Below are 70332 nucleotides of genomic sequence, written 5' to 3' on the forward strand. Positions count from 1 at the left end.
TTCTTTCTCTCTTCCATTACCGCTGTCCTTGGCTTTGTGCCCTCTTCATTTCTGGCAGTAGATCTGTGCCCTTGACTGCTAGCATTGACCTAGGGTTTTACAAGTCTGCCTACTCTCTTTTTGCTTGATGCCAGGGCTGGTGCCAGCCCAGCCCATTATTCTGGGTCCTCCCTTGCTTGGCGGGGCTGTTGATTCACTTCCCCGATCTTGCTTGCAGACCTGGACACTCCTAGCAGTAAGGGCTGACACATTCCCATTTTATATTCTGTTAAGTTTACTTTTCATGGGCACCTTCCCTTGCCATCCTCTGGAGTTCACAAGGCTCTCACAAAACTTTGTTTTCCTCAACCTGGGGCCTAATACATGAGGCAAATACTCTACCATTGAGCTACACCCCCACCCCCCGCCCCATAACTGCTTTTTATAGGTAGAAAATGCCTTGAAATGTTCACGCCAGAGCCAGTCACTTCCATGAGCACATTAGTCCCGGCCCCGTAGCAGCTCGGGGCTGCTTGGCTTTCTCCCTCCAGAAAGCCAGCGCAGGGGAGCCCGCGGCGGCGGGGGAGGTGGGTGGGTGGCGGGCTCCCTGCCGGCTCAGCAAGCCGTCCCGGAGACCTCGAGGGGGGCAGGCCCGAAGCCTGGAGAGAGGGGCTCCCCGAGGGCGCCCTCGCTGAGATCGTGAGACCGGGGCTCGCTGCGAGCCCGGGCGGCCCGGCCTGGCCGGCCAGGGGGCACCGCGGGCCAGCCGCGCAGGGACGGCAGCCCGGGGCTGCTGACAGCCGGAGGTGCTATTTTCGGTTCCCCCTCCCGCAAAATAAACCATGTGCCTGGCAGCCGGGGGCGCCCCAGAAGGGCCCGCCGGCGCTGGCCGCGCGGCCCGGGGCTGGCCCGCGGCTCCGGCCCGGCCCGGCCCACGGCGCGGCGGGGGCGGGGGGCGGGGGCTCGGGCCGCGGGCTGCCGGCCGGGGCGGGCCGGCCCGGCGGGGCATTTAAACCCGGCCGCCGCCCGCCCCGACACACAGGCCGGCGCCGGGGACGCCAGCCGCGGGCACCCGCCGGGCAAGATGCGCTCCTCCTTGGCTCCGGGCATCTGGTTCCTGCGCGCCTTCTCCAGGGACAGCTGGTGAGCAGAGCCGGGCGGGGCGCGCGGACGGACGGACGGACGGACGGACGGCGGGGCGGCCTGGGGGAGCGGACCGGGCCCGTGGGGCTCTGGCAGCACAGACCCCAATTCCACGTCCCCCCCGCCATCCCCCGGTGCTAGAGCCTCCACACCTCCGGCATCCTCACCCCCAGACACCCTGCGCACAACGGGGTCCCCCCTCGGCTTTCTGATCCCCCCCCCCCCCGCACCTGAGCCGTCTGGCTGGGAAAGCGAGCCCGGCCGCGGGCGCTGGAGGACTTGTGGCTTCTGGTTTGTTTGATCTGTTGGGGGGCTCGGAGCTCAGTGGGCCTGGGGGGTTCCAGTTCGTGGGCGATGGGGAGAGCAGAGCCTCAGCGGCTTCACAGACGGGGGGGGCACCCCCGAAACCGACGAGCCCGCCTTCACAGCAGCCGTCCTCCCGTGTGGGTTGGGGTGGGTGGAAAGGTTTCAGCCACTCTTTCTCAGGGCGGTGTGGAGCCGTTTACATGGGCTGCCTGTGGGCTTGCAATAAGTCGTTGCCATTATTTACAAGTAATTAAAAATAGCTCCATGCCTGGCTTCTCCTGGGGAGGGGCTGGACACACACACACACACACACACACACACACACACACACACACACGCGCGCGCACGCACACACACACACAGGATGTAACCCGTGGGAGTTGGGAGTCTTGTTTAGATGGGGCAGGTGCTATTGCTGTGGTCCGTTTGTCTTGAAGTCTCCAGGCTGAAGACATGGCTCAAATAGAATAACACACGAGTGAGCCCAAGGCCCTGAGCTCAAATAGTGCTCCCCCCCCCCCTCAAAGGAAACAAAACAATTCTTTCTCAGCGCTCTTGGTTCCTGGACAAATCAGGGCACTTGGTGACTTTAGGCTAAGTGTATTAGTGACATTGTTCTTCATTTCCCACTTCACTCATTTAGTTACTAACTTGGTGCCAGAGTTTGGAATGGTTAAAAAGATTTTTATTTTTTCAGAGATAAAATCATGTCTCATCAGAATATGAAAATAAAAGTGTTGGAAGATTTGTATTTTAACAGTCAGGTGCCAATAGCTCGCACCTATAATCCCAGCAACTTGGGAGGCTGAGACTCAGAAGTCCATGGAGATTTGAAGCCAGCCCAGGTAGGAAAGTCTCCAAGATTCTATCTCCAATTAACCAACACAAAACCAGTCTGGAGGTATGGTGAGCCATGCTAGAGCATCAGCTGAATGTGTATGAGGCCCCTGAGTTCAAGCCCTGGTACCATGAAAAACTGTATTTCACTCATAGTGAAGGACTAGAAGGGGTTAGAGTCAGATCAAAAAAAGGATCCAAAAACCAGAAGAGTACAATGGAAGGGGAGACATTTTCCAAAAAGAAAGGTACTGTTCACCTAACTTACATAACTCTAACCCCTCAAACCATCACCTTTATAATAATAATACTTTATTTCTTTGTTGATCTTGGGGCTTAAACTCAGGGCCTAAGCGCTGTCCCTGAGCTTTTCTGCTCAAGGCTAGCACTCTACCACTTTGAGCCACAGCACCACTTCTGGTTTTCTGGTCATTAATTGGAGGTAAGAATCTCACAGACTTTCCTGCCCAGGCTGACTTTGAACCATGATCCTCAGATCTCAACTTCCTAAGTAGCTGGCATTACAGGTGTGGGTCACTGGCGCCTGGCTAATAACAAATTTTTCAAAAATCCAGGACATTTCAGCTTACAGTTGTGGAGCTAGATGGTGAGGACAAATGCACAACAATGCAAATGTGTTTAATGCCTCTGAGCACACTTAAAATAACATTGATAAATTGATAATAATAAATTTATAAATAAATTTCTTTATTTATTTATAGGACTCAGGGTTTTAGTGCTTGCCAGGCAGGCACTCAACCACTTGATCTACATCCTCAACCCTTTTTGTTTTAGTTATTTTTGAGATCTCTCATCTATGCCTTAGCCGGCCTGGACCTCCATCTTCATAGTTTACAGTTTCTTTTCTTTTCTTTCTTTTCTTTTGTCTGTCATGAGGCTTGAACTCAGGGCCTGAGTGCCGTCCCTGAGCACTTTGTGCTCAAGACTAGTGATATATTTTGTCATGTATCTTTTATCACAATTAAAAAACATAATCCAAAAGAAATACACATTTAAAGTTCAGGAATTGTAAAGCCACACTGTTTTTTCCCACAAGTTAGGCTGGAAAACGATTGCAAATAGCACTTATAGACATATTTTACATGACTTATCACTTAGCTACCACTTCAAAGAATTGTGAAATAGCTCAAGGTCATGAAAAGCTAGAATCAGGATAAGTGAAATGCTAGATTCAAAAAACTTGGAGGGGTGTCCTCTAGATAATACACAGTCTTTTCTTTTTCTCTAAAGACTCCCTTGAAGATCAAAAGCAATCTATTTTAGAGATTATTATTTTTTATTTTTTTATTGTGAAAATACTGTACAGAGGGGTTACAATTACATGGGCAAGATAATGAGTACATTTCTTATCAAGCATTGTAGCCTCCTCCTTTGTTTCCCCTTCCCATCCCTTCCCATCCTCGGCGCCCCCCCCCCATCCTCCTCCTCCCCCCCACCAAAGTTGTAAAGTTCTTTTTCGACATAACGACTTGTACATCTCATTATTACAATGGGTCCACATGAATCCCTATTTAAATGATTTGTTTTTTCCTGTCCCCTCCACAAATTATGCCGACATCAAATACAGTGAAAGCAGGGGTTATACCATGGGGGAGGGAAATTATTATTTTTTAAGCATAAAATAAAGCTAATCTCATTAGATTTGATCTTATGATTTACGTAAGCACAGTGAGAGTGGTAATTAACAGACTGGCCATGCTAACTTTGCCTGAAGTTTTCATATGGAATCTTAGGCTTTAAAAACAACATTTCATTTTATTGTTTATTGTTGTGAGATCAGGAAGCCATACCAAGAAGCCATACCAAGAAGCCATCTTCGCTGGGTTTGACCTGCTATACCTATAAATTTAGACAAATTCCTTTTTCTGCAGAGTCTCCCAAAGCTAAGGCTCCTGGGCCAGCCAAAAATGAGTGACCTTCCTGTGCCTGTAAGGCTGAGGAGCCAGTAAGCCACTTTTCTTGGGAGTGTCTTATTAGTATTGGCTCTGTACAGTGAAGCCTAGTTCCTTAAAGGAGCTGGTTACATCTGGATAAATGGGCATCCTTGTCTAACACAATACTTCATGTAAGTTCTTGGTTATATAACTTTTCCAAATATGTCCTGGTTTACCAAAAAAAGTGGAGGGATGGAACCTTTGCAAATAGCATACTAGCATGAAAATCAAGAAGACCCAATGAAAGTTTTTCACTTCTGCTGGGCACTGGTGTTTCATGACTGTAATCTGAGATCATAGGATCAGGGTTCAAATAAAGCCCAGGCAGAAAACTCCATGAGACTCTAAAAATCAAGTAACCAGCAAAAAGCTAGAAATGGAGGTGAGGCTCAAGTATTAGAACATCAGCCTTGAGAAGAAAAGCTGAGGGAGAGCTCAAGGTCTTGAGTCAAGGCCCTGTACCATCACAAAAGTGCAATTTACTAAATTGCTGTGTGGATCACCTCAGAGGAAAGAGAAAAGTCTTCTTTGTGTTGATACCCTGAAAGTGGAACACTAGAACTATTTCAAACAAAAAGGACAGTCATCTACTACCAGTTCATTTAATCAGTGGTGCTGATCGGCTGAATCTAGGGTTAGCAGTCTCTGAAATCCATCTCCTCTTGACTAGAGTGCTAGAAACTCCTAACTCAATCCCTGTGTTCTTAAAGTTGATCAGGTGATACCATTAGAACCCTGTGCCCAAGAGTAAATGCTTGGTGCAATGCTTTGCTGAGATGATTAACAGTAAAACATGTTGGCCTATGGCTGACACAATCTGTGGGGGGAACATATAAAAGTTTCTGGTTAACTTACTACTTATTAATTTAAAAATGAATGCTGTCTCTAGGGGCCAGTGGGAGGCTCATGCCTATAATCCTAGTTACGCGGGAGGCTGAGATATGGGGATTATGGTTTAGAAAATCTATGAGACTCTTATTCTAATCACCAAAAAGCTGGAATTTGAGCTGTGGCTCGAATAGTAGAATGCTAGCCTTGAGCATAAAAGCCCAGGGACAGTGCCCAGGCTCTGAGCTCAAATTCAGGTACTGGCATTATAAAAGTTATGATGAGATTTGTTCACTCCTATACTATAACATGAAGTCAGTGACAACATTTAGACAGTATCTTAGAAGCATAGTATATGTCTAATTTCAAAGAAGACAATGAGTAGTACATCAAAAATGGATGAACATAATTTTTAGAGAAAAAAAGCTTAAGCTATAACCAAATTGAGACAAAATTTCCATAATATTCAAAAAGTCAACTAAAGAGATTTAGTAAGTTTTGAATAAACCTTAAACATCTGAGTTTAAATAAAACGCTAATATTTCACACTCACAGGTGAAAACAATGGTCTGGACTGGAAGATGTTGGATTTAAGTTAAAAAAGCTGTATACCATATTTTGTCAGTTTAGAGCTTGAAATCAGAGCTTGAGCACTGTCCCTGAGCTTTTATGCTAGCGAGCGCTCTACCACCTGAGCCACAGGGTCACGTCCAGTTTCCTGGTGGTTAATTGGAGATAGGAGTCTCATAGAATTTCCTGCCCAGGCTGGCTTTGAATGAAATCTCCAGATCTCAGCCTCCTAAAGTGCTAGGATTATAGATGTGATCCCTTGGCACTGGCTCAGGTAAACATTTTAGTTGTAACTGAAACCATGACTAATACCTCTCTATGTTGTCATCAAAGCCCTGTCAGAATGCAGATCAACAGACACACTGTGGACATACAGTCTCCTACTCAAGCAGTGAGCACCTGTGTAGCTATCATGAAACCTTGAGTTCAAAAACGAAGCAATGTGTGGGCTGAGAAGGTGGCTCAGTGGTAGAGCGCTTGCCTTGCATGCATGAGGCCCTGGGTTCAATTTCTCAGTACCACATAAGCAGAAAAAAAAAGCCGGAAGTGGCTCTGTGGCTCAAGTGGTAGAGCGCTAGCCTTGAGCTGACGGGACCCCTCACCCCCCGCACCAAAAAAAGAAAGCAATGTGGACAGAGAAGGCATTCAGAAATCTGAGCTTTTAATAAAGTAGCAATATTCTGAATTTCCTGAAATATTTATGTAAATAGTATGTATATAAACTTAAAGCTATCTCTTCCAATTTCACAATTCTATGCTTGTTCAATAATAACATCACCTATATTCATGTATGGAAATATCACAATGAGATACCCGTATACTACAAATGTATGGTAATTCAAAAATAAAATAATTGTCTAAGAAACGTACATATCATCCAGGTGCCTGTGGCTCATGTCTATAATCCTAGCTACTCAGGAGGCTGGGATCTGAGGATTGCAATTTGAAGCCAGCTCAGGCAGGAAAGTCCATGAGACTCTTATCTCCAATAAACTACTCAAAAAATGCTGGAAGTAGAGATGTGGCTCAAGTGGTAGAGTGCTAGCCTTGAGATAAAGAAGCTCAGGGCCAGAGCCAATGGCTCATGCCTGTAATCCTAGCTACTCGGGATGCTGAGATCTAAGGATCACAGTTAGAAGCCAGCCTATGCAGGACAATCCGTGAGACTATCTCCAATTAACCACCAGAAAACTGGAAGTGGAGCTGTGGCTGAAAGCGGTAGAGTGCTAGCCTTGAACAAAAGAGCTCAAGGACAGCATGAGTTCAAGTCCTACAACAGACAAAAAAAAAATCTCGGGGACAGGACTCAGGCCTTGAGTTCAAGCTCCAAGACCAGCAAAACATGCACTCTCTCTCTCTCTCTCTCTCTCTCTCTCTCTCTCTCTCTCTCTCTCTCTCTCTCTCTCACACACACACACACACACACACACGATAAACTTAAGGTGGGTTTAAACTCAGCACCTCATATTTACAAAGCTGGTACTCTACTACCTGAGCCACTCTCCCAATTCTTTTTGCTGTTTATTTTAGAGATGGAATCTCACAGACTTTTCTTTTCTGAACTGGCTTTAAACTTGATCCACCACCTGAGTAGCTAGGATTACAGGTGTAAGCTACCAGTGCCCAGCAGCACCTCTCCTTCTAAAGGGTAAAAGAACAAATCTTGATTTGCAGGGACCCTGTTTTTAAGAATATGAACACATTCATCAAAACCGAGCCAGCTTCAACACCATTTTAACACACTTCACAGTTTCATTTGAGATCCTTTATTTGTACGAACTATAATCCAGATCAAACGAACCCCTATTTTATAAACCTGCCACTCAGATCTTGTGTTTTGCTGCCCTCATCTTATTCTGGAATTCTTAGTCATTTAGAAAAAAAGCTTCTCTTTTCCCCTTTTAACAAAAACACACCTCATTACTATTTCATCGTAATTGTACCTCTCTGCCACTATTCATCCTAGTAGGGTCTCATTCATATATAGTATATTTTATTTATAGAGCTAAGGATTGAAATTCAGGCCTTGCACATGCTGGGCAAGTGCCTTACCACTGAGGTAACAGCTCCAACTCTGGTGTGTGTGTGTGTGTGTGTGTGTGTGTGTGTGTGTGTGTGTGTGTGTGTGTGTGTGTGTGTGTGTTTTCTAGTATTGGAGCTTGAACTCAGGGCCTTGTGCTCTTGCTAAGTTTTTTTACTCAAGACTGACACTCTACCACCTGAGACATACCTCCACTTGCACATTTTTGCTACTTGGTTGGTAATAAGAGTCTCAGCTTCATCTGCCCAGGTTGACTTTGAACTTTGATCCTCAAATCTCAGCCTCTGGAGTGGCTAGGATTATAGATGTGAATCGTCAGTGCCTGGCTCTTAATTTTAACTTAACCAAAGTTACTTACATTTCAGATCAAATGAGGCAGAGAGAAGGTGGATCGTTGTTGTAAACAATCTGTCACGCACAGCTTTCTATAGCTACAGACAACAATTTACACACTTCTTGCAAAGCATAAATTCCATTACTGTGCTCTCCATCCAGCTTCTCCAAAACTCAACACAGCACCGGACTGGAATCTTTCCACCAGTGTGTGCTGTCAGTAGTGAACACTGTGGAGACTCAAGTTTCCTTATCAGTCAGCAGGTGGATCCTGAGGATCCGTGTGCTGGTTCTGAACGTGGGCAGGGTTCCTCCATGGATCTTCTCATCCTTCCCTCCCAAGGAAGGGTTTGGATTGTGGCTCTTACTGGGCCGAATTTTGAGGCCTGTAGAGACAATGAAGACCTGATCTCACCTTCTCAAAACAAAGGGTGAAGCTGGAGAAGGCAGGCGTGTGTGTATATGTGTATGTGTATGTGTATATGTATGTGTATGTGTGTGTATCTGCGCGTGCATGTGTGTGCAAGCAGCACGCAGGGGGGCCCGGTCAGCAATTTGTATTTATTTAGCTATGGTGGGGATGGAACCAAACCCAGGGCCTCACACATACTGAGCAAGCCCTCTACCACGTAGCAACAATGCAGACCAAGTCAGCAATTTTAGGAGGCACAAGTATATGTATTAAAGGGTTTAAGGGTGACCTTTCTATGAGCTATGTCTCTTCAAGGTCGGGTGAATTGGTTTTGAAGAAAAGCTGCCTCGTGGAGCATGTCTGACACATGAAGTATTAGAGATTAAGTAGGTGTAAATTTCCTGGTATTCAGGAAGTACTAGATAAATGCTGGCTTTTACGAGCATTATTAGCGATAATCTCATTATCAGCTACGTTATTATATAATATTACAGATGGAGCTTAATCCTATTCGAATTTCCTAGGCTAAACAAAATGTCGATTAGGGTGGAGACAAATAGTATAAAAACTTACAGCCCGAATAAAATGAGAAATGAACTTACCTGCTTTTGCGTGTCCCCAAAGAGAGCATGCAAACAGCAGCGTGGGATCAGGGGGACAGGCTGGAAAGTCAACTGGCTTTGGGCTTTGGACCCTTGGTGTATAAAATGGGGATCAACAATAATGCCTACCTGGATAAAATGTAAATGAGGTTAATAGTTCGTGTAGATAGGAGCCCAGCTTATAGTGAGCACACAGAGTACTATTATTCAGTTTCCTACTATTGTGACTCAGGTATTGTTAATTTGTAATCTCTATAGAACTGCAGGTTAGCTTGCAGTAAAGGTAAAAATGGGACCCAGGGAAGCTGCGTGGCCTGTCCAGCATCAGGTAGCTGCTGGATGATGGAGGTAGCGTTTGGGTCGGAGCAGCGCAGCTCCTAAGCTCATGGTTGGCCATCACATCCCATTGTCCTCATGAGAGTGTGTGCTGGGGGAAACTGGCCTCATATTCATCACTCTGAGAGTCCATTTCTGGTTAGCTACATAAGGGAAATGATTACCTGTATCAGAGAATTTCAGTTAAATGAGAAACTACTTAGGGGCTAGTGGACTAGCTCATGTGGTAGAATACCCACTTAGCAAACAAAAGGCTTTGAGTTTAAATCCTAGTTTACAAAAAGGGGGTGGAAGGGAGGAAAGAAGGAAGAGAGGGAGGAAGGAAGGAACGAAGGAAATTAAAAGTACTGGGCTGGGAAGGTGGCTTAGTGGTAGAGTGCTTGTCTAGCATGCATGAAGCCCTGGGTTTGACTCTTCAGTACCATATAAACAGAAAAAGCTGGAAGTGGCACTGTGGTTCAAGTGGTAGAGTGCTAACCTTGAGCAAAAGAAGCTGAGGGACAGTGTCCAGGCCCTGAGTTCAAGCCCCAGGACTGGCAAAAAAAAAAAAAAAAAAAAAAGAAAAGAAAAGAAAAGAAAAAAAAAGGTACTTAGCCTAGCATTCAACATACTTGGTATTTACTAAGTGCTGATAAATTTCTGTGGTGGAAGGGATTCCATCCCCAGTGGAAATGGTTAATTTGTCATTTTTGTTATTGTTATTTGTGTTGTTTTTGTGAACTCAGGGCCTCGGTACTGTCCCTTAGTTTTTTTTCCCCACTCAAGGCTGGTGCTCTACCACTTGAGCCACAGCTCCCCTTAGGGCTTTTTGGTGGTTAATTGGAAATGAGAGTCTCACAGACTTTTCCTGCCCAGGCTGGTTTTGAACTTCGATCCTCAGATCTCAGTCTCCTTGGTAGTTAGGATAACAGGTGGGAGCCTCCTGCACTTAGCAATTTGTAGTTTTTATAGAACTGCAAGTTAGTTTTTCCCCATGGATCACAGAGATAAAATGAGGCACAGAGAAGCTTTGTAGCCTGTCCAGCATCTGCTAGACCATAGGGAGGAAATGGTGGGCCTGGAGTCTTTGTCTGTGGATACCCTCTGTCTAGCGGGCAGAGTCTGGGGACGCCGGCAGCAGGTGCAGAGACAGCGCCACCCAAGCTCTGTCCACAGCTCTGCCAGGTTTTTACCGGGCACAGGTTACTCCTCCTGTCAGGATGCGGGGCAGGCAGCTGCCATGGCATTTCAGAGGTACCAAGCACCTGAAAGGTCCCTGGCCCTTTCCAATTAAATCCTTCTGTGCCAAGATCCGAATGGGCCATGTCTGGTGGCAGCTGGTAACACAGGCAACTTTCCAGAAAGATGACTGCGGCTGCTGCTTATGGGACTGAGTGTATTTCCTGGGGCCTTGGGGTGTGGGGGCCGGACTCAGGAGGTAGAGAAGAGCAGCCCGTGGGAGGAGGGAGCAGGATGACGCAGCGGCTGGATAAGCAGGAATGGGTGTGGAGGGGGCGCAGATCGGACGGGGAGAAGGACTGGAGCCGAGAACTCCCACACTGCCTCAGCTTCCCCACACCCTGATCTTTCCACCGGGACTGAATAAGGCTGACAAATGGTTCTGTCCCCTGGAGTTGGCTGAAGCAGAAAGACACTGAAATACACACCAGGACGTCTGTTAATCCAATTACAATCTTGTACCATTGTTTATTCTGTCATTCAAAGAAGCCCAGGCTGAGTGCTGGTACCTCAGGCCTGTAATCTGAGCTACTCAGGAGGCTGAGATCTAAGGAAGGAGGTTCAGAGCTAACGGGGGGGGGGGGGGGGGGGGGGGGGGGGGGGGGGAGTCTTTGTGTGACACGCTTACATCTAACCAGCAAAAAAAAAAAAATGGAAGTGTGGCTCAAGTGGAGCAGGGCCAGCCTTGAGCAAAAAAGTCAAATGAGTTCAAGACCCAGTACCAGCAACACACACACACAAACACACACACACACACATACACATACCACCACTACCACCACCACTACCACCACTAAAAAACGAAACAGAAAACCCTGGAGCCTTAGGCTAAACAAGTTACCCGAGTAAGAAACAGAACCAAAAATGAAAACTCAGCCTCTTTCGGTTAAGTCTGATGTCTTTTTCCCTGTTCCATGCCGGCCCTGAGTGCGGCCTTACTAAGCTTTCTCTAATTCTCCCAATTCCTGCAGACATACTTGGTAAGGGCAGCAGAAAGCTGCTGAAGATGAGCAATGATGAACATTCTCCTGACAGAAGGAAAGCGGGGGCAGGGCAGGATTAAGCAGGGTAGAAAGACCTGGAAATTATCATTCAACAACTGTCAAAAAGTCAGAAGTCAAAATCAGGAAGCAAACTGACAGCGGATGAGCTCCCCTCCCACGGCACCTCCCGGTAAAAGTTAAACTTGTGAGGTTAGGAGATCTAGGAAGCTGTCTAAATGGCCTCCTCCTTTGAAATGGAAAATACTGGGAGCTTGTCTTGGCTGGGTAAAAACAAAGAAAGAAAGGCTTGTGTGGCAGAAGGAAGTCCTGAAGGTTACCTGTATTTTGGGTGGACCTCACCCATCTCATCCACCCAAAACTGAGGTCTCAGGATTAGGAGTTGCTAGATGACTTTGCCACCTGTGTTCACCCTGTTCAAAAAGTATAAAAGCAGCTGGTGGCTCATGCCTGTAATCCTAGCTACTCAGGCGGCTGCCATGGGAAGCTCATGGCTCAAGTCATGGGGGGCCTGTCGTGGGTGGGAAAGCCTAGTGAGAGCATGAGACCCTGAGTTCAAGTGTACACACACCACACACACACACACACACACACACACACAGAGTACAGCAGTTACAGATAGGAACTGCCATTCAGTCAACTCCTATTTTCTGCATGGGAAGCAGGGAATGTTTCTTTTTCTTTTTCTTTTTTTTATTTTTTATCAGGCATGGGGCTTGAACTCGGGGCCTGGGCGCTGTCCCTGAACTTCTTTGGCTCAAGTCTAGTACTCTACCATTTGAACCCCACCCAACTTGCCAGCTTTTTCTGAATAGTTTATTGGAGATAAAAGTCTCTGGGACTTTCCTGCCCAGATTTGGCTTCAGAAGCTTGATCCTCAGATCTCAGCCTTCTGAGATATTTCAGGTGTCTGGGAGGCGTTTTTCTCTCTTCACCATTTCTCCCTACTTTAACCCTCTTTACTAGAGTACATCCAGCTAACGCCAAAAGGGCCCAGAGCCGCCCCATTCTCTCACACCCTGCACTGCGCATGTGACCACGCAGGTCCCTGCCCCCACCCCCTCATGACTGTGGCTCCTGTACTTCCTCTCCGGGGCAGCTGCTTCCTCTTTCCCCTCATCTGTGTGGCTTGGGTGGAGCCGCCTGATTCAGGCTGCCTGGACCAGTCTAGGGGGGCAGCAAGGGGTTTACAATTGTCTGCATGGTTGCTTGAAGCCTTCTTTCTTCAGCCAAGCTGTACCCTCAGAATATCAAGACCCAAACCAGGCAATCCCCAAGGATGAACGGAACTGGAGATAAGACACCAAGGGGAGAGTTTGGAGGAATCACGGCTGGGGAGCCGTGGAGGCTGGAGCCGGGCTAGGCCTCCAGAAGGCCATCCGCCTAGCTCCCTGGACGGGATCACAGCTCTGCCATGCTCACTGCGCTCCCAGCATGCCTTCCTTCAGAGACAGCGGGGCGTACACCTGCTGAACAGCTTCTTCTGAAGCCTAAGAACTAAGTCTTCCATCGTCATCCTGGTTGCCTAAGAAAACCCTCATGATGTAATACAAGGCCATGTTGAGTCATCGGTCAGAGCACGCAGGGTTCCCTACACAGCTCTCTTCTCAGAGCAAAAGGATCTGTATTTTCCTCTATCAGAATAAAAAGACCATCCTCTTAGCTGTGACATTCATCTAGAAAGTTCTGGGTTCCTGTGGCTACCGTGGTCTGGTAGCTTCTCTAAGAAGTGGCTTGGGTCTAAGCTCTGAGTCAACTTGATTTCTCTCAGCCAGTTAGATGAAGAGGATCAACACACACAGGATTTCCTGTCCCAGGAGAAGTTTGTGCCTTCTGTCCTCAGAGGCCTTCCCACACCTGGCCTGCCTCTGTCCTGTCCTGTCCTCTGAAGACATGGCTCAGCACTCCTGCCTGAGGGAAACCCTTTCTCCACTGGGATATTTCCCCTATGGCCCACCTCCCTCCCCCCAAGCCAGGATGGCAGGGATGATGGTACTGGAGCCATTGGCCCTGCTTTGGTCCTTATTGTGCCCAAACCTCTTTCCCTTTTCAGATCTACTACCCCCCAAGAGCCACATGTGGTAGGTCACACTTGTAATCCTGGCACTTGGGAGGCTGAAGCAGAATTACAAGTACAAGGTCAGCCTGTATTATATGATGAGACCTTGTCTCAGAAAAAAACCAATTAAAAAAAAACCCCTGCTGACCCCAGCATAGGTCAGCAGGTTCATTTCCATAATGGAAGTGCCAAAGTCACCCGCAGCCGCAGTCAGCAGCTGGCCAAGCCAAGAAGAGGGATGATGCGGGGCATCAGGGAAAGCTCTGTGTCCACTTCTTACAAGGCCAGAGCCCCTCTGCTGTGTGGTTCTTGTTTTCTGGTGGTATTGACAGGCCTTGGGAGAGGGGGAGACGTTGTTGTTGTTGTTGTTGTTGTTGTTAATCTATTGCTAATTTAGCACACACTGTTCCCTGTCCCTACCTCAGCAGCATTCTTAGTGCAAAGTCTTAACAAGGTCAACGAGGCCACTACCGTGTTCCTTCCAAAGAGTAAGAACTGTCAGCTCCTAGCTAAGAGATAGCCAGTCCCCCTCGCTATCTCATCTGGTTATTCAGTAACCAGTATCTGGGCAGGGGGGGGTAGGACTCTTAAGAGGCGCCTCCTCTCACTAACAAAAGACTTGGAGGGTCATGGGGCATCTGGCCCCACCTGGAACCACAAGCACCATGCCCCCCGTGTCCCTTGGCCCCTGGCCTGCTTGCCAGGCCCAGCCCCGTGCATGCGCACGCTCAGGGGCTCTACACATTTTGTACCCTGCTCCCCACTGGGGCCTCTCAATTCACGAGGGACGGACTTGTGAGAGGAGAAGTGAAACCCATAGCTACCCAGCTCAGGGCGAATGTGAGCTCAGTCCTTAACCGGCCCCGCGTCCCCAGTGAACAATGGCACCTGGGCCTTCTCCGAACACCTGACCAAGTGCAACACTGGAGCAGGAAGAGATCCGGCCCCTAAGAGCCCCTTCCCAGCAGTGGTGTGACTTTGAACTCATCCTTCCATCCTCTGGAGTCCTGTACCACACCACAGAGCTCCAGGAATCATGTTCTCCTGCGAATCTTGGCAGAGTTAGCTGTTTTTTTGTTCTGTTTTTGTTTTAATGGGTCGTGGGGCTTGAACTCACAGCCTGGGCGCTGTCCCTGAGCACTAGCCTTGAGCGCTCTACCACTTTGAGCCACAGCCCCGCTTCCAATTTTCTCGTGGGCAAATGGAGATGAGAAGCTCACAGACTTCGCTGCTTGGGCTGGCTCTGAACTGTGATCCTCAGATCTCGGCCTCCTGGGTGGGATTGCAAGCGTGAGCCGCCGTTCCAGGTGGGAGTCAGGTTCTGTGGGAAGTTGAGATCTCGCGGTGGGGCAGGCCCTGAGAGGAGGGCAGGGTGCTGGTGTGGACCCGTCCTCATCCTCTCGTCTGCTCCGTGAGGGCGCCATGGGGTGGCCCCAGAGCCACTTCCCCTTATCATAGACCTCCACCTGCTTCAGGCCCGGCCAGCACGCTAGCAGTGTCCCTGCGGGCCCGGGTAATATACCGTGGGTTGGTGGAGAGTAGAGGGTATCCCCAAATCTCTACCTTTCAGGTGAGTTGAAGGGAACTCTGCTGGTCCAATCAAGGTTGGGTCCAGTCTTGGTTTTTAAAATAGAGCAGCAAAAGGCTGCCTTCACTCCAGCCAATCGGAAAGAATATCAGCGGCCATTTGTAAGTGTCCACCGGGTGACAGGAATGCTCCACGGGCCGTGACTTCATGCCCTCACGACCCCAGCGGCTGGTCCACTGGAAAGATGATGAGCTTTGCTTGCTAGGGCCCTGCTGTTCTCTCTTATACATAACAACTCCTGGCAATAAACCACGGGGGAGGGGGTTGGCAACTCTCCCACGTGATGCAACACCCTGGCGTAGGAAAGCCCAGGCCCTCTGAGGATTCCCATCATCCTCAAGAGATGCCAGCCTGCTACTGCTTGGTGGTACCCAGGGCCTGGCCTGCTCCAGCCATGTCTCCTCCTGTGCTTGGCAGCCCCAGATATCCTGACCCATACAATGTTCCCAAACAGGTAGTGTTATTTCACGCCTCTGTGCCTTTCCATATACTGCTTCCTGCTCAGCCCTGTCCAGCCTGGCCGCCTCCTGTTTATTTTTAAAGTCACACCTCTGGGAATCCTCTCCTGACTGAGTTCCAATCCCACCGGCCCCCCGTGTCCCTCGCTGCCTTCGCGTCACGCATGGCCTCTCACAGCACGGTCACACTCGTTCTGTATGTCTTTTTTCCCACTGATCTGTGCACGCCAGTTAGGCAGAGATCCTCTGTTTTTGTTTGTAACTAACTAGAGCTTGCGATCCTCCTGTCTCAGTGTCCTGAATGGATTACAGGCATACACTACCTGACTCCGAGATCCCTCGTACGATTTCCTTTGCTGTCTCTTGATCCCTAGCGTGTGCAGGGTACCCGGCAGGCAGAGGGAAGCGCAGCCTTGCTTTTGCCAAGTGAATGGGATGTGAGAGATGGGCATAAGGCGTTGTCTTGTGGCACATAATGCCTACGCAGGGTTGGGCAGGACAAAATTCCAGATGAAAGGGAGAAGGAAAAGTCTGGGAGACGGAGAAGCAAGGAAAGGCAGGGAGAGGGGAAGGGGTGAGCGAGGCCCCCCTTGCTGCTGCGTGGTAGTCGGGATGGGCGGTAAAGGGCTGCCAGCGGCCCAGTTGTCCGGCTGGGCACTCTGGCTCTGCCCCGCTTCTGAAAGCGCTCAGCATGTGTGCTCGGGTGCAGCTTGGCTTCCTAATCCAGCCCAGGCTCCAGAGCTGGCCAGGGCCTCACTGCCTGGCCTGTCAGGAGTCTTGGTTCAGAGACGATCTGGTTTGGCACTATGGTCAGTAGCCACACAGCCTGGCCAGGGCCTGGCACCGCCACGTGGTCAGCCAAGGTAGGCTTAGCCAAGGTCTGGGGGCTCTCACAGGTGGCACCACCCAGGACCTAGGGGCGGGGCTAGGAGTGACACTGTGCTATGACCTGTGCCATGGACAGGGGACTTCCAGCTAGTAAGGAAATCTGAGGCAGAAACAACTGAATGGTGTCCCTCACGGCTTTCTTGGCAGTGCTCTGGGCGATGTTCTCTGGGGGACTGCAGTGTTCTTGGATTTATTGCAAAAAGCCGACTGGGTGCCAGTGGCTCACGCCTGTAATCCTAGCTACCCAGGAGGCTGAGGTGTGAAGATGGCAGTTCAAAGCCAGCCTGGGCAGGAAAGTCTGTGAGACTATCATCTCCAGTTACCCACCAGAAACCTGCTAGTGGTAGAATGCTTGCCTTGAGCAAAAGAGCTCAGGGACAGTGCCCAGGCCCGGAGTTCAAGCCCTATGACTTACCAAAACCAAAATGAAACAAAAAAACCCAAACCCACAACAACAAAAAGCCCTATTGGGCATCATTTACAGTTCTCTGCGTCTCATATATCCCTGGACTCAAGAGTCCAGAGCAATTTGGCAACCATTTAGAAGCACGAAAACTTTCCTGTCATCAGGTTTGCTGGTACCAATCACTGTGAGGGCTCTTTGGGTAGCCCCAGTTTCCTGGTAGAACTCAAGTCCTTAGAGAACCTGTGATCCAGCCAAGAGCCTTTGGGAATTAGTAGCCAGTAGCTGGGTCTATGTGAGTGGAATCTTTCTCCCTTCCCCTCTCCTTCCCCTCCTGTTTCTCTCCCCTCCCCTCCCTTCTTTTCTCTCTCCTTCTCCCTCTCCTCTCTCTCCTGTAGACAGTCTTAATATGCAGCCTAGGCTGGTCTCAACTAGTGGTCCTCCTGCCTCAGCCTCCCAAGGGCTGGAATTACAGGCAGGCACTACCACACCTGACTTGGAACTTCATTCTTGCTGAAGTGAAAAACATAGGGGGGAAATGTAAGCAATGAAGAAAGGAGCACATTCAGCTTCCTTTGCTTAATAAGATTAACTGAGGGGAACAGTACAGAGGCTAAGGTGCATGTAGAAAGGTCATTTGAAGGGCTGAGGTGAGGGAGAGCCCAACCCAAATTCAAGCCTTTGCTGCAATACCATTTATTTCACAAGAGGTAGCCTGTCACATTACAGGAAAGTTACTTAGGGGTTCAGAGGCAGATTCCCACGAGTTACAGAATGAGCATGGAGTGTCACCCTCAGGTTCAGGGAGCTGAGGGAAGGAAAGGGCGCCAGGAAGCTCCTAGCTTTCTCCTCCACTTCCCCATGAGATCTCTGAAGAGCTCAGACACTGTGTTTCCTCTGAAGCCTGGCCCTGTCTCTCTGGCCTCTTTTTCTTTTTGGTGGTGCTGGAGATGGAAGACTGAACACTTGCTTGACCACTGAGCTGCACCCCAGCCCCCATTCTGAGGTCTATTTTCCTTGAACTTCCTTGGGGAAGCAGATGGTGACTCAAGCAGGCCATGGAGCGCCTTCCCCAGACCCTGGAAACTCTGAGGGCTGCCTGGCTGTTCTTTCCATCTGACAAGTGCATGGGGTCAGGACAGGATGTGTGAGCCACCAGAAAGAATGATCTTTCTGTCTGTGACCTATGGGGCAGTCATCTTGAGTTCCATCCCCAGCTGATCATCTCCAGATGTGGCTGAGCTCCGTCTGCTGTGTTCTAAGCCTAAGTGGCCTTTTAGCTTCACTTTGAAGACAGATTCTCCTCCCCCTTCAGCTTCTCTCTTACTTCCTTCTGTAAAACCAGTGATGGGGCTTGAACTCAGGGCCTGAATGCTATTATCCTTGTTGTTTTCTCATGGCTAGCACTCTACCACTTTAGCCACAGCTCCACTTCAAGCTTGTTGGTGGTTCATTGGAGATGAGTCCCATAGATTTTCCTGCCTGAGCTGACTTCCAGCCAAGATTCTCAGATCTCAGCCTCTACGTTGGTAGGATGATAGTCACCAATCATTTCTGATACTTAGAAAATGACCTCAACTCCCTGTGGCCACCTACCTCTACAACACACCTCCAGACAGACAGGCCCCTTGCCCTGTGGAGGACTCAGGAGGAAAGGGATGGGAGGTACCGGTTAGCAGGCAGGTCCTACCAGAGTGTCACACCCAGCCAGCAAGCAGTAGGCTGTTCAGGAACCTCAGAGGCCCTTGGTTCTGAGTCTCCCCCTGGCTTCTGCCTCCAAAAGCTTGAATAAAGAACCTGAAGGGAAAGAGCGGTGGGGCCAAGGCCCTGGGCTGCCCGAGATGGCACAGCTGAGACGCCTGGGCTGGATTTCTGCTGACCCGGATGCTGTTCTTCTCCTGCAGGTTCCGAGGCTTCACCCTGGTGCTCACCTTTCTCATATACACCTGCTACCACATGTCCAGGAAGCCCATCAGCATCGTCAAGGTGAGGCTATTGGACAGCACTACGTGCAGGGAACGGTCTGGATCTCAGGCTATCACCCTCCATCCAATCAGTGCACGGGACGAGGATGGCATCCTGCTACCCTGGGCACTGGGTTACCATGGTTACCTCCTGGCCACACCCACCGTCGGTAGCTCTTTTCCTCCCAGCAATGTTTCCTTGGGTGCCCCTTCCTTTTGAGTTTCCTCACCTAGCCCAGTCAGTAGCCTAGGCCCAGTAGGCCCAGTCAGTGGATGGGGTGAGAGTGCTGGAGGCCTGGGCTTTGTGTTCATGCGACCACCTTCCCCTGTGGCCAGAGCCGGCTGCACCAGAATTGCTCGGAGCTCATCAACCCAGTCAACGACACCCATAGTTTGAATGACACCACATGGTGCAGCTGGAGTCCATTTGGTAAGAATGAGTCTGCCCTTCTCCACCCCACGCGAGAGCCTGAAAGGGCTTCCACAGGCGCAGTCAAGAAACCAACTTTGTCTCTCCTGCCTGCTTTTAGACAAAGATGACTACAAGGAGCTGCTGGGGGCGGTGGACAACGCGTTCCTCGTGGCCTATGCCATTGGCATGTTTATCAGGTAAGGAGAATGCAGCGTGCCGGCCCCTCCACGAGGAGATGGCTCAGAGCCGCTGCTGCTCCTGACCGAGCTGTGGGAACAAGGCCAAGATTCCGCCCAGCCCATCAGCCCAGGGCCGGCGGCACCATGGGCGCCAAGGCCGCTCATTCACCCGGTGGCCATGCACTGATAGCAGCTCCCCTTCCAGAAGGGCGTATTCCGTGCTCCCCTGGAGTCTGTCCACTCAGAGTAGCACTAGTGGCCACGGAAATGCCCAGGAGGACCTTCCACGTGTAGACTAGCTCAGTGAGTTCATTGCCAGGAAGCACAGACAGAAAAGGCGAGGCGCGGGCTTCATAGGGCCCTCAGACTAGTGGGTGACCATTATAGAAGGGTGCGGGAGCTCTCAGGTGCTTGTTCAGTGCAGCTGCGGGGAGAGCAGAGGGCTGAGGACGGCTTCTTGGAGCGATGCCCTCCATGGCAGCGGAGAAGGGGATCTAGGTACTGATCAAGCCAAGCACGGCAAGTGAGGGACAGCATGGGCTGGGGGGTAGGATTTCCCATTGTTCACAGGGATGGAGCACAGGTCCTGTGCTTCATGCTGGGGGGGGGGGGGCTGGAGGATTTTACCCAGATTTACAGGTCAGAAACATCATCTGAGGCAGTACTGCACATGTGAAGGAGGGCCAGGCTGGGTCACGCCAAAGGACCTATCTGCCAGCAGCCTGAGCTGCTGAGCTGGAGGGAGGGAGGAGAGTGGAAGTTCCCATGCATGGGATTGGCACGCTGGACAAGGATGCAAGGGGCAGGCTGGGTGGGCCTTGGGAGCTGAATGGGGGGTGGGGAGAGGCAGGCCTGAGGATGCTCCTGAGCCTCGCTTCCGTGTTCAGGTGGAGGGAGGTTCTCTTCTCAGGTCAGCAGTGGAGGAGGGGCAGGATGGTAGGAAGAGGAATTAGAATTGTTTTATTCAATTTCAGATGCTTGATGGCCATCCAGATAAAGATGTCCTTGAGGTTGGGTGAATGGGGGGGGGCAGGTAGAGACTGTGTGGCATATACCTTTGGCAGTTAACATCATAAAAATGAAGCACAAGATGGCGGCTCTGGGCATGCTCAGCCAAAGGGGGGAAGATGGGCAAGAGAACCATCACGGGCTGTCCACAGAGCACTGCATGGGAAGGGGGGCCGAGGCGATCCCCACGGGAGCAGCAGCTGAGTGGGCGGAGCTGCAGGGCACGGAGACCAGCGGCCGAGTGCACATTACAGATTTAAGTGCAAACCCAACTCTTCTCCAGTGGGATTTTTGGGGAGCGGCTCCCCCTCCGTTACTACCTTTCAAGTGGAATGCTGCTGAGTGGCCTCTTCACCTCCCTCTTCGGCCTGGGATATTTCTGGAACATCCACATGCTCTGGTACTTTGTGCTCATCCAGGTATGAACTCCAATACTGAGGCCTTGGCCCCCACTGCAGAGAGCACCCTGAGGCCACGGGTCCTTCCTGGGCACCCGTAGGCTCCTAGTGCACTCCCAGGTCCAGAGCCACGTTGTCATTGGCTCATTCCTGCCTTGCGCATTTCAACAAGATTACTTCAGGGCTGGGAAGGTGGCTCAGTGGTAGAGCGCTTGCCTTGCATGCCTGAGGCCCTGGGTTCGATTCCTCTGCACCACATAAGCAAAAAGAAAAAAGCCGGAAGTGGCGCTGTGGCTCAAGTGGTAGAGCGCTAGCCTTGAGCTGAAGAGCTGAGGGACAGTGCCCAGGCCCAGAGTTCAGGCCCCATGACCAGAGCCCCCTTCCCCCCCCCAAAAAAATAGATTACTTCAGTTGTGTGAGAGGCTTGGTCTTGGCTCAAATGATCTTGAACTAGGGGAGAAGCCAGCTCGTGACACTGGCGTGTGCACGAAAGTGCATGAGAGGGACGGGCAAGGTTTGCAGTGTGGGGTGCAGAGGGCTCCTCAGCTTTGACACTGAACCCCCTCCTCCCGGGCTTGCCCCCCCCCCCGCTCTCCGCAGATCTGCAATGGACTTGTGCAGACCACGGGCTGGCCCTCCGTGGTGACCTGTGTTGGGAACTGGTTCGGGAAGGGGAAGTGAGTACTGAGGGAGGAGCCGGGAGGGTGAGGTGGGGAGGGAGGGCTGCCGGTCCCCCGCCACCCTCTGGTGCATGTTCAAGGGAAAGGATGAGAAAATTCCCTTACTGTTATTTGCACGTGCGGAGATGAAGATATTTCCGTGGTTAAGGGGCATGACTGGTTTTCTCCTGGAGATGCTTCGCATAATATAGATGAAGACAGAGAGGCCTCTGTAGCTCTTCTTGAACTGGTTTTGTGGGGGGAACAAAAGTTGCCTGCGAGGCAGATTTCTCATGCCTGGCATTGACCTCTGGGGTGCTATTAAATTCCTGTGTAGGGGGCGTATCACTCCCCATAGGGTATGTATATATCTGGCATCTTATCACTTGACACCAGTGACAAAACCTCCAGATGCTCCCAGATGTTGGTGGGGAGGGAGAGGGGCGGTGGGAGTGAATCATCCCCACAGTTGAGATCACATAGTAAAACAGGAGTGGGGCTCTGCACCCTCTGTGGGGATCGGTGGGGTACCCCGGGCCAGGCTGTCTCCTGCTTAACACCAGCCAAGGCACCACCTGGAGGCCGAGGGCACGGCTTTGGAGGTTGCAGTTGCCTTTGCTACCTGTTTCCCTCCCTCTCCTGCAGGCGCGGGTTCATCATGGGCATCTGGAACTCACACACGTCTGTGGGCAACATCCTGGGCTCGCTGATCGCTGGCGTCTGGGTGAACCACCAGTGGGGTCTGTCCTTCATCGTGCCGGGCATCATCACGGCCATCATGGGTGTCACCACCTTCCTCTTCCTCATCGAATGTGAGCACATCCCACGCTCCCCACGCCCACACCAGGGAGCCCCACTGGTCTGGTTTGAGGAGACAGCTGGACATTCATGGGGTTAAAAGGCCAGTTGTGCAACTCTGAGCCGCAACAGTAGTATTTACAACCCCAGGATTTCAGAAGGTTTAAGGGGAAAATGTAAAGTACTTGGTCCAAAGCAGGTGATCTGAGATCTGCAAGTGGGGCCGGCGGGGCTGGAGGGCTGTGCAGAGCACCGCTGTCTTTCCCATTCTCTGAGACCTGTCTGTTGGCAAAACCAGGTTCTACCCTAGCCTCACACCAGATGGATGCTAGGGGTCAGGCCTCGCTCCCTGGTGCTGGCAGGTGTCAGGCTGGCTTCCTGCACCAGCTTAGGCCCAGTATAAAGTAAAAGCCTGGCTCGATGAGGTTTTCAGATGGGTTTTGTCCCCCACAGACCCAGAAGATGTGGACTGCACCCCTCCACAGCACCATGTAAGTGTGAGTCCTCCTATCTGTCCCTGCCTGCCTACTCCATCATAGGGAATAGACTTGTGGGGAGAGGAGGGGAGGGGAGAGCTGTATTCCTTGGGTTGGCTCACCCATAACCCAATGGGCCCGGAAGGTCAGTTGAGTGCGAGAGGAAGATGTGCGTGTATGTCTCGCTTTTGCCGTCCATCCTCCGGCTGGGGGAGGTGGTGCATGGTTGTGCTCACAGCGAAGGCTCCTCTCCTCTGCTTAGAGCGAACAAGACAAGGACCAGGACAATGCTGAGGATGCTGGGAACAGTCCCTATGGTCACAGAGACAGCAGCACAGAGACATCAGCCAGCTATTCCAAGGAGCCAGGCCCTGAGCCTGCTGCCATCAGCTTCCTGGGAGCCCTTAAGATTCCGGTGAGAAGCCCACAGATTAGAGGGAAGGGCAGGGCCCTCTAGATTTTCCCACTGGGTATCAGGAGATGGGAGTACTGTGCGCGACATTCTGTTTGCACTCTTTCCATGGTCTGTCTGCCGCACTCCCCAGGGTGTGATCGAGTTCTCACTGTGTCTACTCTTTGCCAAGCTGGTCAGCTATACCTTCCTCTACTGGCTGCCCTTGTACATCTTCAATGTGGGTGAGTACACGGGAATAAGCAGTTCTGAGGAGGCCAAGGCCGCTGCTGGAGGGGGAGGACACCATGCTGGTGCTGACCGTGATTCCTGGACACCACAGGGGTTCTGTGGAGCTACTCAGTGGATTCGTTTAGTTACTTGTGTTAAGTGGGAAACTGAGTCCCATGCACTGCCCCTTACCTTCCTTGGGGCTGAGTTGGGCATTAGGAACCTAAAGCTCTGGTCGGCTGGCCTCCAGCTCTTTCTCTAGCCTGAGTGCATATTGTTTGGTTCAGAGGTAGGTAAAGGTGTTACAAAAGGATCTGCCTTGAGAACTCAGTTCCAGGCTGAGGAAGGGCCCGGAGCACCCCTGTGCTATGTAGTACTTGGCCTATGTGGAGCCTCGTGGTGACCACTGGTTGGGGGAGCTGGGACATACACAAGATCACTTTTTTTTTTTTGTCATGGTGCTTGAACTCTGGGCCTGAGTGCTGTCCCTTAGCTCTTCAGCTCAAGGTGAGTGCTCTACCACTTGAACCACAGCACCACTTCCAGTTTCTGGTGGTTATTTGTAGATAAGAATCTCACAGACTTTCCTGCCCAGGCTGGCTTTGAACCATGATCCTTAGATCTCAGCCTCTTGAGTAGCTAGGATTACAGGCATGAGCCACCAGCACCCAGCAACGAGATCATTTTTGTGGTTGATAAAGGCTGAAGTCCATTGGTCCTGGGTCTCTGCTTTTCCACAGGGAGGGTGAGTCTACTATGGAGCAGCCTGCTCCGCCTTCCCAACCCCAGTAGCCTCAGAGCCCCACCTCTCACCCACTCCCTCCTAGCCCTGCCTCACACGTGCTTGCTCTGGAAAGGAGTGGGGATTAGTCACAACCCGACCTGTAGCTGCAGCATGTCTGGGGCTGTATGTGACAGGCCCTGTGTGATTGAGTGCTGTAGACACTGTGACCCTTTGTCTTGTGGCTGAATTCAGAGTATGAGTCAACCTTGCAGATGAAGCTACACAGTTAGACTTATAGATGTTCCCTTTTCTAAACTCAGCACTAGAGTCTGACCCAGAGTTTCCAACTTCCTGCTGGTTTCCTCCTGGCTCTGCATCAGCAGAGACCAAAGGCAGCCAGGCGGGCTAGCAGGTCAGGAGTAGAGCAGGGAAAGTGGCTGGATGGGCGGAGGCTCAGTGGAAGTGACTGTGCTCCAGGGGCAAGATGGCCCCGGAGGGCAGGAAGGCTTTCTGAAGGTCAAGACCACTCTGCAGGGGCAGTGGGCAGTACATACAAACTGACGCAGACCCACCATGTGGCCTTGACCAATGCCTTCAAGTCGACCCTCTGAGGAGGCCGTGCTGGGACCGATGCCCTGAAGGGCTTCTTCTGGATGTTCACTGAGTGTCTGTGTTTTTCCACAGCTCACTTCAGTGCCAAAGAGGCTGGAGACCTTTCCACGCTGTTTGACGTTGGTGGCATCATAGGTAAGGCCTGGCGGGCTGCTTCTCTTCCTTCTGTAGAAAGAAATAAACTGTTCAGCAGGTTATAACCTCAGCAGTGGCCCCCTGAGAAAGAGCTCCTGGTGTACACTCACTTCTGCACCTGCTTGGTGCAGGCCTAAGAAAGATGGCCCTCTTGTTTGGTTCCCTGTAGTGAGGGTTGCAGGAGAGGCTAAAAAGGGGAAGGTCTTCCCAAGGCCAGGCCTATACTGGGCAGCAGGCGAGGGGATGGAGGGGCGATCCTGTCCGCGAAGTGTGTGATATGTACGTGTTCCAGGCGGCATCATGGCGGGGCTCATTTCTGACTACACCAACGGCAGGGCCACCACTTGCTGCATCATGCTGATCCTGGCCGCCCCCATGGTACGTATGAACTCAGTGCAAAGCGCGCGTGCTCTGAGAGCTGTGTACCCTTCTCTGTGTTGTGCATGCTGCTGTCTCTATACATGTGCACACACACCCTTGTGTGCACCTTGGTTGAGTAGTGAAAGTCAGCAGAAGGTTAGGCCTAAGAAATCTGGGAAAGGGATTAAGCTTATTTGGCCTTGGAGGAGAAGAGGAAGAGCACAAAAAGGGAAAGAAACTGAGGTTAGATAGGAGAGATTTCTTGGGGATAGGGAAATAACAGATGACCACAGTTTGGACTTCTACCTGCGGTACACTTAAATACCTGAAGGCTCGGTCTGTGAGGCTGGAGGAATAAAGTGACTTGTGAGCTTCCAGATCTGGCGGAGACAGTTTCAGACATGGGGGCTCCAGACCAGCCAGGTTTGGAAAGTGGGCCACGACTTCATCTCTCCTTCCTCCTCTCACAGATGTTCCTGTACAATTACATAGGCCAGAATGGGATTACTAGCTCCATAGGTGAGGATGGGTGCAGGTGCTGAGGCGGCTGTGGGAGATGAGGGGGCGTGGCCTGGGCTGGGAGGGGCCTTTCCTCTCTAATGGTGCTGTCTCTGCCTTTGCCCAGTGATGCTCATTATCTGTGGGATCCTGGTCAACGGTCCGTATGCACTCATCACTACAGCGGTTTCCGCCGACTTGGTAAGTTGGCCACCCCAGGGTGTCTGGGACACTCTGGGAGCATAGTCAGGACCTTTTGTCTCCAGCTTCACTTCACTGGATCCCTTTCTCCTCTCTTGTCCTCTAGGGATAAGACCCTCAAAACCCTTGAGCACCCTCTCCCTCTCCCCCGACCCCTCAGTGCCACTCTCCATGCACAAGTCTGCCCTCCCCCAGTCCTGGCGCTGCTCAGCTCAGGTGCGCGCTCTGCTCTCCCCCACAGGGTACTCACAAGAGCCTCAAGGGCAACGCCAAAGCCCTCTCCACCGTCACAGCCATCATCGACGGCACCGGCTCCATAGGTCTGTGGTTCTCATCTTGGCTGTTGCCAGCTGGAGTCGAGCCTGGTCTTGGGCAGGCCTCTGGGTGCCCAAGGTGAACAGGTCCCCCTCTGATGACGTTGCGTTTTCTACAGGCGCGGCGCTGGGGCCTCTGCTGGCTGGGCTCATTTCTCCCACGGGCTGGAACAACGTGTTCTATATGCTCATCTCTGCTGACATCCTGGCTTGCTTGGTAAGAGTTCTTGGGGTATCCATGTAGGTGCTGCGGGGGGGCTCTGTCTCTGCAAGCTGGAACCAAATGTTTCAAAGCATCAGGGTTTTTGGAACAGCTGCTCTTTGCTCGGAATGACTGCTTCCCAGGGTTGACCCTTTTCTCTGCATTGGGCTCCTGCAGCTCCTCTGCCGGCTGGTGTATAAAGAGATCGTGGCCTGGAAGGCAGCCCTGGGCAGAAGCAGAGGGTAAGTCCACCAGCTCTGCAGGTCCCACCTCTCCCCAACTCACTTCGTTTAGGAAGCCATCCAATGCTCCAGTCTAAGGCTGGTCCAGCCCTGACCCGCGGGGCTGTGGAAGCAACCCTCTCTCCTAATGTGAGCTGTGGACCTCCACCCTCCCCGCCCCAGCCCTGCTAACCTTCCTCTGTTGTCCTCATGTGTCTCCATAGCTCTAGTCTGGCCCTAACCCACCCGTGATAGTATTTTCCTCAAGTCCCATGACCTTTGTGAGTATTGTCGTGAAGTCTGTGGGCTGCATGCAAATCTTCTCCTCCATGGTGTGATTTTGTTTTCCAACTTTCTCTGTTTTCTTGGGAGCCAGGTCTTGGAGACTCGACTTGGGCAGAGCATAGTGCTTGGGCAGTGCTTCCCAAGGGGTTGGAGGTGGCAGCCTCTTTCCTGAGGGACAGCAGAATGGCTTTGGCCATGCCTGTAGGGCAGAGGAGGCAGACTAAGGGAACCATTTTCCCTCTGAACTCAGGCCGAGCTGCAAATGTCTCCTGAAGGTCAGAAACCAAGGCGTTCTGGCTCCTCTGCCCTTTCGTGTTGGGTGGCGGGCAGGGGGTGGGGATGGGAATCAGCCAGCAATTAGAGCTTCTGAAAAATCTGAATCAAGGTGGCTAGCCTGGTGTGCTGTCTGCCTGGTGTTTGGCGGTGGTGGCTATGGAGGTGGTAAGAGGTTTAGGAGCTGAGGCTGTCCGCTGGGGCCAGGGCTGGGCAACTCCCTGGACCCTTTCCCAGCTCTCCTCCTGAGCAGGAGCCTTACTGTTAATGAGGAGCTGGCTGGAGCCTGGACCTGAGCTGGATGGCAAAAGTGAGGAAGAACCTTCTGGGTTCACAGAAACACTTCCATTTTAGGAAAAGTGTCACAAAGAGGGGGAAAAAAAAGCATTTGCAGTATCTCACCTGCCTTACCCTACTATGGAGTTGGGGGTGAGGGGTTGATGGCAGGATTTAGCTACTTCTGTCTGGATTCTCCCAGCCAGGGTTGAGAGGAGACTGACAGAGGAAGAAAATACAGGGAAAAGAACAAGTACTTAGTGAGCGCACCTTTCTTTTGGTCACCCTGAGAGGCAGGCACTCATGTAGAGAGGCTGTGGGGCACCTGTGGGGCTGTTGCTTTTCCGGGCACTGCTGCCATCCCAAGCCAGTCCTGCGTGAAAAGCCTGTGGAAGGTGTGAACAGACTTAGTAGAGTAGAGCTGTCACCGGGCTGGGCATTGGGAATGGGATTCCTGGACAATCCTGGCCTCTCTGCTCACTCAGTTCTAAGACCTGGGCACACCCTAGAGTCTCGTGCTCACGCATAGACGGGCTGAGTCACAGCACCCTCTGAAGCTAAGGTGAGCTGGGACATGGATGCTGCTTTGTAAAGCTGTGAAACATGGCGGAAACACGGCGTTCTTCATGTTAATCTGCCTTGCTGGTCCCTGTCCAGGAGGTAAAGGAAGCCCTAATTACAGAGAGCTGAAAGACAGGAGCTTGTTGTCTAACATTTGCTCTCTCCTTTTCATGTAGGTATAAAGAAATATGAGGACTTGATTGGAAGAGAAGCATGGAGGGTCCCCCCTGGGTCCCCAAAGTGCTTTCTAAGGGCAAGGCAATGGAAACTTCCACTGACAGCTGAGGCAAAGCCTTCTGATCCAACACCAACCAGCCCAGCCCAGCCCAACTCACTGAGCTGTTCAGGGTACAGAAGATTCTCCATGGGAAAAGACCAGACATGAAAAACTGCAAGACTGAGGGCCTGCAGTCCGGGAGCTGCCAGCAGCAGGGATGGGGACGAGGGCAGAAACTCATACTCCTGCTTGTTCAGACTCTAAGGAGGATCGAGGCTTGGCAAGGTTACATCTTTCTTTCCCTTGTTGAGTTTTTCACTTCTGCAGTCAGTTATACTAGCAGGGGATATTTTACTTGTCTCTAAGGTACCTGGCCTCAGTTTTCTGTGTTTTTCCCAAGTTGGACACTCCTCTACCTTCCCATTTGCTCGTTACTAAAACTCCCTTAGCCACTTTGAAACAGGATTGCTGCTCTTTTAGGCCAAGACTAGGGTGGGGCAAAGGAACTGCATCAGGCACAGAATGTAAGGTGCACTCTCTTGGGCTCGTGTGAGTGCTCCCTGACTGGAATCCTCCTTGCCCCACCCTGGTCCTTAACCACCTGATGTTTCAGTGGCCATGATACCAAGTCAGTGCTGGACGGACTGGGCTGGGGGTGGGGGAGGGTGGCTGAAAACACCAGTGTATGTGTACCAACGATGACTGGGTTCCTACTGCATGCCAGCTCTACTGTAGGAATGGACAATGGACAGAATACAGAAGGACTTACACCCTGACCTGAGCACAGGTGCCAAGGTGATGAGACCAGCAGCAATCAGAGTGCTTCCTGGTTCTCTGGCGTAGCTGCTGAGATGCAGTTGCTCAGAGCCCTCTGCAGCCTGCCCCGCACGCAGGGTTCTGGTGGTGTGTACTCCTCTACCCCAAGTCCCGTTATGACACACCAGACTCCTGGCATTTCTGCCTGACCTCCAGAGCTGCCCATCAGCACCAATACAGATTTTACTTGCCAATTGTGCCTGTGCTCATCTTTGGTAGGGCCTGGTATGGGGTATGGAAGCCCAGGTCGCATGGTTGGTGTGCTGGGGCCCACGACAAGTGGCATCCCAAAGGCCATGATCATGGCATCGGTGACATGGGGAGTACAACCTACATCCAAAATGTCACCACTGCATTTACTGCAGTGGAACAGCTAAGGAAGATGCCCCACGGCTCGAAAGCGGCAGTCTGTCAGCGACCTCTGTGTCTTCAGAAGCCTTAGGAGCAGGAGCTATGTTACACAGTACGATGCTCAGCATTCACCAATCTCACTTAAGACCAGATAGATTTATGTGACATCATTACTTAAGGGGAAACAGCATTGCTTCTCTTAGCCACTAGGTGGCAACACAATCCCGTGGTACACCACCATGTGGGCCTGCAGTGTTGTCCTGCTTCTAGAAAGGGAGACAGGAATCTAAGTTCCCATACTCACTGTCTTCCCTGCTGCTGCTGCAAATGGATAGAGATCCTTGCCTTCATTCCCAGTTTCATTCTCGAGAACCTTACGCCAGTTTCTTCAAGTTGAACACGGCACATTTCCTGCCTCAGAATTGGAGAGGACAAAAATAAGTATTAAACATGCTCCCTGCCCTTGTCTCCTTGAGTGATATGATATAGGGAATATAAAAATACAAGAAAAACTATACAAGAAAAAAAATCCATGGAGATAAGAGACTTCTTTAGCCACAAAGGGAAAAGGAAGAAGCAATGTGAACCGATGATGAAGGAAGAATTCACAGAAGCGGGGTGAGGCAGAAAGTTAACACAACCAACTCAAGCCCTCCCAAGTCAGGAGCATTAGGGACTATCACGTGTTCTATTATCAGTAGGTAAGTGTGGCATTACATGCAAAAGATGTATGGGAGTTCAGAGCCTGGTTTGGGCTATCAGTGGGGGATTTGAGAAAACGCCGAAGGCTGAAGGGTGATCTGCCCCTCTGCAGCACCTTCCAGTGCCAGGTTCCAGACCCTGTACAGCTCTGGGCACTGACTGCTCACTGGAGACCTGGTACCTGCCTTCTCTCTGGGCCTCTGCACTCACACGGGGCTAATGCAGGAGCATTACGTTAATTAGTTATTCATTTAATTTAACTTCACATTTGGTCTCAATTAAGCTTAAAATGTTCTTCCTTATAGATGCTACAATAGCACTTGTAATTAAAAAGCAATAACTCTTTGCGTTTCTTCTTTAGAGATCCATTGGGAGGTTGGGCTAGTGTGGGAGGAGGAAGGGAAAAAAAAGGAAAGGGAAAGAAAGCTTAGCACTATGAGGAAGGAACTCAACTCATGGAGGTTCAGGGTAGGGATGGGGACAGTTGCTGCCTGGAGCGCTGAGAGGTGGACAAAGCAGCAGACCTTGTTCTTCACAAAGCTGTGGGAGCAAGGAGAGGGTGGATGAAGGGTAGAAGGAGGCAGTCCTCATAGCTGGAACGTGGGCTATACATTCTATAACAGGAACAATGCCTTCCCAAAGATCTCCACATCCTAATTCCCCAAACAGTAAAAGGTCACAGTACAATGAAATACAGCTTTGGAGATGTGATTAAAGAACCCAAGATGGAGAGGTGATCCTGGCTTGTCAGGTGGGCCTGATAGCTAACCACAGGCTCCTTAGAAATCACTGAGGGGCTTGCCAGCACTGGTGGCTCACACTTGTAATCCTAGCTACTCATGAGGCTGAGATCTGAAGATTACAGATTGAAGCCAGATTAGGCAGGAAAGTCTGTGAGACTCTTATCTCCAATGAACCACCAGAAAACCAGAAATGGTGCTATGGCTCAAAGTGGTAGACCTTCAGCAAAAAGAGCTCAGAGACGGTGCCCAGGCCCTGAGTTCAAGCCCTATTACTGACAAAAACAAAAACAAAAACAAAAACGAAATCAGTGAGGCAGGAGGGGGAGAGTTTGGAAGTTAGTGTTATCCCAATACCTTTGAAAATACAGAAAGAGTCAGAGTCCACCTACCAGAGAATATGGGTGACTTCTAGAAGCTGGAAAAGCAAGCGTTCTACCACTTGACCCATGACTGCAGCCCCCTCATACTCCTTCCCATTTTTTGACCTCCAGAACTGTAAGGTTTATATTGTTCTAAACGACTTTATATTTGTGGTAATCTCTTCCAGCAGCAATAGGAAATATACATACCCAATGTAAAAGTGGTACTCGATCAATTAAAAGACATAGAGGAGCATTGGAAAGTATACACAATCCCTTAAACTTAAAACAAGTAGGGGATGTCCATGTGGCACCATGTGGTACAGCTTCCTTTACATGCTTCTTGAAAACTGTATCAGCTAGGGGTTGCACCATCTAGTATGTCTACGCCAGGGAAAAGCCTCAGCTCACTAGAACAGAGCCCTGCCCCAACCCCAGGGTTGATCAGTAAAGTTGTCATAGGAACCTTTTAACTGCTTTGCCCAAGACCTGAACCCGATTCCTAAGATTCTGGGTGATTAATAAAAAGTAGCTGATTCTCCAAGTGAACAACCTGGTTTCCCCATCTCCATTTTTCCTTATGGAACAGCACAGTGAAATATAAAGGAGTTAAGAGCTTAAACACTGAACTTCAAATCCTGACCCCCGCCTGCCCCTTACTGAGTGATCTCAAGCCAACCACCTTGGCAGGCTGTGCCTGTTCCGGTCTGTGAAATGGGGACATCAAGATAATCTACTTCATAGGGCCTCTGTATGATAACATGAGTCAATACTTACATTAAAAAAAATGAACATTGAAAAAATGGCACATTCATTAAATATAATACAAATTGTGATTTAAGCAATGTGAAGTGCATTTATTTCCAAGTTTTGTGGGTGGACCTAGAGATTAAAAGTTGAACTCTATGAACCATAAGCTCCTTTCCAAGCCTGAGTCTTTCTGCCCCCTTGAGGATAATCAGCACTTCTCCAGATTTGTTTCTATAGTTCTGAGTCCACATCTGGAAATTTGTTTCTGCATAACAACAGCCAAATACTTGTAGCCAAGGAGTTGAAACAAAATCTTTTGTTATTTGTCCTAGAATGTTAATTAGAGTTCTTCTCATGTTAATTAGAACTTTTACCTTTTGGGATAAGTTAGGGAATCAGAGGGTACAAATAGCTAAAATACATTGATATCTACTGTGAAAAACAGGAGTGGTCTGAAAGCCAACATGATCTTTAAAATAAGAAATGAGATGTTCAGAATACATTGGGAGGCGGGGCTAGGTGTCCTGAAGAACAATGAGAAATGGTAGTATTAGAATAAAAAATTTTTAAGGCAACTGGTATACCTTCATCCAAAGATGAAGTTGGGAAGACAACATGGACCTTTCAGCCAGTGTTTTAACTGGCTCACGCCACAGCAGGCACACAATCAATGTTGAATGAACAGCTATGTGCAATTCTTCTAGTTCATGTATGCACATGTAAAAACCTGCATAAAAAAGGCTAGTTTTAATTCTTTTTACTTGACTGATTGACTGACACTAGGGTTTGAACTCAGGGCCTTGTGCTTGCTAGGCAAGTCTACCATTTGAACTACAGCCTCCTTACTGATGTGAGAAGTTTTAAAAACATATACATATATAAAAAATTACCCAGTGTGCCGGGCGCTCGTGGCTCATGCCTGTAATCCTACTTACTCAGCAAACTGAGATCTGAAGATCACGGTTCAAAGCCAGCCTGGGCAGGAAAGTCCATGAGACTCTTATCTCCAATAAACCACTGGAAAACCAGAAGTGGTGCTGTGGCTCAAGTGGTAGAGTACTCTCCTTGAGCTGAAGAGTTGAGGGACAGCGCCCATGCCCAGAGTTCAAGCCCCACGACCAACAACAACAACAAAAAAAGTCATGAAATAGCCCAATTTCTCATATAAAAGCCTGATTTTGCTGTCCCTCCTCAACTTCTAAAGTCTCTGGACAATAGGTCTCTGATAGGAACAGAGTGGTACCATCTACCTTAAGAAACTCACTGGAGAAGAGCTAAATGGAACACTAAGATGATTTCTGCTGGTATTGGAGGGCCAACCTCTGAGCCATCTCCAAGAAAGCCTGAGAGTCAGGAATGCCCTATCAAACAGCCACAGCTGTGCCCCATGCTGAACCCTCTGAAATTCACTGGCTCAGTTGCTGGAGACATTTGGAAGAAAAAAAAAGATGGGGTGATGGTCAGGAAGCTTTCTCAGCCAGGCTCTGGCAAGAAGGGTGCAAATGGCAGTTGTGAGGAGACAATGCTCTACGTGGGCTGGCTCAAGTTCACTGCACAGAGGCTCATGGGCACCTAGAAGCTTCAGTGTGGTGTGCAAAGAAACTCGAGAGCGTAAGCAGCCTACCCATTCCAGCAGCGGCTCTGCATGCTCCCTTTCCTCCCATCTGTTTGGAAGGGATTTTTCTTCTTCTTTTTTATTTTTTTACCCTAAGACTCTAGGCCAGACTTAAGAAATTATTTCCTTTGAACCTTTCTAAAGAAGCTTTATCTGCAAAGCTTTTCCTAACTGAGGAAGATAATGAAGGGGGCAGTTTCAGAGGGGGGCAACTTCTCCTGGCACTCACCAGAGACCAATGACTTTCAAATAGTCAGTTAGGCCTGAGATCCCCCTGAGGAGGCAGGAGAGGGTTCTTCTCCGGCATCCAGGACAGAAAGTAGAGAAATGACTCTGACCCCCTTCACGTTTTCAAGTTCCAGAACTCAGTGGTTTTCTTCCAGTTTGAGATAGGCCCTGGCATCTGCGACACTTAGATTTGCCAGCTGTGTGAATCTCGGGTAAGTCAGTGAACCTCCTTAAGTCTCCATTTGTTTCTACTTTAAAGTCGGGCTGATAATGACTATTATAAAAATTAAGCAAACTTCAAGGGAATTAGCATGCTACTGGCATACAGAACAAATTTAATCGATCTTCCCAATTTGTTCTCATGGTTGTTAACTTAAAGCAAGACTCCTTAGCTTACAGCTTTAGGTGCTCAGGAGGACATCTCCAAAGCAGAGGTCAGAGCAGCACCCTTCTAATGACAAATCTTGCTTGGTCTGGGAGATGACTCAGGGGTCAAGTTATAGTTTCCTGTTGAATGTACATGCCTTACTGGGCTTAGAGAAGGGCTACTAAAGGTGGAAAGAAAAAGCTCACCTTGGTGACACAGGGCTGTAATCCCAACATTCAGGAGGCTAAGGCAGAAGAATGAAGGGTTTTGTGGCCGGCCTGAGCAACACAGTGAAAATGTCACAAAATTAAACCAAAAATGCAATAAAACACCAACAAAAATGGATCAAACCTAAAATGGCTTTTTATGGTAATTAAATGAGGTACACAGAGGTCATTAGATCTTGGAAGAAAAATAATCCAGAGATCCATGGTGAAAGACAATCAACATTCTATATCTTTTTCCTAATCACCAAGTAAACTTGAAAAAAATACAAGCTTCCAGAAAGCTGTGCCTAAGAGTTTAAAGTCCAAGTCAGACCACTGGTGGTTGTTTACTGATTTTATAGTGTTTTGTGGAACTATATGCATAAGTGATCAATAACCAACATCTAAACATGTCTTCCAAATTAAAACATCCTTCTTGACTTAAGTGTATTTTCTTTTTAGGTGACTGCAATCTTAGAATGAAGAATTCTACAAACTACCAAAAAATATCAGGATCTTTTATTGGACAACAGAAGAAAATTTTTTTTCCCAAAATCTACTACTAACAATTTGATTGAAAGTGTACTCTAAGCAGATCATCGTAACCATTTCCCTTTCAAAACAGATGGAAACCCTGAAGTACATGGTCTAAGAAGTCAGCTGAGATTCCATGGCCTCGGAGTCAATTTTGCAATTTGTTTCTGGAAGCCAGAACTCAAGACAGTTTTGTCTTAGTGGTAAGTGGATATTCCTTTGGTCAGAAGATATGAAAACTGCCCCTTTTTCAGGATGACATCAAAAAGAAGGACAGGAGAAGAGTCTTGGTTTCCTCAGAAATGATCATCAGGACCGCAGTGGTTTGGCATAGATTGGCTCCAGCACATGGTAGGTTAGAACCAAGGAGAGGCCTCCAAGAAAGATGACACTGAGCAGAGTAAGCAGCACATAGCGGCCGATGAAAAAGGTATCCACAATCTAGAGGAAGAGAGCAAGCATCAAATGAAATCACAGCCACTCCAGCAACCTGCCTGTGCTAATCTGAAATCTATGATGAACACACCTAATCTGTGATGAAATATGTTTATTTGAGCATATGTGTATCTTTCCATAGCATCTTGCCTTGGGTACCCTTTGTATATATATATGAGTAAAAGAGTCTTTTTCTTAAATCCCCAAGTTGGAGACAGAAGGTTAAAAAAAAAAAAGGATGAATAAGGTACAGGAACAAATGGCTCAATTTAGAAGATACATAAATGTTTTGGAGGACTTTCTGTTCTGAAATCAGTTATCTGAAAGAGTTAGAAGAAACTAGGCTTATCCTAGAATGAATTATTTGTGTTAGCATTTTCATCATTGCCAGTTGCTCCTAGCTACTCAGTAGGCTGAGATCTGAGGAGCACAGCTGGAAGTCAGGAAAGACTTTTTATCTCCAATTAACTACCAAAAGAAGCTGGCAATAGAGCCACAGCTCTATCAAGTAGTAGAGTGCTAGCCTTGAGCACAAAAGCTCAGGGTTGGTGCCTAGGATCTGAGTCCAAGCTCCAGGATAGGCACCAAAAAGACCCCCAAACAACAATTTTCATTATAGAGGATTTTAATGACACTAAAATATAACAGGATGCAAGCTGGGTCCCAGTGGTTCACGAACTACTTAGAAGGCTGAGATTTGAAGATCATGGTTTAAAGCCAGCTGGGTGGGAAAGTAAGACTTTTATCCCCAATTAACCGCCAAAAAGCCTGAAATGGAGCTGTGGTAGAGTACCAGCTTTGAGTGAAAAAGCTAAGGGACAGTGCCCAGGCTCTGATTTCAAGACCTAATACCAACATGCACATGTACATACACACACGCATACACACACACACACACACACACACACACACACACACACACACACACACACACATACATGCACACATGCACGCACGCCCACACACACACTTTTTTTTTTTCTGGCCAGTCATGGGGCTTGAACTCAGAAACTGGGCACTGTCCTTAAGCTTCTTTTGCTCAAGACTAGCACTCTACTACTTGAGCCACAGTGCCACTCCTGGCTTCTTCTGTTTATGTGGTACTGAGGAATCGAACCCAGGGCTTCATGAATGCTAGGCAAGCACTCTACCACTGAGTCACCTTCCCAACCCCTGCACCCCCCTACCCCAACACATTTCTATGTATCTAAGACCAAACCTTAAAAATCATCAAGCCAGGCTGGGCACCAGTGGCTCACGCCTGTAATCCTAACTACTCAGGAGTCTGAGATCTGAGGATCATGGTTCAAAGCCAGCCCAGGCAGGAAAGGGCATGAGACTCTTCAATAAACCACCAGAAAACCAGAAGTGGTGCTGTGGCTCAAGTGGCAGAGCACTCGCCTTGAGTTGAAGAGCTGAGTTCAAGCCCCAGAGTTCAAGCCCTGTGACCAACCAAAAAAAAAAAAAAATCGTCAAGCCACTACCATTCAGAAAGGTTCATTTTCAAAACAAGAATGTGTTTCTTCAAAGCTTTCATCGAAAGAGTTCTGAACCCTAATGTTCGTTACCCAGCATACCAAGGGAGAGGGAAAATGGAAACTTGCCCGAGATACTACAATGTGAATAGCACAAGTAGCTTGTCTCAAATCATGTAGCTGACTGCCTGGTAACCAGTCAAAACTGATACCATAGTTCTGTTAGTCTTCACTGACAGAAAGCTGTAACTGGTGTTAAGTGGGTTCTTCCCACTTGTATGCTGTTTACTGCCAGAAATCTATTCCCCACAGAGCCAAACAGTGGTACTCAACATTGGGCAGGTAAAAGCAATTTAATGTATAGACCTAATGGAGCAGCAAAAAACCTCGAGTAACTTCACAGAAGCCTTGAAAACCCACATATGTAAGAGAGAATCCAAAATACTTAACTAACTCTGATAGAATAATGGCCCACAGATGTCCACAACTTAATCCCTAGGAAGTATGTTAAATTGCATGGCAAAGGAGACTTAAGGTTGCTAATCAGCTGACTTTACATAGGGACATTAGCCTGGATTACCCAGTGTAATCACAAAAGTGCTCTTTAAGAGAGGCAGAAAAGAGGGTCAGTATCCAAGAGATGTTAGGTGCCGACTTTGAAGATGAGGAGGGAGGCTGCAGGCCAAGGACTGAGGGCATCCTGGACAGCTGGAGAAGGTGAGGAAATGGGTCTCCTCTAGAGCCACCAGCAAGGAATACAGCCATGCCGACCCCTGGGTTTTAGGCCAGTGAGATTGATGAGGGACTTTATAACTTACAGAACTATAAGATAGTAAGTTTGTGTGGGAGCCACTACATTTGCAGTCATGCATTATAGCAGCATTAGAAAAATACAGTGTCGATACAAAAAGTATCTGTCAAATCCAGGGACTCAAATGATCGGTGAAATCCAAAGACGCCAAAAAGGAGGCAGCTGCAGACACCCCATCTGCTCCAGAGATTACCCCAACAGTCAACTTACAATAAAGGTCAGTTTGATAAAACAACTTTAACATAACTTTGACCTTGGCTCTGGTACTGAACAAGTCTCTAGTGGGCTACATGTTTGCTCGTTCGACTGTTTCACTTTTTAATTAGCCAATTAGCAGGCCTTGGGTGCAGAAGGCCCAGCCCATGTATTATTGATACAGTATTGAGCCAGACTGCTGCAGGGGCCAGCTCTCAAATCCTGAAAATGAGAACTCCAATTCTGCTGGCCATGCTGACAAACAGATTTTGCTTAAACACCATTCTCTCCTGAGTCTGAAACTCCTATGACAGAAACGGACTGATTGTGAAACAGGGTTTTTGCTCCATGCCTTCTTCCAGTAGTCACACCTGCAGTAATCTAGAAATCTCCAGCCTCCATCATTCTTGCCCCTTTAAAGAGTATCAGGGTGGGCACTCACCCTTAACTCTATACATGGGACCCATACATTCACAGTGGTTGTCAAATGTGAACAAAAAAGCAGGCATCTATGGAAGTGATTTCATGAATTTGTAAGGTAAGTCTAGGTTTCCTTCAAGTTTTCTGAATTAATTTCCTTCCTTTTGCCATGGTTAGTTCTAGGTAGAGTGGGAAGTGTGTATCCATTTTAGTTCAAAAGGTCTTAAATTTGTGGACTGTTATCTATCAAATTAATAATCTATCTACCAAATTAATAAAGCAAAAGTTCTTTTTTTTTTTTTTTTTGGTCCGGTCGTGGGGCCTGAACTCTGGATCTGGGCGCTGTCCCTCAGCTCTTCAGCTCAAGGCTAGCGCTCTACCACTTGAGCCATAGTGCCACTTCCAGCTTTTACTGCTTATGTGATGCTGAGGAATCGAACCCAGGGCCTGAGGCATGCAAGGCAAGCGCTCTACCACTGAGCCACCTTCCCAGCCCAAAGCAAAAGTTCTGTAGACTCACCCTGATACTCAGTTGAGGCACCAGCAATATGGATTTTAAAGACAGATCTCAGGTCAAGTCCTTGCTATGTCTCTTCCTGTGTATGATCTTGAGCAAATTAGCTTAATCTCTTACAGCTTCCGTATCCTCACATATAAAATGGGTTCATACACTACTTAGAGCTGTCCTGAAGTTTAAATGAGGTAATGCACACATGTCTAGCACAGCAGTAATCTTTTATCATCACTATATAACTTTATCAACCCTTTATTATCACTACCACTTAAAAATCAAAGTAGACACAGAATTGGAAGACAAAGGGCGAACAAACAGCAGTGGTACTCACCAGACACTATGTTGAAAATGAACTATACAGCTTATGGGTGGGGACAGGAGGGAAAAACTGGGAGAGAGTGACACAAGAGGTGACACTGACCAAAAAGGAATGCGCTCTACCTAACTTACATAACTGTAACCCTTCGGTGCATCACCTTAACAATAGCAATTTAAAAATGGGGGATAAAAGTGTAGGTAGAAAGGGAGAAGGCTACTAGACGGAATAATGGCCAAAGGCAAATGATCAAAATCCTATGGTTGTGACAGCAATCATGGTAAGGCATGAGTGGCATCTCCAGAGAAGGACACGATGACAGAGAGCTATCTTTTTTTTTTTTTTTTTTTTGTCGGTCGTGGGGCTTGAACTCTGGGCCTGGGCGCTGTCCCTCAGTTCTTCAGCTCAAGGCTAGCACCCTACCACTTGAGCCACAGCGCCACTTCTGGCTTTTTTCTGCTTATGTGGTGCTGAGGAATCGAACCCAGGGCCTCATGCATGCAAGGCAAGGGCTCTACCACTGAGCCACCTTCCCAGCCCCAGAGATCTCTTTTCAAGCTGGGCATTGATGACTCATAATTGTAATCCTAGCTACTCTGGAGACAGACCTGAGGATAGAGGTTTGAAACCAGTCCACACAGACAGATCTGAGAGATTATCTCCAACTAAACAGTAAAAAAGCAGGAAGAAGAGATACAGCTCAAGTAGTAAAGTGCCAACCCTGAGCAAAAAATGCCTTGAGTACAAGGCCCTGAAAATTCCAGCTATAGTACCAACATGTGCATGCACACACGTGTGTGTATACACATGGGCGCGCGCGCGCACACACACGCAAAATCTACTTTCAGAGGTGTCAGCTGGCAGATGTGGTCCCAGGAATGAGGACCAGAGGAATCATTACTAGTGAGTTCAACTACATCTTTACCTTCTGCTTCTCATAGTAATGCTACTCGCTCCCCACTGCTCTTCTCTGTGGAGATACTTCTCTCCACATCACAAGTAGAAAAAGTCTACCACAGGGAGAAAGTCACATGGCTCAGTACCTGAGAGCACATAAATTTTGGCCTTTAATCTGAGGTTTTGAGCCGAGGCTACCAGGATGGCAATGCTTCACTTCTCGGCAGGCCTGTGCCTATCCATTCCTCACTCAGTTTCCCTTGCTTGGTCGTCATAATAGGTAGGAGGTAGTCTTTCAACACTGTCATGAAGTTTAAGTTGAAGACAAGACCAACTCAGACCGTGTATTGCAAGTGGGGCCAGAAGATCGTGGGGATTTAAAATTCCCTCTGAAAGCGGGAGAAAATGAGGAAGCAGGGGTAATTGTTCAATAAGATATGCACATACCATACATATGTAGCCGTAATCCCCCTGTTCATCACCTTTACAATAAATAATAAAAATAAAAAAATAAGCTGGGTGCCAGTGGCTCACACCTGTAATCCTAGTTACTCAGGAGGCTGAGATCTGAAGATAGCAGTTCAAAGCCAGCCCAGGCAGCAAAGTCTCCAATTAACCACCAGAAAATCAGAAGTGGCTCTGTGGCTCAAAGTGGTATAGCACTAGCCTTGAGCTGAAGAGCTCAAGGACAGCGCCCAAGCCCAGATTTCAAGCCCCATTACCAACAATAAAATAAAATATAAAATTATCTCTGAGCTCCCCTACACATGTTTCAACAGTGCTGTGCTAACATATCAGGTGGCAGAGAAGGATGAAGGTTTGTATTAGGAGGCAAATGAAACCAATAGTTTTACCTTCATTTCAACTTCTGGGGCTGGGAGTTCAGTGGCTCGGGGGAAAAGCAATAGAACTGATGTGATGACCAGAGCACCAAGGAAGACAAAAATGATGGAGAACCTGGGGCAATGAGACAAAGTATTAAAAACTCAGCTTACAATTTCTCCCAACTAGTTGGGCCTGGCCTGGCTCTTCCCTGGGGGTCAACATGTTTCAGTCCCCTGACAATGTCCAGACACCTGTTATACACAAGGCCTTTCTTCCTAGAGATACCATCTTGGGCGTGTTCCTGTTATTCCAAACTCCTAATAATGAGAACTCAGAGTTTTCATCTGTGCTTCTGCCTAAAGTCATGTTCAAGGGAAAAAAAAACAACAACAAAATCAAGGCAACTCTATTCATATCCACTTTGGTTGCTTTTTGGCCAGAAAAATTAGCAAATTTGTAACTCTCTGCTCTTTACTGACAAGTCCTCTCCATAGTACAACTGTGGAGTGTTTGGGGGTCTGTTTATGATCTTAAAATCAAGTGCCTGGTATGGAGTGACAGTTCAACTCACCAAATGCTTCTTACTTTGCCTGGGCCTACGCCTAGAGCCCTAAGAGACTGGACCAAGCAACATGGCATAAATCACAACAATTAAGAAAAACTCCCATGTGCATCCCCCTGAGAAATTCAATAGGCAGCGAAAGCAGATTTTCTTGTCATCTCTTGTCTCTCCGCCATCTCCTCCACAGTAAGAACTGAAAAATATACTTCCTTTCTCCTCCCACCTCTGCCTCAGAGCATAAATAACACAGTTAGTGCTTATGATAAGAGGTTAAAATGCAACTCGTTCAAACTGCCAGTAATTACAAAAATGATCTTCTGAATTCTAAATGTTTAATGAGCATCAGCGATTTTGCCTCTAATTGCTTTTACCTAGGACTCCCAACTGGAAAGAATGCCTTACCTAGCTATCCCGGAGGCTCTGGATAACAGCGCACACAGCAGCAGCACCAGCACCCAGAGCAAGGCGAGGATGAACACGCCGGCACCCACTCCCAGCACTGTGCCAGCCATCGGGGATGGGAGGGAGGGGTCACACCAGCCCACGCCGTGGCTGGGCCTGACTGCACCTGCTCCTGGTGTTCTGACAAACACAGAAAGCCTGAACTCAATATGGGATGTGATGACTGGGATGTCGCTACAAGTCTCCAGGTCTTCCATTTGCTGGAGGTTGAGTCCCTGAGTAGAAGATAGAGGTGTAGAACCCAAAGCCTTTCTTTGACTGAGATTGCTCCCAGCTCTGCACACATCTTCCAAGTTTGCATTCTGAGCTGGAGTTTCTTCCCCCAACCCATGAAAGAAGGCTGAACCTCATTACAAAACCCTGGCCAGGACCAGTAGAAGGTACCAGGGCCTGGGAGCTCCAAGGCCAAACAGAAGTTGAAGTTTTGGTGAAATCCATGGTATGAACTTTGACTCACCAGGCACAAATCTCCACTCTGCTGTCCAGTTCTTAGTCACCAAAGGGAGGAAACTTCCGGCCCTTAAGAGAAGAGGAGCCGTCAATAATTGTGAACATTTACTATGTGCTAAGTACTTCACAGACCTATCTCATTTGATCATGGTTTTAGACTATGATTAACAGAGGAGGTATGTGCTATATAATTTCAAAGGAGTGTGGCTTAATCTTCTATCTCATGACTTCTCTATCTCATGAAATTCTCTTCTGTGTGTGTGTGTGTGTGTGTGTATACAAGATGGGGCTTGAATTCAGGGCTTGGGCTCTGTCTCTTAAATTTTCCACTCAAGGATGGCACTCTACCACTTGAGCCACAGCACTACTTCTGACTTTTTGGTGGTTCATTGGAGAAAAAGAGACCCAAGACTTTGCTGCCTGGGATGGCTTTGAACTGTGACCCTCATATCTCACCCCTTGAGGAGCTAGGATTACAGGCGTGAGCCACCAGCACCTGGGGTTTCTCACTGTTCTATATTTTTTTTGGTTGATCATGGGGCTTGAACTCTGGGCCTGGGCGCTGTCCCTCAGCTCTTCAGCTCAAGCCTAGTGCTCTACCACTTGAGCCACAGCATCACTTCTGGTTTTCTGGTGGTTTATTGGCAATCAGAGTCGCACAGACTTTCCTGCCCAAGCTGGCTTTGAACAGCAATCCTCAGATCTCAGCCTCCTGAGTAGCTAGGCTTACAGGTGTGAGCCACCAGCACTTAGCTTCTCAATGTTCTTGAGACCACAATTTGACAAGAAACGTATTGTTAGAACTGGGCCCTCCTGGAAAGGGGGTCAGTGCCACAAGTGCATGCTAGGCTGAGTTAGGGGTGGCCTGGCTCCTACCAGTTCCTTTTCCTTTTCTTTTTGATTGTCATGGGGTTTGAACTTGGGCCTGGGCACTGTCCCTGAGCTTTGAGCCACAGCTCTACTTCTGGTTTTCTGGTGGTTAATTGGAGCTAAGAGTCTCAGGGACTTTCCTGCCCAGGCTGACTTTGAATCATGATCCTCAGATCTCAGCCTCTTGAGTAGCTAGGATTACAGACATGAGCCATCAGCGCCGAACCTTCCCAGCCATTTCTATAGCCTCATTGGGGGAGCACTCTCCCCTTATTAAAGCCTCATGGGCTCATCTCAGTATCTTTACATGTCAGGCATTTTCCCTCTGTGTATTAGTATGTTGTGTCTTCTGCCTAAATTCAAGCCTTAATCCCAGCCACCTGCACGAGCAGTCTCTCATCATGTTTCCAATCCTCAGAGAAGAAATTCATTTCCTCACATCTTCTCCCATTGCCCACAGGTAACCTTCAAAAGTTCCTCTCCATCACTCTCTTTCTTCCAGAGCACTCTTCACCAGTTGTAGCTAACTCATTTTGTTTTTCCTTCCCAGTGCTGGGGATTGAATCCAGGGCCTCATGAATGCTATGCAAGTGCTACCACTGAGCTACCTTTTTATTCATTCACTTACTAGTTTATTTTCTGTCCCTTCAACCAACCTCAGGAAAGCAGAAACGTTGGATTTCTCATTCTGGTATTGTTAGTTCTTAGCACAGAGATTATAAACAAGAAAAATAAGCTTGCAAGAATCAAGTGTGGTCACACGTAGGTTTAGAAAGATGACTGTCGTCCTGGGCACAAATGGCTCAAGCCTGTAAGCCTAGCTACACAGGAGCCTGAGGTCTGAGGATCGTGGTTCAAATCTAGCCCAGGCAGGAAAGTCTGAGAGACTCTTATCTCCAATTAACCACCAGAAAACCGGAAATGATGCTGTGGCTCAAGTGGTAGAGTACTAATCCTGAGCTGAAGAGCTCCGGGACAGCGTCCAGGCCCAGAGTTCAAGCCCCATGACCAACCAAAAAAAAAAGGAAGAAAGATGATTGTAACTTCTGGTCAATTTGCTGGGCAATGAAAGTTTTTATACAACAGCAAACACACAGTGACCTTCAGTAAAAAGCCAGGTGCTGGTGACTCACATCTATAATTGTAGCTACTCAGGAAGCTGAGATCTGAGCATCATGGTTCGAAGCTAGTCCATAAATGGAGCTGGAGTGGAGCTGTAGCTCAAGTGGTAGAGCACTAACCTTTGCGCACAAAAGCTCAGGGACAGTACCCAGGCCCTGAGTTCAAGCCCCAGGACCATCACAAAAAAAAAAAAAAGAGGAAGGACTAAAATATTACTCAGTATTACATGCAAGATGCGAAACAGTTCAAAGTTAAAGCAGACTGACTCTAATTTCCCCAGGAGGAGGGAAATTAGAGTAACTGTCAATGATAACCTGTAGGTTTTATTAAACCAAGTATACATGTTATAGCATATCTATATCTATATAGAGGAAGCCAGGCACGAGGGGCTCACATCTACAATCCTAGCTTCTTGAGAGGCTGAGATCAGAAGAGTTGTGGTTCCAGGCTGGTCCAGGCAAAAACAACAACAAAAAACTCCATTTCAAAAGAAGGTGAACATGGCAGTATGTACCTTTCATTGTAGCTATAATAGGAAGCCTAAATAGGTGGGTTGTTTCCTGTCAGGCTCATTCTTAGGCAGGAAAAGGGATCCTATCTCAAAAGTAATCAGTGCTTTTTGTACTTTTTTAAGGCCAGAGGTGTAGCTTAGTGGTAGAGTAACTGCCTAGCAAGTGCAAAGCCCTGAGTTCAAACCTCAAGTAATACCAATAATAATAATGATGATGATGAATATAAATGCCATACAACAGAAATAAAATAACATTCACATGAATAGAATGAAAAAAGTAAGAAAAGAAACAAGAGGGGTGATGGTGGGTAAACAAAGCCAGGAAAATAAAAATACAGAAGACTGTAAATATAAGCACAAATACAACAATCATAGTAAATGCAAACAGATCACACATGATTATTCAAAGATTCTCATAGTGAATTTAAAAGAAATGAAAACTGGCCGGGTGCCAGTGGCTCATACCTGTAATCCTAGCTACTCAGGAGGCTGAGATCTGAGGATCGTGGTTCAAAGCCAGCCCAGGCAGAAAAGTCTGTGAGACTCTTTAATAAACCACCATAAAACCAGAAGTGGCGCTGTGGCTCAAATGGTAGAGTGCTAGCCTTAAGCTGAAGAGCTGACGGACAAGGTCCAGGCCCAGAGTTCAGCAGACCCCACAACCACCAACAACAACAACAAAATATGTAAGGCCAAAATTGATATAACTCTACAATAAATAAGCCCACAAATTTAGTGATTGAATATACTTATTTACTAAGAGATCCATCAAATAAAAAATAAAGAGTACTTAACAAAGAGAATATCTGAATGGCTAAAGGAGCTAAATTTCATTAGTCATCAGATAAATTACAAGTGAAAACCAAAATATAGTACCCTCTATATATCCACCAGCAAAGCAAAAAGGAAAATAGTAATAGTAGTGATTAGCAAAAATGTACAGTAAATGGAATATTATTCTTCTATTTCTAGATGTATTCCCAACACAAATGTGTACATAAGTTCACCAAAAGACATGTACAGTAACCCCTCTGTATGGTATTTTCACACACACACACAAAAGACATGTACAAAAAGGTCACTGCAGCCCCAAGTAGAAACAATCCACATATTTACCAATAGAATAAAGTACAACAATCTATTCACTCATACAATGCACTATTATAAAGCAATGAAAATAAACTAACTACAACTATACCCAATAATCTGGATAATTTTACAAATACCAAGTTAAAAGATACGGGCATAAGTTACACTAAGCCAGGTATGGTGGCACAAGCCACCAGGAAAGGCTAAAAGAAGAGAATTATAGGTCAGCCTAGTCTTTAGAGTGAAATCTTATCTCAAACAAAATCAAAAAGTTCACACTGCATGCCGTGAACAATGTTCAAAAATAGGTCAAACTAATTTGGGGGGCTAGAAGCAAGAGTATGTTTTCCTTGTAGAACACCTTCACTGGAGAGCGTTCTGGGGTACTGTTAAACTGTTTCTTCATCTGGCTTTATTTGGGTCAGCTGTATCTAGCTATGCCTTTAGAATTTATACACTTTGTTTTATGTGTATTATACTTGACTAAAACTTTGTTTTAGTAGTAATCTTAAGGAATTTATCGACCAAATGCAATACATGTACTATTTGGGTCCTGATTCAAACTAACTATAAAAACTCCTTTTAAGATGACTAGGAAAATCTGAACAGTATCTGGGTATTTGATATTAAGGAATTATTTTTTTCAATGAAAAAAAGTTTTTTTTAAGCATTGTGTCAGCCAGGTGCTGGTGGCTCATACCTATAATCCTCAGGAGAATCCTCAGACTTGAGGATCCAAGCTTTGAAGCCAGCCTAGGCAGGAAAGCCCTTAAGACTCTTATCTGCAATCAACCACCAAAAAGCCTGAAATAGAGCTGTGGCTTAAGTGGTAGAGCTCCAGCCTTGAGCAAAAAAGCTAAGGAACAGCACACGGGTCCTGAATTCAAGCCCCAGTACCAGAGTGTACACACACACACACACACACACACACACACACACACACACACACACACACACACACACACACACACACACACACACACACACACACACACACACACACACACACACACACACACACACACACACACACACACACACACACACACAGAGAAAACAACAAAAATTATGATTCTGGGTATTTCATATTATTTGGGGAGAGGATGAGGGACTATGAAATATGACTGGTAGTTCATTAGCTGTGAAAACTAGACAATATGTGAGTGGATGTTGGTTATATAGTTTCCTAAACTTTTTTTTTTTTTTTTGGTCAGTTGTGGGGCTTGAGCTGAGGGGACAGCCACCACCACCACCTGAGCCACGGTTCCACTTCTGGCTTTTTGGTGGTTCATTAGAGATAAAGACTGTCATGGACTCTCAACCTCCTGAGCAACTAGGATTACAGGTGTGAGCCACCAGCACCCGGCTTCTAAACTTTTGAGTATCTGAAACTTTCAGAACAAAAAGATGTGTGTATGTATACATATATAAGTTTGTATGTATACACATAAATATGAATAAACAAATGATTTCTAAGAGTCTTATAGCCAAAATTATAAAACTTCAAGGTCTTTTCTTTTTAAGTACCTGGAGAGAGAACTAAAGCAACCCTGAGTAGAAAAATAGATAATCCATGTTCCTAGATGAGGTAGTTAAGTAAAAAGACCTCGATTTTTCTTAATCTATCAATTCAGTGCATTCTAACCAAAGCCTAAAAATAATTTCTTGTGGAACTTGAAAACAAATCCTAAATTCATACGGAAGAGTAAAGACCCAAGAATAGCTGAAACAATTTTGAGAACTAGGATGGCAACCTGCCCTTCTTGTTACCAACTGCTGCAGACATATTATAAAACCAAGGTAATTAAAACAGTGTGAGAGTGGTACAAAGACACATGGTCCGAGAGCCAGGGAGAGAGAGCGAGTCGTGCATTTGTGAGGATCTGGCACAGGGAGGCGCTGGCTGAGTCGGGGGCAAAGAATGTCACAGACGGGTGACAGCAAGAACGATTACCCAACCGGAAAATAATAAAAACTCGACCTCTACTTTGTATCACATACAGGAGCCAGTTTTAAACAGAAATAATTCATAATGAAATGGCATATGTTTAAATATGTGAATGTTCAGGCTGACTGGGCTAGAATACATAATGAAGTACGGTAGTCAGATGCTTGCACCTAAACTTAGCATCACCACCGAGCACAGAAGCTACAAAGGCAGACTCCGCAGGTGTGTTGTATTGGCAACTCAAATACCACGAGCTGTGCTGCCTGCCTTCACGTCTATGGTTTTTCTAGAGTAACGAATAACTCTTGTTAAAGTTCCAAACCACAAATTTGTATAATTTCTCTTTCATTTACATTCCTCAGTTGAGTTACATTCCTGGAAATTTCACCATATTAAATTGTGCCCCAAAGAGTACCATTATGTTAATACACAAAGTGGAGTTAGGGTCTAGGAGAATTATAAATAAATATTCTGTGGGACATGCAAAGGTTGTTCAGGATGCAGGCAATTCTTCATTTGAAGACATACACACATGAACATAAATGCTGCAAAAATGAAACCCACAGTATAGTTATATTTTAAAAAGGAAAAAAAATTTACATAACATATATTGTTTATGATGATAGACATATACAGCAAAAGTATAAAAATATGTGCAGGGATGATAGGATAATTTCAGGAGTACTTCTGAGAGGAGGGGAGCAGAATGGGGCCAGCAAAGAGAAAAGAAGGGATCTGAACGGAATCTGTGATATTTTCAGTTCTTTACAATAAAAAGCATCGGCTGGAATAGTAGGTCAATGGTAAGACTGCTTGTCGACCATTGTGAGGTCTTGGTCTGATCCCCAGAATGATAAACAAGACAAAATTTAAGCAGATGGCTAGTATGCTAACATTCACTAATCTGGCTTACGGGGGTATTGATATTTGTCCTACTACCCAATAATGGTCTCTTATTTTTAAGGATTTGGGATAATTATTCATTTGTAAAGAGGTATGTGATGACAGGGCACACATACGTACTGGGATCAGAGACCAGAGGTCACCATTTAGACTATGGTAGTCCTCCAGACAGGGAATGGTAAGAGTCTGAACTGCAGAAGAGAGAAAGTGTTAGAGAGGACAAAGGTTTCCAGTTTGGTTAGCTGAGCTGACAGTACTGGTCCTTCTGGAAAAAGAAAAAAATCACTTTTCTATTTCTTTTGGTCATAGCACTGAACTCAAGGCCTCAAATTTGTTAGGGAGACACTCAACCACTGAGCCATGCCCCCGACTACGCTTGTCACTTTCTGCCTAGTGGCATAGGTATTGTAGTCTGTCCATTTTAGGCTTCCTGCTATTGGATGATAGTCCCACTACTACCTCATCTAGTTCCCACCATCATCTAGCTTCCCACTGTGGAGACAGTCTCACAGAGTTGTCTGCTCATGCTGGCCTAGACCCATGATCCTCCCAAGCTCATTCCCCTGTGGAGTTGAGGGTGACAGGTGCAATCAACAGCTGCGCATTGAAAGGGGGGTGGGTCTTTGTCAGGACTGGCTTCAAAGTGTGATCCTCCCATTCAAAGCCTACCAAATAGTCAGGATTATAGGTGTGAGTCATCAGTGCCAAGTTCAAGAAAATGATTTAAGGATACTTCGGTGCGGTTTTGGGTATCACACACATAACCTGTAAAACCTACACCAATTCTTTAATACCTAGGATACAGGGCAATGGTACTGAAACTGATTAAGAAAACATTGCTCTCAGCAGGGTGCTGGTGGCTCACACCTGTAATCCTAGCTACTCAGGAGGCTGAGATCTGAGGATCATGGTTCAAAGCCAGTCAGGTAGGAAAGTCTGTGAGACTCTTATCTCCAATAAACCACTAGAAAACCGGAAGTGGCGCTGTAGCTCAAGTGGTAGAGCGCTCGCCTTGAGCGGAAGAGCTGAGGGACAGCGCCCAGGCCCAGAGTTCAAGCCCCACAACCGACCAAAAAAAAAAAAAAAAAAGAAAGAAAGAAAAAAAGAAAACATTGTTCTCAATACCCCTATAGAAGCTTAAAAACTAGAGACATTGATCTGTATAGGTGGTAGGGCTTTATGATTAAATAGACCCAAGCTCTTCTAATAATGAAGCCCTTCACTTCATAACCTAAACACACATTTTCTTACTAAGCATGACAAAGAGATGCTGGTTATAGTATAGAATGCTGCTGTAGAAGAAATGCTTAATCATTTTTACTTTTTTAGTTCACTGTGAGAAAATACTTGTGATTATGTACCCTATGGAATAGCTAAATTATTTGAACTGGGTATGATTTAAACAACACAAAAAGTGTTTTGACAGATTGAGAACCTTTGAAAACTGATGGTTTAGCCGTCTTCATTTCAAGAGTAAGTCCATTTATGTGATACCATGACATTTAAAGAAGTACCCTAACTCAGGAAAGAATAAGCTGAATTTGAATGCACAATTTACTAGCTAACAACTATAGGGTTGATTTTCTCCCTCTGTGTTCAATGTCAAAAATGACTTGCATTCTTCCTGCTAAAAGTTACAGAGAAAATTGAGAAAAGCACAAACTGAGAAGATTGACACCTCAACCAAAGTTTATGGGATTAAACACACCGTTCACAAACAGGCTCACAAAGAATACTAAGATGACTTTACTTACTGCCCAGAACAAATGTAGACTCGGAGAAGGGGATACCGTGGCTTAAGTGGTGCTGGTAGTGGGTGAAACCTTAGCCATTTGCTGATCTTCACTCGAACTCAAAAGCCCTTGAAAACAAAAACAACAGGTTACAGGAGACATTTGCCCTTCTGCAGAAATCCTTCTCAATTTCCTTTCTAGATTGTTTCAATCCTTACAAAACAAAAACAAAAACAAACATCCAAAAACCGGGGTGAGGGGAGTGTCACACGTTTGTTTTTCTATGTTAAACACTTCCCTGTAATCTAAATGTGAAAATATGAGAAAACCTCTTGGTTTTATTATTAGTAAGGAACAGGGCCTGGGCCTCCTGTCTCCATCACCGAGCACAGCTCAGTACTGAGGCCCAGGGACACCTTAGCAACCAGGACCTGAGCTCCTCTCCCCGCCTGCTGCACGTTCCAAGGGGTGACAGCAGGCGCAGCCCGTCTCCCTGGGACACTCACTCGGCTACTCTTTAGAAGTTGGACATGGGTTAAAGTGTCAGACAACAGGCATTTGAATCTGGCGCAGACATTTTACTTTCTCAAGGGCCAGAAACACAACAGCCCTTCCTTCTGGGCACCCTGTTAGGTATCAGCCGCCAGGCTTTAGGTCCAGCATGTTCAGGGGTCTGGGGGGGGTCCCCCCTCGTGCCTTCAACTCCCTCCTTCTTTGCAGGCCCCGCAACCTGAGGCTCCCCTTTTGCGATCTCCACGAGCGCTCGGGGACCCTCGCTTCCGCCCCTCCCCGCTCCACTCCTCCTGGCTCCCCAAGTTACCTCGGCCCCTACTCACATCTGAATCTGGCCTGCTCCAACCCACACGGGCTTCCGTGTACTTACGACAAATCACAAGTGGGCTTTTATTCAAGCTATTTCAGATTCTCCAATCAGCATATCTCTTTCAATGTCCAACTTCCTCCTTATTAGTTTATGTTTGCCGCGGCTCTAGGCTACGCCGAGTACAGTCGGTGGGTACGCCGTCCTCCATTATGCCCTCCAATTGGTCAGCGCTTGTGCGTCCTGGGATTAGACTCGATTTCCATTGGATAATGGTGCTTCGCCACTCCCCTACCTCAGTGTCAATCACCCTTTCCTCCTTAACCCAGGGGACCATTGGTCAGGGTAGCCTGAGGGCGCGTTGCTGGGTTGCTGGGCTGCGAGGAGCCGCTTCTCCTTTCCTGGCTATCACCCTGGAGATTGCGCGGGAGGGGGGGGGGTATCTATACCTTAGTGCCTGTTCCCAGGTTCTGTAGAGGCAGGATTTTGGAGGCTAGTCGGATCAGTCCCAGGATTGAAGAGTCCAAAGCAACAGTTGTAATAACATTGCGTTTCATTTATCCTCCCTTATTTTATTTAGCGTTATCATTTCACTTAGCATCATTATCTTAGCCTTTGTGATAAACTGAGGTAATGATCATTCTAACCAAGGAACAGACTGGGAAAGAGGCTCCAGATCGATCAAATAAACCACATTCACCAGGCAGCTAGAACTGGAGCTGTTCCCCTTTTGCAGATTGCTGTGACCAGAATTGGCCAAGATTTTGTGCCAGCGCTTCTAGGATCTTGAACAACAACAAAATCCATCAATCAGTCCAACAAAGAGCGGAGGACAAAGGCTGCATACCTCATTGCAGAGGCAGCATAGGAAAACAGACAATAGCCAATCGTTGGTGGCTCACCTATAATCCTAGCTACTCAGGAGGCTGAGATCTGAGGATCGTGGTTCGAAGCCAGCCTAGGCAGGAAAGTCCATGAGACTCTTATCTCCAATAAACTACGCAGAAAAAAACCAGAAGTGTCTCTGTGATTCAAGTTGTAGAGCACTAGCCTTGAGCAAAAGAAGCTGAGTGGCAAAGCCCAGGACCAGAGTTCAGTCAAGCTCCAGGACTAGCCAAAAGTTAATTAATTAAATTAAAAATAAAATTAAAATTAAGAAAAAGAAAAAAATCAAATAATACCACATTGAACAGGGACTTGAACTTTTGCCTTTAGACAAAATACGGATATATCATGAAGCAAAGTACTCAGTCTGAATCTCTGATTTAGAGCAATTAGGTTCTAATTCAGAGCTTTATGAATGAAATGGAAGAAGATGGTTGGATTTTATTGACTGCAGAAATCAAGTTTATTCTACCATCATGACTTCATTTGCAGTTCTATAAACGAACCAATAATTTTCTTATGTGTTTAAAAACTTGACCTTAGTTGGCCCAGTGAGGTGCTCTGTGGTTAAGAAAGCCATTGTTTTGATTAATTCATTGCATTAGAATTGAATGTCAAATGTAGCTGTGCACTAGTAGAAACGATGAAGATACATAAAAAATAAGAGGTGACTTTTGTCTTAATGAGCTTCATGTGGTTTTGTAATGTGATATTAACAACACAAGAAACACTTGAAGATATAGCAATGGACCAAACCTAATTTCCAGTTAATTGTTTCAAATGATAATACTTCCTATTTCAGAACATCCTGTAGTTAGTTGTTAGAGCACTTCTTCACTTGTATTATTTCCAGAGTATTTTGTTCCTGCTGGAGTCTGTGTGTCAGCTTCATTGTAAGCAAGAATAATGCTGAGTCCCAAGCATACTGGTGGGATGGGAAAGTTGAAACCAAAGTGGGAGGGAATTCACAGAGGGGAGATCATTTCAACAAAGAGGCTGAGACAAGAATGAGTGCTGAGTATCTGGAAAACAATGTGGAGACAAATCATGGAAAAATATAACACTATTGCCCAACTGGTCATAGCTAATTCTGAGGTCTTAATGTTTTGGTGGAAAGTAGTCAAGATCTTTTTTGCTTTGTTTTGTTGTCAGTCATGGAGCCAGAACTCTGGGCCTGGGCACTGACCTTCAGCTCTTCAGCTCTAGGCTAGCGCTCTACCACTTGAGCCACAGCACCACTTCCGGCCTTTTCTGCTTCTGTGGTGCTGAGGAATTGAACCCAGGGCCTCATGCATGTAAGGCAAGCACTCTACCACTGAGCCACCTTCCCAGCCCAGTCAAGAGTTTTTTGAGATTAGAAAAGTTGAGTTCCTTATACTTCTAATGATCAAACTGGTTTTAATTAAAAGATAAATGAAGAATGAACATGAGAACCAGGCACCAGTGGTTCATGCTTGTCAGCTACTAGTTGAGGCTGAGATCTGAGGATCACAGTTTGAAGCCAGCCCCAGCAAGAAAGTTTGTGAGACTCTTCTCTTCAATTAACCACCAAAAAGCCAGAACTGGAGTTATGGTTCAAGTGGCACAGTGCAGCCTTGAGCAAAAATCCTAAGGGATAGTGAAGAGGTCCTGAGTTCAAGCCCTAGTCCATAAGAAGGGATTCTTCTGCACCTGGTTGGTGGCTTATATCTGTAATAGTAACAATTCAGGAGTCTAAGATAGGGAGGACTGATATTCAAAGTCAGCCTGGGTAGAAAAGTTGTTGAGACTGTAGCTCCAAAATAACCAGTACAAAGCCAGGCTACAGGCATTGCTCAAGTGGTAGAATTCCAGCCAAGCAAGCAAGCCAAGCAATCAAAGGGTCAAGTTCAAACCCTGGTACTCTCAAAAGCATAAAATTAAAGGGATTCCTTCCCTAAGCTCCTCTCTGCTCTATCCACCCAATCTCACCACCTAATTGGAAAAGTATTCGTTTTCCTGATGATAGTATTGAAATTGAGAAAATGCTGACACCCTAACATCTTTTGCCTTCTCTGAATTGAAGGCATTTACTCTACTCAAGAGATTACATTCTCCTTTTAAAAGTTGTCTACTGGCCTTGAAGCCTGACTCAAATGGTAGCATGGCTCAAAGTCCTCAGTTTAAACACCAATACCACCAAAAATAAAACAAAAAGGACTTTATGTTATACAACATTTTTCCATGTTCTCCATCTCTGCTGGGTATTTATTTTTATTCACAGAAAGTACTCAGATGCCAGGTACATGTGTGTGTGTGTGTGTGTGTGTGTGTGTGTGTGTGTGTGTGTGTGTGTGTGTGTGTGTGTGTGTGTGTGTGTGTGTGTTTTCTGTTGCTGTGGCAGGAAAAAAAATCACAGAGAAAACAAGTTAGAGGAAAAAAAAAGATCTATTTTGGCTCAGAGTTTCTGATGATTCAGTCTATGGTCAGCTAGCTCCATTGATCTGGGTATAGGGTGAGATGATAGCCAGTATGTGTGGTGGAGAATGGTCATCTTATATCATAACAAGGAAGCAGAGAGGGAGAGAGAGAGAAAATAGTCTAGCCAGGAGTTAGGGACAAAAATCTGCCCTTCAAAAGTATTATAGTTTGGGGGCTGGGAAGTTGGCTCAGTGGTAGAGTGCTTGCCTCACATGCATGAAACCCTAGGTTTGACTCCTCAGCATCACATAAGCATGAAAAGCTGGAAGTGGCGCTGTGGCTCAAGTAGTAGAGTGCTAGCCTAGAGCTGAAGAGCTGAGGGACAGTGCCCAGGCCCAGAGTGCAGGCCCCATGACTGACAAAAAAAAAAAAAGTATTATGGTTTGGATATAAAGTATGCTCCAGAAGGCTTGGGCATTTGGCAGCTTGGTCCCTCAAGCAAGTAAATGTTCAGAAGAGAGGCTCTTGGGAAGTGATTTGATCTTGAGGACTCTGACTACATGAATAGATTAATCCGCATGAATTCCAAATTGGAATGACTATTGAGAGATGGTGGATTTGTGGAAGATAGTGCCTGGTTAGAGGAAATAAGCCACTCACTGTAGACATGTCCTGTCCTGGAAAGGTATACTTTGTCCCCAGCCCCTTCCTGTCCCATTCGGCTTCCAGATTCCAACATGGGTTCTGAAAACATGAACCAGAACAAATCTTCCTGCTTCCAGTTGTTTCTTTCAGATATTCATCATAGCAATGAAATGTCTGGCTAACACAAAAGGTCTCCAGTGACCTATTTCTGCCAATGAGGCCCCATTGCCTAGAGTTTTTGTCACCTTCCAACAGCCCATCAAGTTATGAACCCATTAATGGGTCAAACCCTTGATGAGATCAGTACATTTATGATCCTCAGTCTTTTTCCCCAATGGTTGGCAACCACACTTTTAACACATGGCCTTTGAGGGACACTAAAATCCAGAGCATAACATCATTGTGCTAAATTATAATTTTCTTCTCTCTTAAACAGCAACAACAATGAAAAACAATGTTTCTACCCTTATGTCCTAAAGGGTCTACAACTTTCCAGTAGTGTCACAGTCTGGGGACCAAGTATTGAACACAACATGGGCCTTTGGGAGATAACCATTAATAGTTGTCATGACAAACTATTTTCATATCCTTTCCTTTTTTCTTTCTTTCTTTCTTTCTATCTTTCTTTCTTTCTTTCTTTCTATCTTTCTTTCTTTCTTTCTTTTTTTTGTCATTGGTCATGGGGCTTGATCTCAGGGCCTGGGCACTGTCCCTGAACCTTTTTGCTCAGGGCTAGCACTCTACCACTTTGAGCCACAGTGCCACTTCCAGTTTTCTGGTGGTTAATTAGAGATAAGAATCTCATAGATTTTCCTGCCTGGGCTGGCTTCAAACTCTAATCCTCAAATTGCAGCCTCCTGAATATCTAAGATTACAGGCATGAGCCACCAACACCTGGCTTCAACTTTCCTTTCTTAAAAACAAACAAACAAAAAACCCTATTGCTCTGTAGTCTCTTTCAATAAAGGGATTCTGGGTGAATAGTTTCCAGCTTATGGTTTTGGGGAGCTGAAGACGAATTGGAAAAGCACAGCATACACAGTTTTTACTCTGGGGTCTGGGGGTGGAGCCTATGTATAAAGAAGGTAGGGGAAGTTGTGAGGTTTAGTGTACATGTGCATATGTGTGCTTTTCTGGGGAAAGTAGCCACAGCTTTTTATAAAAACTGTAAAAGAATCCACAACCCCTAGAAGATTAGGAATTATAGATGTATAGGGAGATATGTTTGGGGGAGAAAGCTGGGAAGATGTGTGGTGATGGAGACAGATTCAGGTTCCCAGGTTTATCAGGCCTCAGTTGAAATCAGGCATTCTGCCTGCCCACATCAGCCCACACAGTTTTACCCTCTCTGCCACTCAGACAATAAAAATTCATCAGCCTTACAGAATGGTTGAATTCAGATGGTGATAAAAAGTCCCAGTATAATTCTCTCCAAAGAATGCCCTGATTGATAGAAACTGCAGAGGAACTAATTTTATGAAAATAGCAAATAAGGATTGTTTCAGTGAGAGTTGGTGCTGACGCCAGGCAGGAAGATACAAACCGTCCCTTTGTGTGGCGCTGACAGCTCCAATCTTGCCGCTTATTTATTAAATGTCTTTCCGCTGTAAATTATTAAGCTTGGATTTGGGGGAGATGTGGGAGCTGACAGAATAAGACAATAGAACGGAAAGCAGACCTGGATCCCTTCCTTCAGTATTATTGCAGTATTGTGTTTTATGAAAAGCCTTTGCCCCCCTCTATGTTGGAGAAGGGGGACGATTCTCTTTGGTGAAACTCAGAAGTGGATGAGGCACTAACATGCTTTTGATTTCTTTTTCTGAGTTATTTGCTTGTTCTTTCAAATTGGAATAACTCTGAGAACTTCTTTAGAGAAAATTCAACCTGTTGCTTAATCATCAAATGAGAACTATTTTGTCTATTCTCCAAAAGCTGTTTTGCCCAGACAAAGAACTTGGTCAGCCTTAAAGTGCCAAATGAAATACTTCAGGGAATGAAGAGACTAGGTTTGTTTGGCTTATTCATTAGCTGGGTAGGTACTCTGAAGAGCTCTGAGGTTTATTTCTTAAGTTAAAGAATAGAGAAAGACCAGGTGCTAGTGGCTCACACTGGAATCCTAGCTACTCAGGAGGCTGAGATCTGAGGATCACTGTTCAAAGCCAGCAGGACCAGGAAAGTCCATGAAACTCTTATCTCCAATTAACCACCAGAAAGCTGGAAGTGAAGCTGTGGCTCAAAGTAGTAGAGTGCTAGCCTTGAGCAAAAGAGCTCAGGGACAGCGCCCAGGCCCTGAGTTGAAGCCCCGTACCTCACCCCCACTTCTCTCTTTCTCCCTCCCTCCCTCCCTCCCTCCCCCCCTCTGTCATACACACACACACACACACACACACACACACACACACACACACACACACACACACACACGAATAGAAAAAGCTGATGGTGGTGGAGCAGGAAGCTGAACTCTGGTAGACTCAAAGTTGTTTGAAAATCTGGCATTCTGAAAGGAGTCATTGTTTCATATGAATCTTAGATTAGCGTTCAGGATCAGGAAATGTGATTGTCCTTGCAACTCACAAGTCCTACATTCGGCTCAGGTCTCACAGCTATTCCACTTTGTTTATTTTTAATGGAGAGAACCAGTCTGTAAGGAAGAAATAAAGCTGTGATGATTTCAGTTCTAGGATTTTTTTTTTTTTTTGCCCCAGAACTCTGTTTTACCAACTTTTGAGGCGCCATGCCGAGATGCCGAGAAGAGTTTCAATAGAGAATCTTATCAATCAGGTCCTCAAGCCTATAATCGCAGCTACTCAGGAGGCTGAGATATGAGGACTGCAGTTCCAAGCCAGCCCAGGCAGGAAACTTTGAGAGACTGTTGTTTGTTTTTTGTTTTTCTTTGCTACTCTTAAGGCTTGAACTCAGGGCCTGGGCACTGTCCCGAGCTTCTTTTGTTCAAGACTACCACTCTACCATTTGAGCCACAGCATCATTTCTGGCTTTGTCTGTTTTTGTGGTACTGAGGAATTGAATCCAGGGCTTCATGCATGCTAGGCAAACACTCTACCACTAAGCCACATCCCCAGCCTCTCTGTGAGACTTTGATCTCCAATAAGCTCCTCAAAAAAAGCTGAAAGTGGCACTGTGGCTCAAGTGGTACAGCACTTGCCTTGAGCAAAAGTGGCTCAAGGACAGTGCCCTTGCCCAGAGCTCACGCCCCAGGATCAGCCAAAAAAAAAAAAAAAAAGAGAGAGACAGAGAAGGTGGGAGAGAGAGCAAGAGAGAGGAGAGGGAGCGAGAGGAGAGCAGAGAGAATCTTTATTTTTTTGTCAGTCATGGGGCTTGAACTCTGGGCCTGAGCACTGTCCCTCAGCTCTTCAGCTCAAGGCTAGCGCTCTACCACTTGAGCCACAGCGCCACTTCCGGCTTTTTTTTCTTTTTGCTTATGTGGTGCTGAGGAATCGAACCCAGGGCCTCAGGCATGCAAGGCAAGCGCTCTACCACTGAGCCACCTTCCCAGCCCTTACTTGCCAAGTTCTGTATTCAAGCCCTAATACTGATATAAACACACACACACACACACACACACACACACACACACACACACACACACACACACACACACACACACAAACTCTGCCTCTTCATAATTCCTATTCATTGGGTTTAGTTTTGCTATTTCTAGTAACACACACAAAGCTGTTTAAAATATATATATATATATATATATATATATATATATATATATATATATATATATGAAGGAACCTGTCAATCTTCCTCTTAGTTTTCAGTTTTCTGAGTTTCCACAGAACTCCCTTATTGCCTGTGTATTTTATTGTTTCTGGACTCCAGTCACAGCTCTTTGGGTGAACTGTGGTTTATTAGTGCATCTCTTAAAGTCTGGTGCTAAATTGTTGCTCATAATCCTTCCAAAAGCTCTAAAGCACGTGGAGTGCAGTGGTGCTATTACTGCTGCTGTTGAGCTGGACACAAAGCTGGACGCTTAGTTTGACGCTGGTGGCATTTCACTGTTTGCTATAAAACATCTGATTAATGGAAACAGCTAACTCTTCTACACATTAATGGCTACCAAGTCAAATCCCTAGCATACCTGATATGTGCAATTTATTTTTGAAATCTAAGTACAGGAGATTATATGTACTTGGAATTTTACCTTGTTTGTTTGATCCCAACACTCCGGCCTATTAGACTTATTTGTAAAGTCTTGGCTCTCTTTCTTATGATCTTAGCGAGGCTCCTTTTTCATTTGATAAATGCTCCTTGAATATTTCAATCTAAGTCACTAAAAAATCCTTCTAGAATAGAACTTGCTAACACTGGAGGCTTTCTTCCAGTGTAGTCTCTGTTCAGGCAGCCTCGATGACTCATCTGACAACATTATTTATAAGGCTGAAGTTATTATTTCATATGCTGTTAAAATATGAAGATTTAAGAAATGTAATTTCCTCTCACCGAAATTAATAAGTACATATTGTTGGCCTCTTATCTGCTAGGTTCTGTGTTAGGTGTTATGAATTTAAAAATGACCAAGATGATGTCAGTCTTGTTTTAAAGAGCTCACATTTGTTGGGTGCCAGTGGCTCACACCTGTAATCCTAGCTACTCAGGAGGCTGAGATCTGAGGATTACAGTTCAAAGCCAGGCCAGGCAGGAAAGTCTGTAAGACTCTTATCTCCAATAAACCACCAGAAAACCAGAAGTGGCGCTGTGACTCAAGTGGTAAAGTGCTCACCTTGAGCTGAAGAGCTGAGGGACAGTGCCCAGGCCCCACGACCGACAAAAAAAAAAAAAAAAAGAGCTCACATTTAGCAGGCATGAGTCATATATGTACATAAGCTCTGAATCTTTCTCTATACACATATATAGGATAGATGTATATTGCTAGATATAGATAGTATGTACATAGATAGTATGTATATAGAGACAGATCTATAGTTTATAGTGTTAGAATTATCCCCCAGCTCTGGTCCTCAGCTCCACCCAGACTTGAATTCCTCCCTGCCCTAGAGTTCCCCACATACAGCTGGCACTCCCTTTCTCTGCCCAGGCACACATTTACCTCACTTTTGCCCTCACTTCCTCCCATCCAGACCTACCCACACCTGGGATAGGGGCAGATACCATGTGCTCCCTATCCCAGGGTGATATGGGCACTCTAACATACCTTACAATAATCTTTCTCCTGTGCCTGCCTGCCTCTCTCTGGTCCCCTGTGATGGTCATAAAGAATTCCTACGTATAGAATCTTGTATCTATGCTTATAGATACATGACCAGGTATATAGGTGTCTATAGCTACAGATACATCTATAGATAGATAAATGACAGATGATTGATAGATATACAGAGTTAAAATGTGTGCCACCTCTGATTTGTATTGAAGGGATAGATAGGCAGAGATACAAAATATAATAGGTAATGTTATGTTTCATTTTATATCCTCTTAGAGTAGCATAAATGAAACATAACAAGAGAATGAGAAGATTAATTATTCACAGGATAAAGAGAAAGTAATATTTCATGAAAGAAGTGACATTTGAGTTGGGTCTTGAAAGTTATGTGGGTTTTTTTTTGGCGGGGGGTGGTCCAGTCGTGGGGCCTGAACTCTGGTCCTGGGCACTGTCCCTCAGCTCTTCAGCTCAAGGCTAGCACTCTACCACTTGAGCCACAGCGACACTTCTGGCTTTTTTTCTTTTTGCTTATGTGGTGCTGAGGAATCGAACCCAGGGCCTCATGCATGCAAGGCAAGTGCTCTACCACTGAGCCACCTTCCCAGCCCTATGTGGGGGTTTTGTGAGGGAAGAGGACAATGGACATGGAAGAAATTCCAGTGTAAAGAAGAAATCATGGAGTGGAGGTGTGGATCAAGTGGCAGAGCTCCAGCCTTGAGTGAAAAAGCTAAGGGACAGCACCCAGGCCCTGAGTTCAAGCTCCAGTATTAGTGTATGTACAGGTGGGCATGTGCACACACACACACACACTTGTGCACAAACAATCATGGAGGAGTAAATGTCTTTGGAATGGCTTGGAAGCCAGGTGGTGGGTGCCAGGTTCAGAGAAAATCAGCATCAAGAGATGACATGCTGTGCACAAGGTCTTGAAAGCCATGGTGAAGAATTTGAGCTTATCTTGCCAGTAAAGGGTTTAGTTGCACGAGAAGTTTTTAAGTAACATGATCAGACTTACAAACATAACTCTGTTGCACAAGCCCATGAACTCAACTTGACAAAACATTTTTCATGAACCTATGTGTTTTCAGCTTCTCCGTATTTTCTGACCCTTTGGACTTTTTGTTTTTCCTTAGCCATTTGTGTTCTTAGTCATTCTCTTGGTTTATATATTTACCCACCGCTTACTCTGACCTTTGCTATTTAATAAGATTTCTGGCTTGCAGCCTGATAGTGGATCCTAGCAATCCCCTGACCCTCAGTCATGGACTTGCCTTCACTTCAAATTTCTCTCCTGATTTCAGTTGTCTAATTCTGCCATGTTTTTTGCATTACCTGGCATGCTGTGGATCTAACTCGTCTCATCCTTCGAGCCACATTCTTCAGATCTTCCATTCTACTCCCTGACCTGAAAGCTAGACCTACTTGCTGACTTTAGAGTCAATTCTGACAATAAAATGCAACCTCTCCTTTCTAGATGTAATGGTGTATTTGAGGACTGACCAAGTTATAATTGATTGATAAATTGGAAATGCTAAGTGTTATGAGTTTAAAGATTGAATGACAAACATCTAAGAACCTTAGTTAGGCAGAAAGTCTTTTTCTAAACAAATCCCTTTAAGAAAGATATGAAAACTTAGGACACAGACATTGTGCTAATGTCTTTGGAAGAAGGGAGGAGGAAATTCTAGGGAGGAATTTCCTGTGGACTTTCTTACCATTGGCTCCCCAAGCTGCTTACACTACTGCTTACTTTCCCTGTGCCATCTAGTGGTTGTGCCACTACCAAAAAACTTACCCGCCTCAAGGAGAGAGACAGTAATTTAACGCCATTTCCAACTTAAGTACTATATCTACAGGGCGTGAAATTAGTTCCAGCAAGCAGCAAATTTGCTGCTAATAAAAATATTTAGCGATTCACTTGTCTTTAAATCAGCAACAGAATATTCTTTTACTTGCATCAGTGCTTGTTTCTCCCAATTCTAATATTTGATAATCAAGCTAGAGTTGTTTAGTAACAGCAATTTCTTCAGCTCTGCAAAAATGTCAAGTATCTTAAGCAGGAATCCTCATTTCTTTCTTCTGGTCAGAAATAGGCCTAGAATGTCCCTTAAATCACGGATAGAAATAAGTATTCATGCCAGTCTGTCTGCCAACATTAGTTCCCAAGTCGCTGCACATGGAGAATCTGGGATGTTAAGAGAAAATGTGATTTCTATCTACTGTTTAGGTACGTCTTCAATGTGTCTCTGTGCCAAACTCATTTTACTTTCTTATCTGTTTCATTTAGTAAGCGTTATCTAAATATGCAGAATACTGCAGAACACTGAAATATCTTTTTCATTAATCCCACAAATATTTATTGGGCATCTACCATGTACACTCATTGTCTAGGTCCTCTTTGGGATCAGAAGGGTTCCAAGGGTGCCAGGGGCTTGTGCCTGTTATCCTTGCTACTCAGCAGACTGAGATCTGAGAACTAAGGCTCAAAGCTGGTCTGGGCAGACAAATCCACAGGGCTATTGTCTCCAATTAACCAGCAAAAATCCAGAACTGGAGATGTGGCTCAAGTGGTAGAACACCAGCTTTGAGCAAAATAGCCAAGCAAGAATGTGAGGCCTTGAGTTCAAGCCTACTACCAGTACACACACACACACACACTCACACACACACACACACACATATTCCAAGGAACTTAGTGTGATAGCCAGATGGTGAGAGTCTAACCTTGATCTGACATCTGACATCTCTAGGTTTCTGGAACAATGGGTCACATTGATTCATATATATATATTTCTATGAGCTCATAGAAAGAACAAAGAGAGGCTGGGAAGGTGGCTCAGTGGTAGAGTGCTTGCCTTGCATGCATGAGGCCCTGGGTTCGATTCCTCAGCCCGAAGTGGTGCTGTGGCTCAAGTGGTAGAGCGCTAGCCTTAAGCTGAAGAGCTGAGGGACAGCACCCAGGCCCAGAGTTCAGGCCCACAACTGGACCCAAAAAAGAAAGAAAGAAAGAAAGAAAGAAAGAAAGAAAGAAAGAAAGAAAGAAAGAAAGAAAGAAAGAAAGAAAGAAAGAAAGAAAGAAAGAAAGAAAGAAAGAAAGGAAGGAAGAAAGAAAGAAAGAAAGGAAGGAAGAAAGAAAGAAAGAAAGAAGGAAGGAAAGAAAGAAAGAAGGAAAGAAAGAAAGAAGGAAAGAAAGAGAGAACAAAGAGTAGCAGACATTCTATTTCTCATCACTTAATTTACCTAGGGGCTTCTGTTTGAGCAAAAGCATGTATTTCACAGTCTAAAAAAGCCTAAAGAAAGAATATATAGTAGTCTCTGGGGACACTTCCCAGAAAAGCCCTGGCTGGATTGCCTTTCTTCAGCTCCTGAAGAAACTGATTTTGATCAACATGACCAGAAATCAGGGTATTAAGGCAACTTCAGATATGATCTATTATAGACTTCTTAGAAATCAGCCAACATTAAAAAGCCAGGCATGGCAGCACACATCTGTAATCTGAGCACTTGTCAGAGAAAGGCAGGAGGATTGTGAGGTCAAAGCCACCCAGGGGTACCTTGTCTAAGCAAAACAAAACAAAAACAGCCCATGTAAGAGGCTGAATGAAATCAGACTTCTTAGTTGAAGGAGAGACCCAGACAAGGCTAATGGCAGGGAATTAAGATCAAAGGACTCAAGTTAAAACACTGAATAAACTCTAATTTAATGGTAAGACATCATGGAGGGGACAGATTGAAGAAAGGGAATGACATTTGGCAAGAGAAAAACATGGAGGCTCAAGAATGGGCTCAAGCCCCCTGTGCGTAGCAGATATGGAGGATATAAGCTGTGGATCAGAGCAGATACAATTATTCTTGGCTCTTTCTTTCAGGCTCATGACTCACAGTCTCTCCTCCCTGCTTCCTGTCACTTTGTACATCTGTCTGGGCAGAGGAACTTGACTTCCCACTCCTTGTCCCTTTGTCTCAGTATGAGAAGGTGGGGTGGTGGTAGAAAGAGAAAAATCAACGCAGGCACCAGTGGCTCATGCCTGTAATCCTTGCTACTCAGGAGGCTGAGATCTGAGGATTGAAGTTTGAAGGCAGCCAGGGCAGACAATTCTGAGAGACTCTTAATTCCAATTAAGAGTTACAGCAAAAATCTGGAAGTGGAGCTGTGGCCCAAATGGTAGAGCACTAGCCTTGAATAAAAAAAAAAACTAGGGGAACAAATTGTTTAAATAGGGATACAGGTTGACCCATTGCAACAATGAGATGTACAAGACGTTATGTCGAAAAACGAACTTTACAACTTTGGCGAGGGAGGTGTGTGTGTGTGGCAGGGAGGGGAGATGAGAAGGGATGGGAAGGGGAAACAAAGGAGGAGGCAACAATGCTTGATAAGAAATGTACTCATTACCTTGCCCATGTAATTGTAACCCCTCTATTCAGTATTTTCACAATAAAAAAACAAAACAAAACAAAAACTAAGGGAGCACACAAGGCTCTGAGTTCAAGCCCCATGAACACATGCATACACACACACACACACACACACACACACACACACACACACACACACATACACACACACACACATGAAACACTGAAGGGTTGTTTTTTGTTGTTGTTGGTTTTGTTTTGTTTTTATAGGTCATGGGGCTTGAACTCAGGGCACTGTTCCTGAACTTTTCTGCTCAAGGCAAGTGCTTTACCACTTTGAGCCATAGCTCCACTTCTGGTTTTCTGGTAGTTAATTGGAGATAAGTCTCATGGAATTTCTTGCTGGGGCTGGCTTTGAACTTTGAACCTCAGATCTCATGAGTAGTTAGGATTACAAGTGTGAGCCGCCATTGCCCCAGTATGAAGGTATTAAAATAGAAACAAAAACATTCTCCAAATCCAGGCTTGCCTTTCTTACATGTCAAAATAAAATGAAGGCTTTCTGGCTGGGAAAGCAGGTGGCACGAAGGGTGTGGGCTGAATGCTAAGGACATTGAAAATGGAAAGCAGCACACAGCCACCAGGAAGCAGAAATCCAAAAAAACGAGACAGAGGTGGAAGAAGAATTGGAGAAGTCCAGCATCTGTGGTTCATGCTTGTAATCCTATCTACTCAGGAAGCTGAGATCTGAAGTTCAAGATTGAAAGATAATCTAAGGAGGAAAGTCTCTGAGACTCTTATTTCCAATTAACCACCAAAAAGCTGGAAGTGAAGGCATGGCTCAAGTGGTAGGGTGCTAACCTTGATGGAAAAAAACGAATGGACCAGTACCCAGGCCCTTAGTTCAAGCCCTAGTACCCATAACCAAAAGAAGAAGAAGAAAAAAGACTTCCATTTCTGTATCTATTCATATACTTTGCCCATTTTTTTTTTAGCCAGCACTGAGGATTGAATTTAGGATTTTGCTCTTGCTAGGTAAGTGTTATACCACTTGAGCCACGCCTCCAACCTCCCTCCCCAATTTTCCTATTGTCTCCAGTCTTTCTTGCTAATTTGTTGGGATTTCCTGAACAATATTGATTGCAAAATGTCTTCTTTAAGCCATTACCCATCTGTTAACTCTGTCAATGGGGTACTTCACTGAACAGAAATCCTGAATTTGGATGTAAAATCCATGCATCTTCCTCCTTATGGTTTTGCTTTTAGATCTTGCTTAAAAGAAAAATCTTTTCCTGCTCCAAGGTCATAATATGCTATCGTATATTTTCTTCTATTAGTTTATAGTTTTGCTTCCCACATGCAGGAATTGACTCTCTATGGTTTATCTTCCTATTCGACGGTGAGATAGAAATATAAATGTATTCCACCATTTATGAAATTATTCATCTGTTTGTGCCCTTTGCCTTGTCAGGTGCCAGGTTTTCAGGCACCTTTCCATCTGCGTCTGGCCTCGCTGTCCGCTCTCTCGTCTGTTTTTTTTCCTGCTCCTATCATGGTACCAGTCCATATTAATAACTCAGCCTTTGTGATGTTTCTCAGGGTCTGATGTAATGCGTTCCTGGTTTTTGCTCTTGTTTTTAAACCATCTTAGTAAGAGGGGACCTTTATTCTTCCTCATACATTTTAGGATGTTCATCAAGCTTTTTTGCCTCCTTTTTCCTTGCAGACAAATCTACTGGGATTTCTATTTGAATGACTTAAATTTTACAGGCTAGGGGGAATTGGCATGTGGAGAATTCACTTAGCTCTCCCGTGAGAATGATAGAATCTTCCATGTATTTGGGCCTTGGGTTTAAACATCTTACACCATAAAATATTTTGTGTATATTTGTTAATTTCCACATGTCTTACAGTTTCATTGCTATTTGTAAGTGGTATCCTATACACAAACTTTTGAATTTCCTTTTACTTCTAGAAGGGATTTCACTTTCATTCTCTATTGGTGGGATAGGTTGATATTTCAAATGCTACTGGGTAATGTACCAAAAGAATTCAGTATTTGAGCAGCCCTTATTCTCCCTCCTCAAGGCTGGTGCCCTACCATTTGAGCCATACCTTCATTTCTGGCTTTTTGCTAGTTCGTTGAAAATAAGAGTGTCATGGACTTTTCTGCCCTGGCTGGTTTTGAACTTTGATCCTCAAATCTCAGTCTCCTGAATAGCTAGGATTATAGGTATGAGTTGCCTGACTGAGAAGCCCCCTTATATTTTAATGTCAAATCATCCCTCTGATGTTGTTGCTGTGGTCTAGGAATGCCAAGTACCTAAAATTAATTTAAGGACTGGGGGTGTAGTTCAGTGATAGAACACTTGGCTAGCATGCATAAAGCCCAGGACTGATTCTCTTTTTGCAAAAACAAAAGGATCATTGTTTTATATTTACGCGCTCTTTTCCAGAGAGTGCTTAATTTGTGCTAACAGTTTGTGTGTGTCCTGGTCCTCTCTATTGCTTCCCCCCCCCCCACCCCTCCACAGAGTTTGGCCTCTGGAATGTCTGGTGGTGCTAAACCTGCCTGAGCTTCCTGTAGATAAGGCCAATCTTGAGTGTACTTCTGCAGAGTAGAAAGTTGGGCCAGAGGCCAAGGCAAGAAAAATGGACAAGTGTCTTCTCAAGACACCATTAAGTAATATTGTTTCTGTGACATTTCCCAGACTAACTCAGAAGGGGAACCCGGGAGGCCAGAGAACAAAGCATGCAGAGTTGGGCATGGGCAGAGACACAGAGCGCATGCATGCTCTCCTAGAGAAGGGAAGAGAGAAAGTTCAGATGAGCTTCTGAGTTAAACAAGATTTCAAAGATCAATATAGATTCTCTGGGCTATCCCTGTCCTTCTCTGCCATGATCGTGACAAAGATGATATGATTCAAGCATGCAAACCCAGGAACAACCTCCTGAGACAGGTATAGCTGGGTGCTGGTAGCTCACACCTGTAATCATAGTTACTTAGGAAGCTGAGATCTGAGGATTATGGTTCAAAGCCAGCCAGGGCAAAAAAGTCAGATTCTTCTCTCCAATTAATCAGCAAAAAGCCAGAAACTGAGTTGTGGATCAAATGGTAGTGTGCTAGCCTTGAGCAAAGAAGAAATAGAGCAGGCGGGGGGGGGGGGGAGGGAGGGAGGAAGGAAGGAAGGAAGGAAGGAAGAAAGGAAGGAAGGAAGGAAGGAAGGAAGGAAGGAAGGAAGGAAGGAAGGAAGGAAGGAAGGAAGGAAGGGACAGGCATTATGGTGCTGTGTTTACACACTTAAAAGGTAATGATTCCATATCCATTACTGCATTTTATCCATCATCACATTAGATTCTGAGAAATAGAAAAGGCAGAGCTAAAATGGAATAAGTAGAATGCCTACTTAGAGCTAACCTTACCAAGTTATCCAATCATTAATGTCAGGATTAGGTCTCAGAGCATTTTCAAGTTCTAGGCCAGAAATCTCCCAATTCACCAGTTTCTCAAGATTAATTAATGTCCAACTTTCAACCCTACCAGACCTAAACTATTGCTATCTTAACCTCAAAAGTACAAACAAAACTATAGTTCCAACTTCCCAATGCTGATGGCTCTTTTATAGCTTAGAGTTAACGAAATACTTGACAAACTTCTAATAAAAATCATGAACAATTTTTGTCCAGTTGGAAAAATAATGTTATTTTCCTGACCTTGAATTTGTGCCTTGGAGGAGCAATGGTCTTGACTGCTGCTCTGTTCCATATGGGACACCTTACCTCCAGAGACCTCTATATTTGAACTTATACAAAACCTACATTGTTTAAAGCACTGTTCGATTTTCACTTGCCACAAATACATCATTTAACTATCAAGTGCTGCTGTCTTTTGCCTAGTTTATTACCTTAGAAGAGAAAAGACAGTTAGGAGGTTGTGTCTGTTGTTGTGTTGTTCTTTGTTGTTTGTTTTTGTGCTGATACTGAGGATTGATTGATTGGTCTCACAGTCTGGGCACTGTCTTTTAGCCTTTTCTTTTCAAGGCCAGCATTTTACCACTTGAAGCACAACTCCATTTCTGGGTTCTCAATGGCCAATTGGAGATAGGAGTCTCACAGATATTCCTGCCTGGTCTGTCTTCTAACTATGATTCTCAAGCCTCAGCTTTCTGAGTAGCTAGGACTACAGGCATGAGCCACTGGGCTCTTGGCTGGGAATTCTTATTAGACCAACTTTCCAGCATGATGAGCCCTGTGCATGATGAACAGATCCTCGTGGACAGAATGAATCATTTCTAGATTTGGGGGGGGTCTTTAAAAAATAAAAGATCAGATGTTCCTCTTTGGGGAGGGGGCATAAAGGGAAAATAAATACTGAAGAATTCAATTTTGCTCTGTGAAGGCCTCATCTCTGACAAGCAGTTAATCTATTTGTTGATACTGTGAGAGGAGGATATCCAGCAGGGAGAAAATTAAAAAACGCTCAGCACCAGTTGCTACCCTGATGAATCTCATCCAATTATTTAACAGGACACTGCTGGGTATACTTACTTTTTTATTGTTTTAATTTTATTTTATTCTCTATTGTTTGTCATACCATTTGTAAAAAAGTTTTCCTGGATAAAGGATTCTTCTTTTCAGTCTATCATTCAGCAGCTGGAAACCATTGATTTTTGTTTTTTTTGGTTTCCCTGCTTCTGGTGTTTGTAACCAAGTTAGAATTAATGGAGGATGTTATTGATTTGTGTGTGTATTTATTTACTTTCTTCCTGGAATGTAGCATTTTAGAGGCTGGCTTCTGAAAGGAATGGTAGAGAGCCTCAGTTTGCAGTTTCAGGTGAGAGAGGATGAAGAAATTATTGTCACATGAACTGGTTTGGATAGAACTCCTCTTCCCCCTCAATCTGTGAATTTTCCTTTATGTGGCTTTCATTACCTGTGGCAAACTTCAGTCTGAAAATATAAAGTGCAGAATTCCAGGCATCAACCACACACATGCTTTAAGTTGTGCACCTTAGCAAGAAGCAGATCTCCTGTTCTCTGCCCCAGCCCAGGTCACAAGAGCCCTTTTCCAGCTCCTGCTTACTCTAGAGAACCTGCTGTGCATTTATGGGGTTGTCTTAGTTATCAGACACTTCCTTACAGTGCTGGTCAAGGAACCATTACCTTTACTTAATGATGGATCCCCAAAGCACAGGTAGTGATGGGAAGGATGCTCCAGGGCTGGCTTAAAACACAGAAGAAGCCAGACACCACCAGTAATCCTAGTTACTCAGGAGACCGAGATCTGAGGATCGTGGTTCAATGCCAGCCCAGGCAGGAAAGTCCATGAGACTCTTATCTCCAATTAATCACCAGAAAACTGGAAGCGACACTGTAGCTCAAGTGATAGAACACTCACCTTGAGCTGAAAAGCTGAGGGACAGTGCCCAGGCCCAGAGTTCAAGACCCATGACTGACAAAAACCAAACCAAACCAACCAACCGAACACAGAA

General features: G+C 46.2%; 2 protein-coding genes and 1 long non-coding RNA gene across 8 annotated transcripts; 1 reads left to right on the top strand and 2 right to left on the bottom strand.

Moving 5' to 3' along the window:
• Positions 1–1008: 1008 nt before the first annotated feature.
• LOC138838844 (glucose-6-phosphate exchanger SLC37A2) lies at positions 1009–29362 on the top strand. Of its 3 annotated transcripts, none has more exons than XM_070038230.1 (19): positions 1009–1122; positions 18862–18943; positions 19258–19351; positions 19452–19530; positions 20804–20939; positions 21519–21595; positions 22223–22389; positions 22829–22872; positions 23114–23266; positions 23397–23487; positions 24882–24944; positions 25237–25322; positions 25775–25823; positions 25930–26003; positions 26245–26323; positions 26437–26534; positions 26697–26761; positions 26965–27021; positions 28312–29362. In XM_070038230.1, the coding sequence occupies exons 1-18, from the start codon at positions 1064–1066 to the stop codon at positions 26990–26992; spliced, it is 1524 nt and encodes a 507-aa protein (XP_069894331.1). In that variant the 5' UTR covers positions 1009–1063; the 3' UTR covers positions 26993–27021; positions 28312–29362. The 3 variants fall into 3 exon arrangements, with proteins under 3 accessions (XP_069894331.1, XP_069894333.1, XP_069894332.1); XM_070038231.1 differs by having other exon boundaries at positions 1010–1122; positions 22829–22866; XM_070038232.1 differs by lacking the exon at positions 26965–27021.
• Positions 26758–30210, bottom strand: LOC138838845 (uncharacterized). Its single transcript, XR_011375761.1, has 3 exons — positions 29824–30210; positions 27845–27960; positions 26758–27224 (listed from the first exon to the last, which is right to left on the bottom strand). It is a non-coding gene; the product is annotated as an uncharacterized lncRNA (long non-coding RNA).
• Positions 30211–34993: 4783 nt separating this feature from the next.
• LOC138838846 (transmembrane protein 218-like) lies at positions 34994–51545 on the bottom strand. 4 transcript variants are annotated; one of them, XM_070038237.1, is made up of 6 exons: positions 51445–51545; positions 50583–50689; positions 42393–42454; positions 41876–42055; positions 40941–41043; positions 34994–35464 (listed from the first exon to the last, which is right to left on the bottom strand). In XM_070038237.1, exons 4-6 carry the CDS (start codon positions 41983–41985, stop codon positions 35333–35335), a joined length of 345 nt encoding a protein of 114 aa, XP_069894338.1. In that variant the 5' UTR covers positions 41986–42055; positions 42393–42454; positions 50583–50689; positions 51445–51545; the 3' UTR covers positions 34994–35332. The 4 variants fall into 4 exon arrangements, with proteins under 4 accessions (XP_069894338.1, XP_069894335.1, XP_069894337.1 ...); XM_070038234.1 differs by lacking the exon at positions 51445–51545 and adding an exon at positions 51398–51434; XM_070038236.1 differs by lacking the exon at positions 51445–51545 and adding an exon at positions 51382–51420.
• Positions 51546–70332: the final 18787 nt, after the last annotated feature.

The sequence above is a fragment of the Dipodomys merriami genome, unplaced genomic scaffold (genome assembly GCF_024711535.1).
Source record: "Dipodomys merriami isolate MVZ:Mamm:240054 unplaced genomic scaffold, mDipMer1.0.p SCAF_29, whole genome shotgun sequence".
NCBI classification, from domain to species: Eukaryota; Metazoa; Chordata; class Mammalia; order Rodentia; family Heteromyidae; genus Dipodomys; species Dipodomys merriami.

Coding starts and splice junctions, on each gene's coding strand:
- LOC138838844 (XM_070038230.1), top strand. CDS start 1,064: ATGCGCTCCTCCTTGGCTCCGGGCATCTGGTTCCTGCGCGCCTTCTCC. Junction 21,596..22,222: donor AACTGGTTCGGGAAGGGGAA/GTGAGTACTGAG, acceptor CCTCTCCTGCAG/GCGCGGGTTCATCATGGGCA. Junction 23,488..24,881: donor CTTGTACATCTTCAATGTGG/GTGAGTACACGG, acceptor GTTTTTCCACAG/CTCACTTCAGTGCCAAAGAG.
- LOC138838846 (XM_070038237.1), bottom strand. CDS start 41,985: ATGGCTGGCACAGTGCTGGGAGTGGGTGCCGGCGTGTTCATCCTCGCC. Junction 41,044..41,875: donor AGAGCCTCCGGGATAGCTAG/GTAAGGCATTCT, acceptor TCATTGCCCCAG/GTTCTCCATCATTTTTGTCT. Junction 35,465..40,940: donor CCCCAGAAGTTGAAATGAAG/GTAAAACTATTG, acceptor CTCTTCCTCTAG/ATTGTGGATACCTTTTTCAT.